This window comes from Lactuca virosa, chromosome 9 (genome assembly GCF_052849685.1).
Source record: "Lactuca virosa cultivar CGN04683 chromosome 9, Lactuca_virosa_CGN04683_v6, whole genome shotgun sequence".
Taxonomy (NCBI): Eukaryota; Viridiplantae; Streptophyta; class Magnoliopsida; order Asterales; family Asteraceae; genus Lactuca; species Lactuca virosa.
Window position 1 is genome coordinate 89,907,112 of NC_136434.1, and position 56,745 is coordinate 89,963,856.

The window sequence follows — 56,745 nt, forward strand, 5'->3', positions numbered from 1 at the left end:
TTCCATTATAAGTATAATGAAGTACAAAGTAACTACACGCTTTTACAAATTCCCAAATTCTAGTTACTTTAGGCAAAATGTGAAATTGTATGCTAATCCATGAAATTACACTTCGTACCCTTGTCAAACGTTAGTGGAGCGTGTGTGGTTAACCGGCACACTAATTTGGGATTGGCATTGGTGGCGAAGGGTGGCTCGATGTTTATCATAGATCAATGGAGCGTGTGTGGCTAACCGGCACATTGATTAGGTGATAGTAGCATTGGGTGCACCACGTGATTCGTATGGTTATTTACACCTTGTTTGTGATCCTCGACATCCCAGTCGCAAACTTGAAGGGCATAATCGAGATTAAACATGCCATTGAAAAGTTCAATGAATCTCAAAAGATCTAGGAGTTTCAATTCATTTAAAACTTAAATTTCTTTTTCGTTTATTCATGGTGGAAATTGGTAAATCGTCATTTACCTACCTTCAAATATTCTGCAACTAGATTACGGCATTCCTCTTCTAGGTTGTAGAGTATTGTGTTGGATCCTAGCCTTGATGTCTCATTTGGGTGTTACATCAAGGATTCTTATCAACTGACTTGAATTTTCTCCCGTTTTGTAGATGTCTAAATCTTACAATGGTCTTCCCAAACCCATTGGAACAAGCTTTCCAAATGAAGATGACGTTCCAAGATACGATCAAGGAAATGAGAGTCATGCTTCACTTCCTCCACCTCCTCCAATTGTTCCCCCTGACCCACAAGTTCAAAGGCTTGAAAAGTTCAAGCTCACTCAATCCCTATTGGCAAGTAAGCACGAAGATGGGAAACCTGTGTGTGCACACGTCTTAGAGATGAAGTCACGCATTGATAGGTTAAGGATGTTGGGTGTCGATATCTCAGAGATGTTGGTTGTTGACTAGGTTCTTCAGTCACTTCCTGATTTGTATAGTGAGTTCGTAAGAGAGTACTATGCGATGGTTCACGACGTGACCCTCATTGATTTGACTTATTTGCTTATTGTTGCTGAATCAGCGATGATTTGGTGTACTGGTCAAGCAAAATTGATTGGTCGATCATACTCCCATACTTTATTGGACACTGGCTACATTGGAAGTCCAGAAAAGGCTGAGATTGTCCCTTGCTATGTACCAAAGGAGTCCATTTGCTTTTACTGCCAAGAGAAGGGGCATTGGAGACGAAGCTGCCCTAGCTACCTGAGAGATCTAAGAGATGGGAGAGTCAAGACGTATGGCTCTACTTCAGGTAAAATCCATTAACTAACTCTATAAGTTCCTATTTTTTGGTTCTTAATACATGATGTGATAAGATTACATTTTGATGTTTTGCAGGATCGAAGAAAAGAAAGGAAACTTAAGGAAGAAGCGTGTAGAATCTGATCACGAAGAAATGGATTTCGATTGCATGGATTCATAGATCGGATTTTTTAAGCTGCTACTTTAGAGTTAGGGTAGATTGCTAAGAAATATGTAATAGCATAGTTTTTCAGTTGAATTGCATTGTAAGGACAAGTTTTTCCGCAATAAAATAAATTTTGAGTTTTATCTTATTTATTTATCCTTACAATGGTGTGTATGAAAAATTGATGTTTGAATGTTTCAATTATTAACAATGATGGATTTGATTCTTAATTAGGTTATTTGTGGAAGTGTCGAGAGTTTACCAAATAGGGAGAGTTTCTCATCGCCCAAGTTTCAAGTGGATAGAAACTTGGAATCATGCAACATGTATTGTATGATGAATGAAAAATTTTCACATTTGGGAAATTTAGACTAATTCTTTGACAAAGTGTCAATTGAAGGACTAGGATATCGAGTACACTAGGTCGTACGTTGATCAAGTCTACCACAAGAGTGACAAAGATATTCGTCATGATTTACTAAAGTTTAGTAAATATGGTTATACTTATAAGATTGAGTATAATTCTGAGTTGATTAAAAGAGTTTCAATCAATAGCAGAACGAATAAGAAGAATCTAGTAGGCAGAAAGATAAAAGTTTCTCCATTCTAAGAATAACGGAGAGTAACTTTTATTGTGTTTTATGATAGGTCTTAATGATTAAGAACCATGTCTCAATTGATCCTCTAAGTGAGTCTTAGTACAATTGCATTTCTAAGAAGAGGAATCGAGAATTGTAGAAATGGTTAAATCAAGAAGTCAATCATACTTCGTTCCAATATCAAGTCTTAGAGTCAAGATTGTGACATGAGTGACAAGTCTTAAGTAGGTTTGTAACACTTATCAAATGTAGAATAAGAAAGTTTCTTATTCTTGTACATTTGAAATTGGTAAGTTGTGATGTCTTGGATAAGACAAAGACCAACTAATACCAATTGAGTGAAGTGTTAAACTTGATAAGAAGCTACACTAACTCTTGAATATTTGTTTTGTCAAGAAATGTTTCTTGACAAGAGAACCTTATATGTCAAGGAGTCAGTGGGAGTCTTAAATGTCTTGAAAAGTTTCAAGAACAAATTCAAGAATAAACCTAGTTGATCATCACTAGCACACGACTTGAGGTTTATAACCTATCGTGACTGACATACTCTAGTTTATGTGCCATTCCATTTGAGTTAACTATGTATGTGAGTTCTATGAGTTCTCAATTGAATGCATAAAGGCAAGCACCTTGATTAATGCAAAGTACATTGATATGTAGGGGTGAGTTGCTAAACAACTTGGAAAGACATGGTGGGCATTCGTGTTACCATAAGGCAAGAAGTCAAGATTGAACAAGTTCAGTCCATATAAGTTTGGATTTGTCGCAAACCTTAGTTTTGACAAATTCGCATGGATAGGAACGCATACACTTTAAAATCTAAGTGTCATAAGGTTTCCCTCCTTCATGAAAATGATTGTAAGGAAATGCTTTCAGTAAGAAAGATTTTAAGAAGATTGCAATTGTGAAAATTGTATTCTCAAATTCGATTATGATTACGGCATCCCTCTTCATAGTTCGAATTGTGAGATTTGGCAATTAGTCTGAACATTTGGGACTTAGTAACATAAGCTCTGAATTTGTTTAGACACACATGTGAGCTTTCTAAGACAAAGGTGTATGAGTTTAAGAAGCTTAGATAAAGGCTTATCGAAGCATCAGGTATTAGAAATATGAACTTAAGGAATTCAATAAGCATTGTCTTCTGGAAGTTCCATTGTTTTCTGAATACATGTCAAAGCTAGTGGGAGCATAAGGGTTATGCCAATAAGGAAACAATCATCATGTTAGTGGGAGCATGATTATTATGGTAAGTATTGCAAGTTAGCAATATTAATTATAGAAAACAAGAGTTATACTTTGCAAAGTCGCAAAAGTTGAAAAGTTGTTTTGCAATAATTAAGGGAGAGAATATTATACTTCATTTCAAATCTAAAGGCTTAGATTGTGGAATTTTAATCAAATTTAGTAAAATATATATGAATGTTGTGTTGGAATGGTTCAACATGAGGAAATTCTATATATGGAAAGAACAATTACATTCTCAAAATTTGGTTATGATTACGGCATCCCTTTTCATAATCAAAATTGTGAGAACATGGCAATTAGAAATATTATAGCAGAAGACTGGTAAAGTATCACGTCTTCATGTGAGACATTATCAATCGTGTTCTATACGTTTTGGGTATAGGATCGATTGCATATGCCATAATATTCGACCGTTCTAATTTTCCAAGTGCCTGGGGCATTAAGAGGGAAAAGGACTAGAACCAAGTTTGAATAAAATAATTAAACAACTGTCAAAGGACGATCTGAGGTTCGCTAAGGATTTGTTGCTTGTGAGTAGTTGGAAGTATAGTATTGGATGGACCATGTTGACATTATTTTGAATAAATAAGATTCTATTTAGATTGAGTTGTCATATGGCAAATATGGAAATGTTTCCATATTGGGAGTTGGAAATTGAGAATTTATGTCTAGATTAGAAAATTTTATGCAAAAGGATGTTCAAAGGAATGTACTTTGAGAGACATCACGTCTATAGAATTGTTTGTAACAATTTCTAATAGAGACCTTGTAATTTCATTAGCCAAGTCTTGGTGACTTTTGTGCTATGACTTTGCGAAAGGATCGTTGCATAAAATGTTAGAATCTAACGTATTCTAGTAGTGGTAAGAACCTTGTGTTCTTACACTTACGATGAGGATTAGGAATTGTGAAATGAGCATCATTGGAAAAATTTTCAATTGATCTATTTCACAAAGCATGGACCATAGGAAACAAAGTGTGCATGCTTGGAGCATGGGACAATTGTTGTTGTAATTCAAGTAATGAGTTGATTCTCCGAAACATTAAATGATAAATAATGAGTAATCAATATGGTGGTTAAATAGAAGTGTTTTATTTACTCTCACAAGTTTGGGGCCATATAGGATTAAGTATTATTGTTGTGTTTCAGTTTGCATGTTTTGACTTTCAGAATAACTGGGTTATTCGAACCTCCACAGTCGGTCATACGTTGGAAGTAGGTATGAAGGAAGACTGTCATGAATCTGTCTGTAGATTGTCTAAGTGTTTAGACATAGCACAAGTTTGTTGCAGAGTTTATGAGTGCTTTAATAAGATTAGAGTATTGGATCAAACCCACGCTCACTTGAATCACTTCATGGTTTTTATCATGAGTAATTGTGAGACGATAATATTGTATATTCTTGAAACCGAGACGTGTAAGTTGTTATTTGTTGGTCGGTTGCGCATTGATAATAAGAAAACGCACCAGTAACTTGGTGTTATAAAACTTATTGTTGTGTGTGATTCGATCAGTAAATGCAAGCGAGCATTTGAGTCGAAGTTTATCCATTCCTTTTACCCAAAGTGGGATAAAAGCGATATCTGTGGGCCTCTCGATGATTTAGTGATGACACCCTAAGCGCTTGGCCAAGCCGAGACTAAGTTGATGTGTTCAATTGTAGTCTGTTGTCAGTCGTCATAAATCGGAAGTCGGGAAACTGTATAGAGAGAATGATCAAATTCATGTCTTGTGTATATACGATATCTTGAGAATGGAGGAATATATAATCCCTTATCTAAAGGACACACGTATCTAATAAGATCAGAGTTGACAGCGGCTTTTGAAAGCTACGATTGTTGATCAGGTTCTGAAGTTATGCAAAATAGTTATTAGACTTATCCAAGTGGGAGACTGTTGGATTAGTGTCTAAGTCCATAACTATTTTGGTATGTACTTGACCCGATTATGAGCATGGTCCTTTTGGGTTGCCTTCACCATAGCAATATGTAGGATGAATTAAGGAGAGAAAGGATTAATTATGATTTATTAATATATTATGAGAATAATATATTAAAGGAGAAATCATAATGTTTAATTAATATTAGTCAAGAATTAATTAAGAATTAATTTTGTGGCTAAAAGAGATTAATTAAACTTAGGGGACTAGAGTTGTAATTATAAGATAATTACAATTGGGCTATGGATCACCTAATAATATATAGGTTGGACGAATTCTATGGGATGCCCATAAGGAATTCGTCCAAGGGATATGTTAAAGGAGTCCATGGGCTGCTTAGGGCCTAAGCAGTCAGATTAGGGTTTCCTAGTTGAAAACCCTAATAGCCTACATGTATATAAAGGCCCCCTATGCCCCAAAAACGTGGCTAAGTGTTCCTTTAGGTTTTCCAGCCGTTTTTGGTGCCTCCCCTCTCTTCTTTCCTTCATCCAATTGCTTAGTGGTGTTTGTGACTCCATTAGAGGTGCAACACTTGAGGCACTAAGCTTTCTGAAGCCAATCAAAGCAAGGAATTGATTGTTATTACTATATAACAATCAAAGGTAAGATCTAAACCCTAATTTCAGTTATAGTTTATTAGATCTAGGGTTTATGGCTTTGGATTATCAATTGCATGTTCATTAGACAAACTAGATCCAAAGCTATTAGGGTTTGCATGTACACCATAGGATTGATGTATTGCTCGAAACCCATCAGAACTGTCGTCAGGTCAAGGCAGAGCATCAGCGTCCTCATGGCAAGTTACAACCCTTAGAGGTCCCCCAGTGGAAGTGGGAGCAGATTTCTATGGATTTTATCACCAAATTACTGAGGACCGCGTGAAGCGTTGATGCGATATGGGTGATTGTAGACCGATTGACGAAGAGTGCTCACTTTTTGGCGATTAGTGAGAGCTCTTCTGCTGAGAAATTGGCGGAGATCTACGTTTGAGAGGTGGTGGCACGACATGGAGTGCCGACATCGATAGTGTCAGATCGAGATGTGCGCTTTACTTCCAGGTTCTGGAAGAAATTTCATGAGGAGTTGGGTACCTGGTTGCACTTCAGTACCACATATCACCCACAGACTGATGGGCAGAGCGAGCGGGCGATTCAGACGCTCGAGGACATGCTACGAGCATGTGTTATGGACTTCGGTGGATGTTGGGACACTTATTTGCCCTTGGCTGAGTTTTCATACAACAACAGCCATCACTCCAGTATCGGTATGCCTCCCTTCGAGCTCTTGTACGGCAGAAGATGTTGAACTCCCATTTGTTGGGGAGAGATAGGGCAGAGGGTGATGAGGAGCACTGAGATAGTGCTCAAGACGACTGAGCAGATTCAGCAGGTCAGACAGAGGTTACCGACGACTCAGAGTCATCATAAGAGTTACGCAGACCGACGACGATCCGAACTGGAGTTCCAGGTCGGAGATTTTGTCCTCCTGAAGGTATCCCCATGGAAAGGGGTGATCCGATTCAGGAAACAGGGAAAGCTGGGTCCTAGATATATTGGTCCATTCAGAGTGATCGCTTGCGTGGGGAGGGTAGGATATCGTTTAGAGCTTCCTGCAGAGTTGAGCCAGATTCGTAACACCTTCCACGTATCCCAGTTGAGGAAGTGTATAGTCGATCAGACGGGCAGTGGTTCCTTTAGAAGACATTCAGGTTGATGATCGCCTGAACTATATTAAGAGGCCGATAGCGATCTTGGACCGGAAGGTGAAGGTCTTGAGGAATAAAGAGGTGCCCTTAGTTCAGGTCCAGTGGCAGCATCGGAAGGGGTCCGAGTGGACTTGGGAGTCGGAGTCTGAAATACGAGAGCAGTACCCAGAGTTGTTTCCGAAAGATGACTTCCAGGGCGAAGTCTGATTCCAGTAGGGGAGAATTGTAACATCCTGACTCCCAGGTATGATATTTAATTTATTTACTCATTTTTTTAGAGAAACTCGACGAGTTGGATGCCCCAACTCGCCGAGTAGAGAATAATATGGCCGCAGGATTTTAGAGTCTACTCGACGAGTCGGAGGAGCCCGACTCGACGAGTAGGAGCTGAGCAAGAAAACCCTAATTTTCAGGGTTTGTTTCCTATTTAAAGGACCTTAAGCCCTCATTTCCGCCACCCTTGTCACCCTACTACATTGTGTGAAACCCTAATCGAGCTATAACCTTGTGTGTGAGAAAGAGAGGCTAATATTGTGAGTTTTAGTGCATTCTTAGAGTAGAGTTGAAGAGCAAGAGACTTTGGGCGAGAAGGAGCTTTTGGATCTGGTGTTCATTCATACCTAGCTTCTGTTTGAAGGTAAAAAGTCACCGTCTTGCTCATTGGTTGGTTAGATCTCGTTTTAGGGCATTTAGATCCTTTTTCCCGTCCTTCTTGGAGTCATAGATTGTTATGAGCTTGTCATGGAGTTGAGACTCCAGATCTGGGCATATTGAGGTCCCATGAGCCCAAAGATCAAAGCTTTATCAAGCTTTGGACAAGTCTCTATGCATGAAACCCCTTATGGAGCTTGTTATGGAATTTTGAGCCATATATGTCATGCATGAACGTAAAGTTTGCAGCTTTACGTGATAAGTGAGCCTTAGAAGGCTAGATCCAGAATGTGAGACGTCATTTCTGCCAAAAAAACGTCTGAACGAGGAAAGGGTCTGAAGGGACTCGACGAGTCGGTGAGCAGACTCGACGAGTCGGTTAGGGTTTTCCCCGACGAGTCTGGACACGGTGTAACTCGGCGAGTTGATGAGACAACTCAACGAGTTGAGTTGGACTTTCGCGCTATTTCTGAGAAAACGAACGAACTCGACGAGTCGCATAGATGCACTCGACGAGTTGGGTCAACATGGACTGTTGACTCAAGTGTTGATTTCTGTTGACTTTAGGGTTGATCAAGGCATGGATTATGGAGACCAAGGGAGGGTAAAATGGTCTTTTACCCTTTCCAAGAAATAGAGAAAGAGGTTAGCCTAAATTATTTTGAGTTGAGGGTATAAGTGTTAAATTAGAGATGATTATGACATGTAGGCGAGGATTAGACCGTTCAAGGGGTGTGAGGTTTACTTGCTTTCTTACGAGGTGAGTCTTCTCACTATACTTACCTGAGTGTTAACATTGTGTGACCGAAGGGTCTTGTATGCTTATTTTGATTTATGTGATATCATGCATTACGTCTTTGTGATCTATGTTTTGTATTATCCCGAGCTTTATTGAGTTAGGACCAGAGGGTCCAACCCGAGTTATGGGACTAGAGGGTCTCCACTAAGACACGTTGACCGGAGGGTCTTTATCGAGATATAGCCATGAGAGGCTAATGAGATGTGTGTGGTATTTTGGGGAACTCACTAAGCTTTGTGCTTACCGTGTTATGTGATATGTGTTTCAAGTACTTCTTAGGATCACAGGAAGGCGCCGGCTTGATTGTACACACGAGATGAGGTTATGTTTTGAGGATCCTGGATTTTTATTCAAACAATTATGGATTTGTGTTTTTATGATTTGACACTTTAGGGTTTTTGTGAAATGTGTTAATGAGAATTTTGTGATTTAAAAATGAAATGTTTTTTTGAAAATTTACGGTGTTACAGTTTATGAGTAGATCTATGGATTTTTCCTTTCTTTTTCTAGGCCTTGTTGCCTTGGGTCGTTGAACTTCATAAAGCTTGCAACTTTATGAGTCTCCAGGCCATTTGGAGCATTTGGCTCTTTGGATCTAGTCTAGAATTGAGTTTGAAGGTCATGCATGAAATCTTGGCCTTTTTGACCTATTTTGACATAATAAGAGTTCAATACATGCATTGGACATACATGTCTGAAAAGAACCAACTTTTATGGTGTTAGAGACTCTCTTGTAGATTTTGGTCAAGTAACCCCATGGTTTGGACGATTATTGGTGAAGCCATGAAGTGTTTTAGACTTTAAAAGTCGAGATCTATGCATTTGGAGGGTTCTATTGGATAAAATTGAAAACTTTATCCATATAGACCCTATTTTGGACCAAATCTAAGTTGGAGACCTTTTGGAATCAAATGAGGTGGCTGAATGCAGTAAGTTGCTGAAAACCTTGTAACCACGATGTGGCAAGGCCACCGCGATGTGGTGGCAGGGTGGTCCGTGACTGTTTTGTCGTATCCAGCACCACGACATGGTACAAGGGTACCACGACGTGGTATAAGGGTATCACGACGTGGAAGTTAAGCTGAGATGACTTTTCTTGACCTCTTAACCTTTTGGCTAAGTTTGACCTTAAATGTACTTTGGGTATTTTGGGACTTTGATGGAAATTGGTCACTTGGTGGTTGTAGGCATTGAGTAGAAAGCTGAGATTCAGAGTCGGGCCTTGTCAGATATGTGCAGCTTGTGAGGTGAGTGTTCCTCACTATACTAGTTGGGTCGAAGGCACCAAGGCCGACCCTTTTGGATTGATTATCCTGATTATTTCATGATTGAGTATTATGGTGATCTGTTAGATCTGTATCCTGGTAGATAGGATAATGTTATGCTTATTGATCTGTAAGATCTGTTTGTTTGTCTGATAATTGATTATATGTTTGCGAGTTATGTATATGTCGACATGTGTGTGTGGTTGGGTTGAGGTGGTCCTGCTTTGTGCTGAAGGCCAACAAACCGAGGGCGGGCCGGATAGACTAAAGGCCTGTGAGGCGGACCAGTCAGGCCGAAGGCCCGGAGAACGGTCCAGACAGGCTGAAGGCCCGTTGCGGCGGTCCAGACATGTTGAAGGGTCTATATGCATGTTGTTGTTGTGTTATCTATGATTATGTGTTGTGGTGGTATTTTGGGGAAAACTCACTAAGCTTTGGGCTTACAGTTTTGGATTATGTTTCAGGTACCTCTGAGGATCGCGGGAAGGTGAAGGCGTGATCGTGCACCTCCTCATGTTTTTATTTTACGATTTTTTGGATTTCTCCAATGTGAAACTTATTTTGAAACAATGATGGTTTTGGGTTGATTAAAAAGTTTAAAATTTTCAAGAATTTTATGAATGTTACACATCATCTAATAATCCATCACGAGCTTGTAATAATTCACACAAATGTGCAAATGCATATCTATCCATATGTAACTCATTTATACAATTCATATCACTTTCTCGGGTGATACAGTGTAGTTATATGGACCTTTTCGAAAGTGTGTCTAATGTATTTGTAGTTAAAACTCTCCTTTGAGCTTCTTCTTTTCCTCACATTCAATTAACCAAAGTCTAATTGTAGCTAGTCACATCAACAACTAAATATAACTCTCCAATAGTTTCATAAATAGAAGAAATTGATTATGATCCATATCTATAAAGTTTATAAAAAAAATAAGTAAAAAACAACATTTTATTTATGATAATGATGAAAGAAAGTCGTGTGTGTGTGTGTGTGTGTGTATATATATATATATATATATATATATATATATATATATATATATATAGAGAGAGAGAGAGAGAAAGAAAAGATAACATAGTGAATTAGAGGGTCCCTTCCGAGTTAAAAAAAATAAGTTAGGGACCAAACGTGCAAATTACCCTAAACCATAGGGACCATTCGTGAATTTACTCTAATTGAGAAGGTTAGACGACTGGAGAGTGAAGATAAGAGTGTAGTATTTTTCATTTTCATAAGATCATTTGTAAACAACCTCACAGGATTTGGAATCCACCATGCATCTATACTAACCTCACAAGCATTACAGATTAAACCACCACATAAAACAAAAGGATTTTCATTACAGGTAGTTATAAACCTTAGGAGCAATTTAGTTCAAAAATGGAATAAATAATCAAATTGACAAAGGATGTATTATTTGCACATTGAGACTCATCATTCGGTTTTCTTTTATACAAGTGTTGTATTTCGTGTTATAGAACAAAGAGTCATAAGCAAATTTTGTGTTATTTATATGTTCATGTTCGTTTATTCTCCTGCTACATTGTGTACATTGTTAAGGAAGCACAAAGTGTGAGGCTTGTGATGATTGTTGCGCTTTGTAAAAGAGTGATGTTAAAGAATATATAGTTACATATGCTGGAATTAGTCCTAAATTAGTCCATATTTAAGGTAAATGATTATTCACATTTCCATACCTTTGATTGATCGATCAACACTAGTCTTTGGAACATGTAACGACCCAAAATTCTCTACGTTAGTGAAGTTAGCTTTCTGTTATGTAGAATTAAGCTTTACGTGCGTTTACGGTGTGAGATTGGATATGTTTAATATCTAACAAAATAAATGAAAACATATTTAATTAGTGTTTTAAGAATTTAATATAGATTAAAATAATTTATAAGATTTAATTAATAATTAATATGTGTTAAAGGTATTTAAGTAATACTAGGATTTAATTAGTAATTGAAAAAAAGATTTAAGGATGGTTATTATATATTTTTTATTTTAATCCAATTAAACGATTGTAAAAGAAAAAGAGGAAATCATATATGGTTAGGGTCATTATTAAAAGAAGTATTCAAGATAAGGGTATCTAATTGTAAATTACAATTCAATTGGTGAATTGAATTATCCACGTAACTTACGATTGTATATTAGTTTTAATAACCCTATGCGATTAGGAAAACTGCGCAACCTATCTGTTCTTCTTCGTTTCCGTTACCATATCGATTCGCATACTTCCCTTACACCTTAAAAACCGATTACACCCTCTCTTTAGGGTTGCCATATATTTGTGCCGACCAGAAAAAAGGAGGAGAATCGAGTGAGAGAGAGTGTGTGCGTGAGAAGGAAGGAACGAGGCTCACATCCTACTGCTGTTAGATCGAAACAAGGTAAGCTCTTGATCCCGAAAACCTTTCTTGTTTTTGTTCATCAACGGCTTGTTGTGAATATCTTGCTGCCAAAATACTTTTTTTAGAAGCCACGTAAACTCGTGAATTGTTTCGTCTTTGTCAAGCCTTAGGGATGAAGCACCCATTTATGAGTCGTGTGGGGCTTATTCGAGACAACCCCATAAGCCATCAGAACACCAAAATCACATTTTGGAATGGTGTCTGCTCTAAGGCGTAGCCTCAAGTCCCTTAGACGCTTTGTTAAGGCTTTGAAACAGAAGCATGGGAAGCTTTATGTGTTCTTTGGCAAGTTTCATGCATGCCTCTAAATTCCTACTGGACAATCAAAATAGACTAATGGTTGATGGAATATGAGAGTTACAGACATAGTGGTTATATGGTTTCACTAATGACTAATTCATATCTAGATTTAGCTATTTAAATTAATAGCAAGAGTTTGGATAATATATTCCATGATAAACACTTAAAGATTAATTCATCGTCTTGTGTTAATGTATGTAATTCCATAAAAGTCAAGATGTTAAAAAAAATGGATTACCTACGTAATATTGTCTAATTAGAAGTCTACTTCACACTAGGGTGTTTTATAAATATATGAGTGTAATTTATAAAGGAGTTTCAGTATTATAAAAATTGATTGATTTAATCACTAATTAGATGTCAAGGAGCATGATATGAAATAGTTGATTAAAAGCAAATGATCACAAATCAGTGTCATCGGCTATAAGGCTTCCTTATGGTTAGATAACATTACATTATTCAACATACAACTTAATTAAATATTAAACCAAGGTGATTTGTAATTTATAAACTACGATAGACTTATCTAATCAACTAATAAGAGATAAACTAAATATAGTTTAATATTAATCATGTTTATCTTAGCCTAAACTAAATAAATATATAATTTTTGTTTAGGTATTTGTTGAGTAAAAGAGCTACGAATTCATGTTTTGAAGTGATTTCACTACCGAACGAAATGTGAGTCGATAGACTTTTCATAAACCTTGTACATAGTCGAAAACTACTTTCCGGAAACAGCTCGATTAGTCAAATTAGAATATTATTAATTGTTGATTATGCCTATATGTGCAGTATGAGATATGTCATTGTTTTGCCTTCTGTGACACTTGCATGCTTAGTAAATTTGGTTGATATGCCTATCTTGGTACTTGATTCGATTAATTGCAACTATGATATGCTATATGAAATGTTTGATATTTGACTATGACCTTGTTGAGTATCTTCTTGGTATAAATGTTTTGAATCTTGATTATGATAATACGAATATTGCATGCTTGTACTTGATTTACGATCGATTATGCGGGGTTATGCATAAAGGGTAAGGGTAGAACCTAGAACTTAGCATGAAATCCTATCTGGATACCTTCGAGCCTGGTTGGTTGAAAAATACCTTCTAGGAAAAGAGCTTAAGCCAATTAAAGAGTTGCTCGGTCTTTCTAGATGCCCGTGTGACACATGGTACACGAACACTTCGGGTGTTCATGGACTAGAGTGATGTTGGCCATTCGATCGAGGCCGGATCAAGCATCACGTGGGATTCGGGAGGTGTATCGTGAAATTGGCACCGTTTGAACCAATCCTAAACGACATCGCAGGCCCTCGTGTCTTGCAGGTCAAAGTAGCGAAAGTGGAGTCTTGGGGTCGGTGTGACGGGCGGGAGTCGCGAACCACCTAAAGCATTTGGCTGGCCAAGCACACAAGTAGCGAACGGGTTTTTCCTTTGGGGTTAGGTATTACTACGAGACTACCTACGCCTATATGATTATGATACATTCCTTTGATATGATTATATACGATTACGATATGATTATGCATGAAATACAATTGATGCCACACAAATGAATGACATGTGAATAGATGATAAAAAGTTGAATAATTGAATTTTATGTGAAAGATGATTGATTATTGATTGATATGTGAATTTTGTTTATATGATTATAATTTGAATGATTAACCCGTTAGGGGATGGTATGTTTTCCCTTTGATTGTGTACAAACTCCTATTGGCTCACGAAGCATTTGCTGACACTTGTTTCTTTGCATTGTGCCTTTACGATTGGTACAGGTAGCTTAGGAGCTTGGCTTGGTGAGATGGGGTCACTTTTGGGTAGTTTATCCTTAAAATAAAGATGCCACTTGGAAACGTTATTTAATTTTTGATACTTATGCTTCCGCTACAATTAAATACTCTTGATATTTTGGTTTTGAATTGAACGTAACGTTGTGGTTTGAAATGTTTTTGAAATAAATAATGTTTACAGTCTTCCGTTGCATTTTTCCATTAAACGATTTTAAGAATAAATGAAAAAAAAAACTGAGCAAAAATCATGACGTTACTGAACATATGTCTACAATTCCTAAATTGAATACTATCAAGAATTGAGAAGGGTTTAGTGGTTTGTGAAAACATCAACTTCACCCACATAAAAACATCCGATTTTATGGAATTGAACTTAATTAAACCTCAATGTTAAACACCCCCATTAGCAACAAAATCTAATGTTATGAAATGTTGAAAAAAAAAACCAGACACAAAAAGCTTGACTAGAGCAATGAAGAAATCTAAAATATACCAAGACATGAAAAACACTAACACACTTAATTTGTTAAATAAAACCAAAAAGATGAAACCATAATACTACAACACTTTTTGCTTATAACGGACCATAACCTTCCCTTTGACACCAACCACCATAGCAAAGAAGCAAAACAACCAAGGGCATGAGAAAAGAAGAATGAGTATAAGAAAAGAAGCAAAAGAACTAAGGTCTGGTTTTAACATGAGCTAAAAAATCAATCATTTCAAAAAAATCAAGAAATTTTGTAACATACATATATCGATTACTGCTAACTAAGAATTTGTCATTTATCAAGAAATCAATAAACTAGAAATCTTTACCAAGAAGTTGTATATCTAGTAATAAATAATTCAATAAATTGATTATCAAGAAATAAAGTAATAACTAACATATACAGGTCAAAAGTAGAGAAGGAAAATTAAAATCGATTGGGTAAGTAGAGAAGAAGTTTTAAAAAAATCGTACCTAGATGATGAAGTCAAATGCAATGATGAGAAATTGAGGTTGATGAGAATCGAAATGGGTTGGAATGATTATCTAATAATCATGTATTAGGTATGTATAGCGGGAAATCATGAGATGAAGGCTGGAGACATGTTCATAACAGGGGTAGTTTCATCCAACATAGAAAATAAATCAATGTGTTCCGTTTAGTTCCACCTATTTGAGTGGGACTATTTTTTTAATGAATTGTCCTTTTGACTTGGTCAAAGCTCTCTTCAGTTCTTGGTCTAGATTACGCCAAACACCTCCCAAAAAATTTAGTTGTCTCATCTAGTTCAAGCCACCAAACGGAGCCTAAAAGAATGAAATGGTCACCACAACGTGATGGAATTTTGTTTTCTCCATTTTTCATCTTTATACAAAGATTTGTGTTTGAACCATGAAAATATAATTCTCAATAAAAGTGATTTTTGCATTAGATTTGTGTTAAAACCAAGGTGGCCTTATATAAATTATATATTATATTCGGGTGTAGTTGTTAGTCATAAAAACAAGTTGAATATCGAACTATAATTATGTATAAAACCATGGTGGACCTTATTAATAGAGTAAATTACACGAATGCTCCCTATGATTTAGGGTAATTTGCACGTTTGGTCCCTAACTTATTTCTTTAACTCGGAAGGTCCCTACTGTTTGTTTTTGTTACGCGCTTGGTCACTGTCTTACCTAAAAAGACTATTTTTCCCTTGATTTTTTAATTTATTTAAATAAACACACCCCCAACTCCACCCCTTCATCTTACCTTACATACCCCTCCATTTTTTCCTATTTAAATAATAGTCTTTTTAGGTAAATACAGGGACCAAATGTGTAACAAAAACAAACAGTAAGGACCAAGCGCGTAACAAAAACAAATAGTATGGGCCTTCCGAGTTAAAAAAATAAGTTAGGGACCAAACGCACAAATTATCCCAAAGCATAGGGACCATTCGTGTAATACATACTTATTTGTGTATTATAGCATATTATTTTCGCTTCCCCTTTATATTTTTATATTATAATACACACTTATTTTAACCAATAGTTTATTAATTCTTCATTTTTAAGGGTTGTTTTATTGACCGATGACACCCCAAGATGAACATAGTGGTGGTCACAGTGATGGTCGTGTTGCTAGAGATAGAAATGCATCTCCATCACACAACAGTAATACAGAAATTCACCCTTGTTCGGTTAGAGGAGCAAACATCTTAAAACAAGTTCCAGCTAACACATCAAAAAGGAGTTCACTAAAGTCGACTCTAATAATGAGTAATGTTAATTTTACAATTGTTTCTGATAGTACTAATATTAATATTTATATATATATATATATATATATATATATATATATATATATATGAATTTGCTTTTTAATGATAGTATTGATGTTAATTTTCTAAATGTTTCTTTAGTCAAGATTTTTGGATCAGATTTTAGTGATTCGAGACATCACATGTATACTGAAGACAATGTTTGGTGGCCCGTGGGCCACATGAAGAGGGTTGACAAAGAACATCGTGATGCAATATGGAAACACTTCAACGTTTTTACTTAGTAGTTTTGTGATTTATCAAAGTAAAATTTGGTGTTAAATAAAATAGATAATTGTATGAGTGATCAATGTGTAGGGTTTGTATGGATTGCCCAAGGAGACTAATCTTCTTGCACACAATGTATGAGATAATTATCTGAAGCAACGATTTCCTGACAAAATGCGAAGAGCCCATGAAAAATTTGTAAAACTTGCCCAAGCTGGAAGTATGAATGCCTCACTAGAAGGTTATTTGACATTGTTAAAAGACTATCGCCCAAAGTGGATAAAAATAAGCATTAGGAAAAATGATCAATGAAGTGTGGAACACATCCAAATGGAAACATTTTGTCACAATCATGGAAATAAAACATAAAAAATTAGAAGATGGATCTGTTTCCAAGCATATTGGGTTCTATATCAATTCGTCAACATAGGAAAAAAAATGGTAAGATGTTTGCATCTCACCTTAGTTTCCACTTAAACTGTTGTTTTTTTGTTTTGTTTTTTAATGTATTACTAACAGACAATATAGCAAGCAAATCTTAAATGTCGTCCCACAGGCGTTGAACCTTATGCCAAGTTGCACACTAAAAAGTATACTCGAGAGTAGAATACACCAAAGGCAGCTAAAGTTCTAGTATTTCCAATTCTATAGTCAAAACATTTACTATACACGATAATATACATTACTTTCAAGAAACAATAATGTACTTTCATTTATTTTAAAGTACAATGCTCTAATATGGTTATTGATTTTTCGGTATGCAAGTATCTTATATTTGAAAGTACAATGCTATAATGTGGGTGTTATTACATAATCTATTCTTTTTTATCTATTCTTGTCTAAAAAGTACATTTTTTTTCAAGATACAACGCACTTTAATCTATTTATCTATAATAACATCCTACTTTCATGCTTTTTGTTATAATAGGAGGATTATGAAAGTGAATGGTGGCTAAGTATCGTGATGATAAAAGTTATCATCCCTTTTTAGATAACGAAACATGGTGTGATGTTTCAATAGGGGTCAAGAAAGGAAGAATATTTGGATTCGCATATATGTATGATCCATCTAGCTTTTTAGACGGAACACCTAGTATAATAACATCCCAAGAAGCTCATTTAATTTTGTCTATTCTAGTATCCTTTCATAACATTATACTTTATTAAAATTTCCTATCATGGTTTTGTACTTATAAAATCTACTGCATTATAAAATTTTCATAGCATGGCATTGTGCTTACAAAATCTACCATGTTATACAATTTCCTAACATTGTACTTTATTGAAATTCTCTTATAATGGAATTGTACTTACAAAATCTACTAATTATAAGCGCTTCCTATCATAACATTAGACTTTATAAAATTTTGATATAGGTTGTGTATGAACTTTTATGAGAGGAGATGTATAAATGTATGTATCTGTCTTTTCAGCATTATATCTAGGCCTGTCAAAAAAACCCGAAACCCGTTCTACCCACCCGACCCGTTCCGAATTCGGGTAGAATGGGTCGGGTAGAACGGGTAACGGGTATGAACATTCGGGTAATAGGTTAACCCGATAATAATATAGGTCGGGTTTTAGGTATAAATATTTATTTTCGAGCATACCCGAATACCCGAATTCGTTTTTTAAATAATACCAAATATACAATGCAGTCACGTACGCACACTTCAAATAAAACAAAACCCTTCATTTCCTTCTTATGAACGATGGCTCGACAGTCGACGCAAACTTGCAAAGGGAATATGACGCTAAAGCTGAAGTCCTGAACCGTCATCACAATTCTCAGATTCTCACTATCGAACGGAATGGAATTAAAAAAGTACATAACATATTATAATGATTTGTATTGTTATTATATATGTACTTGTTAATTGTATGTAGTATTTTCCTACCCGATTCTTTATTAAACCAACCAACATGTAAAAATAAATAAATAAATAAATAAATTATCAGTAAGTGTCATTTAAGAAATTTTCGGGTATACCCGATAATTACCCGACCCGACCTCAAACCCGAATACCCAAAACCCGAAAACCCGAATTACAATATAGGTCGGGTATCGGGTATTATTTTCTTAAGTAAATATTTGTTCTACCCGACCCGTTCTACCCGAAACCCGAAAATTTTACCCGTTCGACACCCCTAATTATAACGTATTGGGTACTTGTGTGCCGGATTTCGACTCAAAAACCATCACCACCACCACGAGGCGGTGGCTGCCACCGTGAACCACCGTCGACCGCCACCGCCCTGGGTGGCAGTGGGTGGTGCCCGACCTATTAAACTCTAATTAACCTAAAAACCTAACCATTGACCTATTTGGCGCGTGTTTGGCTTGGAAACACTAATTAGGGTTTAGAAAACCCTAATCGTGTTTGGGCTTCGAGTTGGGCCTTTCTACATAATGTTTGATTAATGATATGAGTGATGTCAAAGTTTCTTAATGTGGGAGAAATTTTTGTAAAGCCATAGAAGTAAAATATATTAATAAAAACAACCAACGATTGATAAAATACTGAGGAAATGACTACCTTGTTTGCATCTTCAACAACAGGCCCCGTGACTTATTTAACCATAAACTACCACATAGCAGCATACTTTCATTGATCTGGTTATTATAGCTTCGTATTTTCCATCAGTATTTGGGTAGATTCTTCGATGTATAATGTACTAATAAGAAAAAAGATTAAAAGTGCATTATCATAGTTCCATACATATTTCAAACTATAATGCTTTCTTTATAAGGAAAAAAAATTGTAATATCAAAATGAAAGTAGGATACTATAATACACAAATAATTTAAATTATATTGCCCAATATTTCACATTTAGACCTAAGTAGAAAGCATGATTGAGAAAAACAAGTGTTTAACATACATATGGAAAGAGATGTGGCACCCCTACTCAAAGAAGCCAAATTATTGATCAATTCCCTGTTGGAAAATTTTGATTTTCCACTACAATATCACTATTTTTGTCTTTTTACTATTACGATATGGGTTTGCACTTCATTGTAATACTCACATAATATAATCCACTCTAAGATCATCCACCTATAATTGATTCAATACAAAAAAAAAATATGAAAATAAATAAATAAATAAATGCAAAGAGTTAGTCTCACATCCATGTACCGGTTGAAGCTCTTATTGATTAGATTGCTCAAAAGACATCATATATTCATATGATTTATAAGAATAGTGTTTATTCAACCCAATAAAAGCATAAGTTTGAGCTACACCCTGCTAACAATGGTATATTGTTATTTATAATTATCCAACTGGAAAAGAGACATAATCATATATTCATTGTATTTTACTAAGAAGATGGAAAACACATTGATTGGAAGATAGAATTAAAATTGAAATAGTACAACACTTCAAATAAAAAGAAAAAAATAACTTCAAAAAATTGGATTATTTATTAAACAGAAATAGAGATGACATAAGCAAAAACAACTTCAAAAATTGGATTTGGACTTATTAATATAAGAATGAATTATTGAATTTGGACTAAACTTGTGCATAAAACCATTAAAATACTTTGCTTAACTTTCAAATACTCTTTAATAAGCATATTTTCAATAATAATAATAATAATAATAATAATAATAATAATAATAATAAAATAACATTTTAAGCAAATCATAAATAGCAACAAATATTTAAAAAAACATCTTAAACTTTAACAAATAAAACAATTAAAGATTGTGATCATATTAACAACTACGAAGAGACAGGGTTTCAAAACTGATTTGCAAAAAAAAAAAAAAAACAAAGGCAATCGTACCGATTAGCAATTAAATACTTTAACCCTATTAACAGGTACAAAGATTCAAAAAGGCAAAATAATAACAACACTGATTTGCAAAACAAAAACTAATTCACAACCACAGAGACATTACGGTTGAACATTCAGGCATGTACGTGGTTGAGCATGTGATTGAATGATTATGATATTTGCTTGTTTGTTAAGTGGTATTTGTTTCTCATTTTTATGTTTCATCGTAAAATGAATGATTTACCCATTTAGGGTTTGTATTTTTCATGTGCAACCTTTATGACCTCACTCAGCAGGGGCTGACAGTTGTTTCTTCTCTCTTTTGTGCCTTCTGATCGGTGCAGGAAACCTAGGAGTCTATCCTTAGTAAGATGGGTTACTTTATGGGGGTAGTTATGTTGGTTTTGATGATACCACTTTGGACACATTTGATGTTTTACCATTTCAAACATTTACTTTTGTTATGTTTTAAATGATTTGGAATAATGACTTTTGGTTTTGAAGTAACGTTATGATTTGAAAATGTTTTAAAATAAATAACTAAGTCTTCCACTAACATATTCTGCTAAAAATTGTACTTAAAATAAAGAAAATTTTATGGTGAAAATCACGACGTTACAGCTTGGGTTGTACAGACTTCGCTTTGTGACAACCCTTATGTCTCTTCGTGAAAGTCTTGATCCAGCAAATGCCAAAACCAACTTAATCCCAAACCACTTTTTAGCCCAAAACTAAACCTTTAGTCTAAAATCTTATACTCTTAACTCAAGTCTGATCTTCACCCTTTATGACCCGAGACCCTCTCATGATTAATTTCAAGTCTAACTTTCCAACAAAAGAAACAACCAGAAACCAAATGTTACAAATTGGTTGTTAATATTGATTAAACTGATAATAACAAAAGTCTATTATGGTTTAAAAGTTAAGTAGTATGTTGTTATTATGGATAAAACTGATAGTAAATAAAAGTACATTCCTATTATGGTTTAAGAGTTAAGTAGTGTGTTGTTATTATGTATAAAATTGATTATAAACAAAAGTATATTGCTATTATGGTTTAAAAGTTAATCAAATTGTTGTTATTATGGATAAAATTGATTAAAAACAGAAGTAATTTTTCTATTAGGATTTAAGAGTTAGGCAGTTGTTAATATTGATTAAATTGATAATAAACAAAAGTACATTGCTATTATTATTTAAAAGTTAAGTAGTATGTTGTTAACATTGATTAAATTGATAATAAACCAAAGTACATTGTTATTATAGTTAAATAGTATGTTGGTATTATGGATAGTTGATTATAAACAAAAGTACAATGTTATTATGGTTTAAAAGTTAGGTGGTTTGTTGTTAATATTGATTAAATTGATAATAAACAAAAGTACACTACTATTATGGTTTAAAAGTTAAGTATGTTGTTGTTATGGATTAAAATGATAATAAACAAAAGAACATTGCTATTATGGTTTAAAAGTTAAGTATATTGCTATAATTATTAACAAAATTACATTGTTATAATAAACTAAAGTACATTGCTATTATGGTTTAACTATTTAATTATGTTACCATTTTTTTCAGTTGTAAGGTTGCATGAAGAACTTTCTACCATGCAATAACAACATCAAATTCAAGAACAAATGCCGATGTTTTTTAGACAGTGGAATATCTCCAGTAATCAACCTCGTAATCCACCCATTGATAATGAATAAGTCTTTTGGAACAATGGAATGTATAAATACTTGGTATTGTTTTCTTTTGTGTTAATTTTAGTTGGTATGTAAAAATTATGTAAAACTTCGTTTTGAGACAATCTTTGTATTTTTTGACACTTTAATTGCAATGTCTAATTAGTTTTGTGTTTGAATATGCTTATAAACTTTTTAGTTGGTCTTTTATGCCTATTATCAAAAACAAAAAAACAAAACAAAATAAAACAAAAAAAAACACTAGAAATTTTTATATTTTTCAAAATAATAATAATAATAATAATAATAATAATAATAATAATAATAATAATAGTAAGGTGGTGTTTGTTTTTTGTCTGCAGATCTTTCTGACCTCTTCTGTCTGCGCGGTGCAGACCACGCACAGACATTAGCATTCGCAGACTGTTTGTTTTTTTGAAGACTGCAGACTTAAAAATGTCTGTGCGCCCTCTTCTTAGCGTAGATGTGGACCAGAGTCTTCTAACATCTTCAGACATCTTCTAGCTTAAAAAAACATATATACATTATTATTTTTTTTAATTTTTTTGAATTTATATTTATTCCAAATTTATTAGTGATAAACAATTTGAAAAAAAAAGTTACAATACTTAAAAAAAAGTTTGACGACACAAACATGATATTTTTTGACAAATTTATAAATAAAAGTTTATTATAATAATGTTCGTTGAAGTATAAATATGAAAAAAATAATAGATTTTTATATTTTTTGTGCCAAATTTTATAAAACATTATTTAATAAAGCATCATCAATTTCTTAGAAAAAATATTTATGGCACGTTTTTAATTGATTTAATTGAAAAAATCGAAGTTTATTTCCATTCATTTATATAACAAATTCTTTGATTCATAATTACAATGATTAGGCATAACTTTGTGACCAAAATTGTTGGTTTTTATCAAATATATACGTTAATTTGTATCATTTTTATTTTCACCTTTTATACAATAATACATAAAAGTTGATTCAGATTTGTTAATTATTTATAACAAAGTCATAAATATATTAAAATATCACTTTGTGGTTTAAAAAAAATCAGTTTATTTAGATTTTAGTTTATTTTACTAGCATGCAGATGTTAAAAAAACAAACAGTTTTCTTTTTTCAGACTGCATACGTTTGGTCAACATCTTCTGCTGCAGAGGTCTACAGATGTGGTCCGCAGATTGCAGACATTTTGCCTCAGAAAAAACAAACAACACCTAAGTAAATCGAAAATTCTAACCGATTATTAACGGAAAATCTGTCGGTATACAAGTCAAACTCAGTCAAATAGCCCCCAATGATAAGGTGTTGTTAATCTGTCAGTAATGCATGCCGCATTACCCTGGTATTGCTTCAGTAACCTGTATAATTTACCCACCGACCAAAAACTTGACGCCCTTTTTTACCTTGATATTGGCTATCACCGACGGATTTCGCCGTCGGTATTTCCCATTTTTCTAGTAGTGTCATCATGGTTTTTCTTAACTAAAACAAATTCAATGATAAAATGCAAACAATTCAAGGACAACCAGGTATAACGTGTGCATTACAAATGAATAATATACACAATCTCACGAAGTGCTTATATGTACACTTAACAATACCGTTACTAGAACAAATATATATCATGACTATACACATCAATAACCAATTAAGATGGGCTTCAAATCGATGATCATGCCTTTGGTTTCTTCCTCAATGCGTTCAGGTAGTCGGTTAAAGCAGATGTTGATGTAAGAGAAGACTTGAGAATTAAAAGTGCCTGCATAATCAAGAAAAGGGTATCATGATGCATTATAAAATTGAATATTGTCTCTTGTTCAATCTTGATTCCTTTTCTCTTGGCTTATGTATATGTATATTAGTATTTGGTTAATGCAAAGTCCATGGATCCAGATTGTCCAATATTTATTTAGTATTTATGTTTTGGAAAGCCAGCTTAATTACCTCTTGTTCACCTACAGTCACTTCCAGAACCTCGATATCACAAACGGCAACACCAAGTGTGTTGAACTTTGTAATTGTAGCTACAGATGGAGAGACTGTTACTTCCAAATCATCAGAAACTATGAATGTTGCTTGCTCTTTAAGGAAACGACCTGGGCGTGTATCTACTTCATAAATTGGCAGAAAGTTAGTCACACGAAGATAATTCGCTGCAAGCTTTGGACGAAGTAACATGGTCTTCACATCCTCAGATTTCAAGTATTTTCCATCTCCCAAAGATGAAATACTATTGTACAAATTACTTATACCCACTGAAGAAGAATTATTATCCTTTGTTAAACGTTCATAAGCACCCAACGGAATGGTTAGGAAGCTGAAGAGCAATTCCACAAAATGATTCTCCACTTGTGCACATAATACCTTCTTCGTTGATTTTTGTACTAGTAATTTCATTTTCTGAGTTTGAGTCTGAGTCTTAGGCGTCTGAGTCGTCTGAGTCCGAGTCTGAGTCTCGCTAGAGTCAATGGAAGTCAAAGCCGAATCACTCGCTGAGTTTGTGTCACACGATGAACATGGGCACGGTTTACTTCCCCCAAGCACCAGATTTGTCAAAGGATTATTCGTTAACAATGACCACTTAAGTAGATTCGAGAACTGAAATAATAATTTGAAGAGAATATATCAAAACGAATAATTTCTTTAAATTATAGTATATAATTAATTAACGCTGATTATCACCACATAACCTTACCTCTTCCAATCCAAAAGGCATGGGTATCTCTTCTAGCAAATCAATGTATTCAACACCAAGAGAACAAAGGAGTACAATGCTTGTATCCAGCATCACAGGAACTACATTGAGATCGTCAGTTATGATGAAAGAAGCTTTCTTTTTCAAAAACACTGCATCATCTACATTTACTTTAAGCTCCTGAGGCACACTAGGCACACTAGAAGAGATAATGGGCTTTGTTTCATCTAGATTTACTTTAAGCTTCTGGCAAAAAGATGCTGATGAATTGCTTGGATTAATCAGTGCATCCTTACAATGCTCGTTGGAGAAATGTTTTTCATTGAGATTTATGATACTTTCATACAGAGAGGTTAGGCTTCCGACTTTTATCGCATTCGAGTCTACATGCTTTCTTGAGAGTTTTGCGATTGTTCCCAGAGGCAAAGTGAAAAAACTGAAGAGGATTTCCACAAAGTCTTCATCAGCTTCGGCGAACATCACTTTTTTCTTCTTTTTGTCAACATATACTTTAAGTTGAACTTTTTTTTCATCGTTTCCCATCGTCTCTGATCTAGTTAATGTATAATATCCCTGGAAACTGGCAGTCTATACGTACACAAACTGATTGATTATAGGCATGTATATACATAAATTTATGAAGATTTAATAACCAAATTAGTATTCAAGATATCTCATAATAAAGCTATCTAGATTCTAGTGATAGATTATATATGTAATCAACACACATATATATTATAATTATGAAACAAGGTTAGGTGTGTCTTTCTATATATGTTCTACACAATGAGCAAGTTTCGTAGAAATATATATAGCATGTTCAGTTTAAACCTTTATTATAATAAAAGAATGAAGATGATCGAGTACATCCAAGTTAAGATATTCTTAATATTCATAACAGTTTTTTATGTGTTTGTTTAATCAATTAATAAATTTAGCAATAAGTGTGTCTTTAAAATGATGATGCTTCTAATTACACTAATTAACTTTACTTTATGATATACGTACAAAAACATGTTATAAAAGAAAGCATATTGATAGAATATGAGAAAGAAAGGGGATTAGTACACCTTGAAGTTTGCAGAATCCTCAATTAGCAGCTATAGCTATATGACAACCCTTTTCCTCTATTAACAATTGACACAGATATAAAAAGATTGGGTGTTCTTCATTGGGTTTAAATAGATTCCCAAAAGGTAGAATAACTTCAAGATTATAGGAATCAGTACTAAGACCAAAACCCATGATTTCCATCTTGATTTAGGCACACTTCATCTCAATATTCTCATCTTCAATCGCCATGAAAGCCAAAATTACAACTTCTCTTTCCTCTTAGACAAATTAAGCATATACGAAATTACGATTAGTAGAACATCCAACAAGATTCTTTGGCAGGGTCTACTTTAGGTCTTCTCTCGGAGAAAAGCATATCCTTAAACCGGGGTCTCCTGAAAACTAAATCGTTAATATGACAAGTATCAAGTCTTCTTAATTTATAATTAAGAAATAAATTGTCTTCCTAGATTCCATGATACAGCTTCAAATGATAATGTAACCTATTCTTTAAATCTTTCTTATAGATATCCCTCGTACTAGTATTTCATCAATTTTAGTTCTGAGAATTGATGAAGCAAATCATTTTGGGATATTAACTAAAGTAACCATGACCTAAATTTAAAGAAAATAACTCCAATTCTATTTTACAAAATAACCAACAAGTCCGAAATGGGGCATACCTACCGACACAAAACTTTTTTTCTGACAAAAAATTACATTTTGGACTGATGTTCCGGATCCGGACTAATATTCCTCAGTGTTTTCCCAATTAACAAATTTTCTTTGATTTTATTGGTTTATAAGGTTTGTAGATTTTCTGCGATATGATAAAAATATACAAAACTCCCCTTATGTTTCTTATCTTTTTGTATTTCTTGATCGAAGCACCACCGTGTATTTTCTATTATTTATTGTTTTACTATTAGTTGTTTTTTCTTTTAAACCTGTAGAAGGTTGTTTTTGCTTTTTAAAGGGATTTGGATTAATAAATGGGTTTATGACTTTATGTATATTTACCATATAGAGAGTGGTATTAGGGAGGTTGCTACTGTCACGCATATATGTTTTAACTCCCACATTGCTTGGTGCTTCACCACAGATAAAGTGTTATCTCTAAATTTTATAAAGGTTTGACCTGTCAAATGTAAACTTTTTATAACTTATTTGTTTTTATAACTAAATAAATTGTTTAATTGTTTTTGGAAGTGGTATCCGGAATGGAATTGGAACCGTCGGTTCCAATTTCGATTCGGGTTCAAAAATCTGAGAACCGATTCAACCGGTTTCAGTTCCAACATCTTAAGAACCGACAATTTCCGGTTACGGTTCCAATTCCGTCAAATTTAATTGGGTACCCGTCTATGTTCACTCTTAAAAGGCTAGAAATCTAATCTATAAAAAAAAATTAAAAAAAAAAATAGGTTTTTTAAAATTTTCATAATCGATCATCTAGCCTTCCAGCTTGTGTGCCCATCTTGAATCTTCTCATTCATGTCATTTAATTTATCTATAACTAGTTGTCTACTTCTTACTTTTTAATCAACTTTAAAAAATTATAAATTATTTTATTATTTAAAATTGGAAAGATATACATCAAAATCTATAATACTTTTCTCTAAAGATCGATAGAGATGGACTTATATTGATATAGATATTTTTTAAATATTCATAATAATAAAATATAATATAATAAAATATTAGTTTTTTACGAAAATAAAATAAATTGTTTATATTTTTTATAATTATTATCTTAAAACTAATAAAAATTGATTATAACTAAAACCTATTTTTAATTAAAAGATTATGTTAGTTTGGATTGCTAATAAATAAACAGAAGTTGAAATGTTTTGAATGTTTATGTGGATCAAAAATATCCTAGCAAAATTATTTTATTTGTTCTGCAATTTACTACATTTAACATCCCGATGACTACTATAGAAACATTTACATGTTTGGTCATTTGGTTTCATTTTCTTGTTATGTTGATCATCTACCTATTCTAATAAATAAAACCTGAAAATGTCACGTGTCCATTTTTTGCATTTCTTTTTGACACGTGGCAATTTTCTATGATTTTTACAATTTTCACTTGATTTGGTAACAAATCAACTTCAATTAAAATTTTGAAAATACAAAATCTTATTCATAATAACATTTTCTAAATTTATAGTAAAATATTATGTTTATTTTACGTAACAAATTTATTCAGAAATCAGAATTATTTACGATCAACAGTACGCTGATTTTTTTTTATATTAATTATATTTTTATCTATTTATCTATATAATAATTTTAAAATATTACCGTGGTTTCCACGGGTTATAACCGAGTGTTTGATAGATAGGGGTGTTAACTAGGCGGTTCGGTACGGATAGTAATAAAATTATGAACCATCACTATAGGGTGGGTACTTCATGTGCACTAACCAAATCCGAACCAAATTAGCAAAAAAACCGAACCGACTCGAACCGTAAGGCGGATAACCACGGTTCCGTTCACAGGTACTTGCTAAATATAAAAAACAAATACAATCAAAATTACAAACTCTATTCCAACGATTTCTTTCTAAAAATTAGTAAGTTCAAGAGTTATAAAAACATAATGAAGTTCAAATAGCATACATTATAATTGGTATAATAAATATAAAAATAAAAGTACAAGAAAAGATAATGTAAAAGTGTAAATCTGGAATTGTCGATCATGATTTTTGTTTGGTATATGGTTAACAGTTCAATTGAAATGAATAATATTTTTTTAATATATATATATATATATATATATATATATATATATATATATATATATACCTTTTTAATAAATGAATCCTTAACATGACGCATGTTAATTTTCTACACCCCTTCTTTGCCACGTGGCATATTGTAGTGCATCCCTGTTTCATAAAGGGTATCCCAAGAAATTAGCAAACATTCCTTCATATTTCTATCCCAAAAAATCAGGCTAAATCATTCCAATTCCCGTACCATCCTTTATACATAAATAAACAAGAAATTAGAGATCTAAATCAAAATCAAAATCAACATTCAAACCAAATCCCCTAAATCTCGGCACACCCAAATTCGAATCCACCTTATCGTCTCCTCCATCATCGCATCAATCCCTCAGTATTTCTTATATATCTCGATATATGTAGGATTTTTATTAGCCTAAAAGGTGTTAAAATTGATGTGATGGAGTCTTATGGTTACCTTCTTCCCTCTGTGAGTCGTATGCCTTTATTGAAAGTCTTAATTTTCATTTGGAAAATTTTCAAATAAACAACAATGGATTCCTTTTTCCTTCATCTCTCTAACCTTATCTTTGTGTCTCACTCTCGAATGCAAAGATTTGAAGACACCAATGTTTTCCATCATCTCTTTATCTCCACCATGATTTTTTTAATTATAACATGTGTGTTTGTTCATATGTGTAGTTTCAAGAATCGGCAGTATAATGTTCTTCTATTGTCTATCTCTGTTTTGAGTTCGATTTAATTATTGGTATAATGATATTTGTTTGAAGGTATTTTTGTAGTTTTTATAAAAAAAATCTATTTCATTTTTAGGTTCGAACTACTCTCTCACCATGAATCACACCCATAACCTCTTTTAAGGAGCTTTTTTCTTTAATTTAAATATATTCTTTTCTTTCTCAAATTGTTGGAGAATATCGAGCACATAAGTAAAAGCAAATGAGAACAGGAAAAACATCATGTCTAAAAGAACGCTAAGATCCATGACCATATATATGGTAATTAAAATTTGGTTTTGTGATTCAATAAATTCTAAGTTTCCTTGCTTTGAATTAATGATTTTGAGTTTATCCTTGTGATTCCATCTGTGTGTTTTTTATAGATTTGTAACCCAACTTATCTATGTGTTGTTGAATTTCTATTTTCAATCACCCATTGAAAGAGTTTAGACACCTTAACTATTTTGATTTTAAAACAAACGAGTAGATAAGTGTTATTACAGTCAAACTCTTTATTATTATTATCTATCATTCTATAACTTATTTCTCTAATTGGTTTATATGGTATTATAATGCTCATTTCATGTGTTAATTAAACTATACATCAAAATAATTTATTAACCATCAACTTATTTCATGTGCTAATTGGTTTATATAGCACTATCATGCTCATTTCATGTTCTAACTTATTATATAAAGTATATACTTCAAGTATTGTGATTAAAAGCAGAGTTATTTGTTTTCAAAATTATTAAGAGAATACTTTACTTGTGCATGTATTGTAGGCAATGAGTTGTGTGGGTTAAGGCTTTCAAAGATGTTCTTTGTTATTTTTCCTTGTGCAAGATTTTCGATATTATAGATATTGTTTTTGGTGATGCTGAAGAGACACATGTTAATTTTATTGGCCATTGCTAGCATATATATCTTCAACATTACCAAAAAAGCAATGTACATTATATTGCTGACTGGTAAGGTGTATTTTCTTCATTTTTATTGCCTATTGGTAACACTTCTTTTTTTCTTTTGTGTTTTAAATATTAATATTTGACTTACCAAATATATAGATCCGAGTCTGTCATGTCTACCATTACACAAACACTTATTTTCAACTTACATGCAGATAAGATTATATTAATATATTGTTTACCTTTAGGGTTAAGGGCACACTTCGAGATTTTTAAAGCGAGTTTAGGAGGCTTAATTGAAATGAAACTAACTTGCAAATTCAATGGTTGGATAATAAGTTTGGAATCATAAGTACAAATATGTTGATAAAGTGGTCTCCAATAAAAACTAATGATAATGGGTATGTAACGTAATATGTTTGAAGTTTGGCATAATATTTTTTCTTATTTCATTATATGTATAAGGCATGTTTGTGCATACTTTCAAAAAACAGTATGTTATATCGTATTATAAAATTTTATCTATTTGTATATTTTTCTCATATTTTTTATTTATAATGTATGTTGCTGTTTTGAGAATCTAATACAAAGTATGTTGATTTTTTGAGCATTTAAAATTTTATAATTGAACTCCTTGGTTGCTTGCTTTATTTTACTAAGTCATTTATTTAAAATTTAAAATTTTACCTATTTGCAGCACTTGGATATTTTGGAGCACATATTCTGATGCCATCTATTAACCTGCCAAAAATTAAATGAATATCTTTTGTAGTTTTCATACATGTGATTACTCTATGTTTTGAGATTGTTAGAACATTTTAAGGTACTATTGTGTATGGTTGTCATAATAAGTCTGTCCATATTTTTATGGTTGATAGTTGGTTTTTTCATTAATGTCACTTTACAATCTAATTATTATTGCATTTTTGATTTCTAAAGAGTTTAGAAGTTGGTGTCATTAACTTTATTCACCTATGTCCTATTAGTTGGAAAATCTCTTCAATAGTTGGCTCATAGTTTTTATTTGTCTACATAGTTTGAATTTTGCTATTGATCTTTGTATATCAAGTGAATTATTATGGATTATTTATGCTATTTTAAATTATCATCACGTGTAGTACACGGGTTATAACCTAGTTATTACATATAAAAGACTTTTTTGTCTCTTTTATTTTAATTTATACTTTTTTATGTTTTATTTAATTTTTTATTAAAAAACAAAAATAAAAAGGCTCTCTCTCTCTCTCTCATACATGCTTAAGAAATTGGTTTGTTCTTTAACTCACAAGAACACATACATACATACTTAAAAACACACACATCACATATTTATGGGTTTGTTATTTAAAACACAAACACACACACTCTCTACGCCATTACCATCTGTCACTACCACCACCACCACCGTTTGCTACCACCAACCACCCCACCACATGCACCGCAACCTTCAGCTACCATCTTCTTAGATATGTTGAATATTCAATGTAGGAAACAAATATGGATAATGGAGCTAGTCAGCACAAAACATATATGGACATGGAGGTGGTTTTGAACTTAATAGTGGTTATAGATAGATACTAAAGGGAGAAAGATAAGAAGGTTGGCGAATCACGAGCACAAATCTGGATAATGTTATTGTAACATCCGGATACCCAGGTATCTTATTTTAAGTGTTTTTAGCAAATTTTAGAGAGGGACTCGGCGAGTAGGCACTCAGACTCGCCGAGTAGAATCGCGCATTGACAGCCTGGATTTAATGAAGGGACTCGGCGAGTCCATACGTGGACTCGGCGAGTCCATACGTGGACTCGGCGAGTCCACGCTGTTTAATGAAACCCTAATTTTCGGGGCTTGTGCCCTATTTAAAGGCCCTTATGGCCGTCATTTGAGGCCACCTTGTTCCAGAGAAACCCTAGAGAGAGTGAGGAAGGCTTGAGTGCAAGAAAGGGCTTATAACCTTCATTTTGGGGTGATTTTGCTAGAGAAAGAAGAGAGGATCCATCTAGAACGTGAAGGGAGCTTGGATTGGAGCTAATCATCTTGAGATATTGTCTCTGGAGGTATAATTCCTCCTATTTCGTATTGATATGGTAGATTTCATGATTTTAGGGTTTTTACCTCCCTTTTATATAAGATCTAGTGAGTATGAGGTCCCCTTTGTGTTGATGATATCAGATCTGGACCTTGAGAGGTCCATAGAGTCGCTACCTTCTATCTTTTTGCAAGCAAATAAGCAATTGGAGACTAGGTTGCCATTTCTAGTGATATTTCTCCATTTGAGGCTTGGTAGGGGTTGCATGCACGTAAAGGTTGCACCTTTACGTGACTTTTAAGTGTTAGAAGGATGGATCTACTGTTTGGTGAAGCAAATCTGACCTCAAGAGATCTTTTGAGAGTTTATGGGAGGAACTCGCCGAGTCCATAAGGACTCAACGAGTTGAGTCGGGTTGCCCCGCGACTCGCGACCTGTGACGACCCATGGAGTATAGGGTTGACTCAGCGAGTCAAGAGAGGACTAGGGGCGAAGAGGGCAGGTGTGTACTCGCCGAGTCACCTTAGTGCACTCGGCGAGTCGGGTCAAAGTGTGGCCGTTGACTTTCGTTGACTTTTAGGGTTTCGGTCAACAGTAGGACTTTTGAGTCAGGGAGGGGTAAAATGGTCTTTTACCCTTCTGAGGGATCGTAGAAGGGGGTTTAATCTAGCCTTTGAGAGCCATTACTTATTTGAGGATATTGTGTATGTGATTAGGCGGGGGCTAGATCAGTAGACTCGTGTGCGAGATCATCCGAGATACCCGAGGTGAGTCTTCTCACTATACATTACCTAGAGTGGTATTTATGTGTAGACCGGAGGGTCTTGTATGCTATGTGTATATATGAGATTATGTGCATTGTGATATATGTATGCTATATGTTGTATAGACCGGACCGGAGGGTCCAACGATATAGACCGGACCGAAGGGTCCAACGATACAGATCGGACCGAAGGGTCCAACGAGCTATGACCGGACCAGAGGGTCCAACGAGCTACGAGACTGGAGGGTCCCGCTGAGACACATCGACCGGAGGGTCGTACTGTAGCCTCGAGTGGCGTATGTGTTGTATGTGGTATATTGGGGAACTCACTAAGCAATTATGCTTACAGTTGTTGTGTGATGTGTTTCAGGTACTAGCGAGGATCGCGGGAAGGCGTCGGCATGATCCGTACACACTTATGAGTTTATGTTATTGAGATCTTGGGACATGTTTTGTTATGTTACAGTGGAAACATTATGTTTTTATGATTATCATGTGAATGAAAGTATGTTTTAAAATGAAAAATTGTTTTGGAAATTTACGTCGTTACAGTTATTGGATGGTGAAAGACGAATATGTACATGTTATTGGTTCTAGACAGATATGAAAAAGGAGAAAGATGAGGAGTTCAGTGAACCACATCCAAAGATTTGGACAATGGTGGTGGCCATAAAGTTACTAGCAACGATGTTCAAAAAGTTATTGGCGACATCGTTCAAGAACAAAGACATTTCTTGTGTGTGTGTGCTTGAGTGTTGAAGAATAAACCCTTTTCTTAAATGTATGTATGTGTGTGTATAGGTGATGACGGTAGAGAGAGAGTGTGTGATAGTTGTCCTTTTATTTTTATTTTTACAATAAAAAAAATTAAAATATATAGAAAAAGTCTAAAATAAAATAAAAATTGTAAGAAAGTTTTTTTCATATGAAATAAGGATCAACCAAGCAAAAAATGAAACCGCATGGACCAATCGTATAGAGGTATTCATAGTTGTCCTCAAGGTGTTAAATATGATAAACTACATGAGCAATCCTCTAATTTTGTCTTTTTTTATTAAATTGTTGGGTTTTTTGGATAAATAATTAGACTCTATAACTGTATCGTATCTGATAATGTTTTTTGTTAAAGAAAATAATAAATTTTATGACTTACTTATTGATGTATATTGATGTATTGTGTTTAGTGATTCAAAGTTTATCTATTATTTGTGCAATCTTTGATTAAGTAAGTTAAAGCATATTTGTAACATCAAGACATTTAAAAATATATGTAAGCCATCATAAATATTTTCATAAAGAGTTTAAGTAATAAATTATTTCCAAAACATCATCATGCCATAGTACCAACATGTATCAAATCATCATAACAGCGGAACTGTATAATAAATCAAAAGTGATGCGTATGTGGTACAATCAAGCTGATGCTTTCCCCCGATTAAAGAAACTACATGAAAAACATTAAATCAACAATTGTAAGCATAAATCCTAGTGAGTTCTCTAAAATATCACATACCACATACACATACGATGCATACAAACAAGGCTCTCGGCTCCAATGTCAATCTTCCATACAAGTAAAGGCTCTCGACTCTAGTACCGATCCACCCGGTCAACGACTCTCAGCTCCAGTGCCAATCCACCATCAACCTTAGGTATCTAGGCGCTCAACTCCAGTGTCGATCCACCATGCTCTTAACTTCAGTACTAATCCACCATCAACCCCTCCACATAATGCGTCGACATATCATATAAACAAACACACAATTAACAGGAAAATGACTATACTAGCCTAATCAATACATCTACACCCTAACATAAGAGGATATATATTGTAACACATAGTATAGTGAGATAACTCACTTGAATTGGAAAACGGATGAATCATAGTTATATGCTCGAACATACGAGAAATAGTCTCACGAATCACTTAGATAACAAACAGAGTTTAAACCTCGGCCTACTGTAACGACCCAATTTTCAAAAGAAATTCTTCATTTTTAATTAACCAAAACACGTTCCACTACTCATGTAATCTCAAATACAATTGTTTTCAATTTCATAACAACAACAATTTTTATTTTAAAACATCATAGTGTCCCATTATAACGACTGAGAGAGAGTGCACGCCGCGCCATCAAGCCTTGCCCTTGCCCTTGGGCTCAGATGTACCTGAAACAAATCCACAAACTGTAAGTTAATGCTTAGTGAGTTCCCCGGAGCATACCCCACACACAATCCACATATCACATATCATATTAGCTATAGAAGCTACATATATCACATAAGCCATGCATACAACAAATAGGGATGCCATGGGCTCGTCCCTAGGGTCTTACTCCAGGATACCATGGGCTCCCCACATGGTCTTACACCTAAGTGTCATGGGCTCTCCCATGGTGTTCAATAGGAAAGCCATGGGCTCTCCACATGGTCTTACATCCAAGCCTTCCTGGGCTCTCCCACGGTCTTCCATACAAGCATACCACATATACCACTAGCATACTTCCTAACTCATACCAACAAACATGCCACATAATAAAACTTCAGCTAGGATACCACATATCATAAAATGGGCTGGCCTTGGTGCCTTAGACCCATTGGTATGGTGAGGAGACTCAATTTTGCACCAAAAATGGTCATTTACTTCCAAGAAAAAGGATCTAATCAACTAGAGATCAAGGTGACGACTTTATACCTCAAGATGATGGCCAATACAGAGTAGATGCCGGATCTACTGCTTCTCTCCTTGCTCCTTCCTCTTCAAGCTCTAGAATCCTTCACAAATACCCCAAAATTGCTCACAAAAGTTCTTACTCTCACTCAAGAAGGTGCAAGGCCGAATTAGGGTTTTCTCTGGCTAATAGGGTGATAAGGGAGGCCACGAGAGGTGGATTATGTTCTTTAAATAGGGTGCAAACCCTAAAAATTAGGGTTTCTCTTTACAGCTCCTACTCGTCGAGTCGGGTGTGACATCCCCATTTTCACGGCCATAAAAGACCGGTTTGTTTATGCTTTATTTTAAAATCAAAGTAATCATTTAAAGAAAACTATTGCGGAATTGGTTCCCAAAACGAAATATGATAATAATTTATCAAAAGAATTTCTTTTAAGAAATGTATTTTCATTAAATAACAAAATCTCGGGATGTCATGTTCCGATACAGACCAAAAGCATAAACAGTACAATATAGACCTTACAACAGTTATTGATAACTACTGGCCTATAATCCATTATCTCTCGTCATGTCAACCAACTTATGCTCTTGAGCCACTTCCTGTAATACAAAGAAAACTGAGTGGGTCAGGCTTGGGAGCCTGGTGAGCATATAGGGTTTTCAACCCACAATAATACAATTATTATATTCAATCATCAAACAATCAACCCAATTACCCATCCCCATTATCTTCTTTATTTCTTAAGGTTTTACCCTAAGAATCAACTATCCTTCATTCATTCATTCCTAAGGATTGACCTAAGGAATTGGCACAAAATCCATTGCTACATAAGGCGCATCTACCAACTTTATCATTTAAGCGCCTCTGCCAGGATTACGATATTCACTATTAGGCGCCACTGCTTGGATTACGACATACACTATTAGGCGCCACTGCCTGGATTACGACATACACTATTAGGCGCCACTGCCTGGATTACGACATACACTATTAGGCGCATCTGCCGACATTATCCTTTAAGCGCATCTGCCAGGATTACGACATTCACTATTTGGCGCATCTGCCGACCTTATCCTATAAGCGCATCTGCCAGGATTATCCTATAAGCGCATCTGCTAGTATTATGACATTCTCTATTTGGCGCATCTGCCGACCTTATCCTATAAGCGCATCTGCCAGGATATTGACATTTACTATTAAGCGCATCTGCTAAGATTATCTATAACATCTTTCATACCACATCACTTATCTACCCATGTTTTACCCTACATATTCGTAGATATAAATTACATATATGGTTTAATTCATTTAAAAACCTGTATAAAACATTCATTCCAACAACCAACTCAAGTAAACAAACAACGTATAAACACATAGCACGTATTTCATAGCAAATACTTCATATATATGCGGTAGAAGAAAGTAACCACACACTCACTTGATCAGAAGATGATAGGGCAGCACTACGGCTCTAAGAGTAGTATTTCTTCGGTGAAACTAGAAGATCTTCACACACCGGGCTTCTCGCAGGCAGAGCTTCGGCTCGGAAACTCTTTTCTTCTCGGGATCTTCGGGCTTCGGGACTTGCTTCGGGTCTCGGGATGATACCGGGGCTTCGGGGGGTTAAAATAGGGCTTAAAGAGGGTATCGGGAGTGGGAGAGAAGAGATAGAGCAACCAAAATCGGCTGACCCTCGATTTCTATTTATAGGGTCATTTTTCAGCTCTCACGTCGTGAATTTTAAGTTCTCACGTCCTGAATTCAATAGTCATCAGGTGCGTCATCGCCACTTGCGTCTGTCAGGCTCCAGAAGTCATAAATACTGAGTTCACGTCATGAACACTGTATTCACATCGTGAACTCTAACAGTTTTGGGGTTTCGCGCCCCGAACTTCAGAAATTCATAACTTTCGCATACGAACTCCGTTTTCGACGTTCTTTATATCCACGCGTAGGTGAGATTATGCTCTACAACTATCGTTTAGACTCCGTTGGCTAATTTTGATTTTAATTTTAATATATTATTAATATATTATTTTTAGTAGGCCGGGACAGGAAAACTCCGTTCGAAATTCATAACTCCTTCATCTGAACTCCGTTTTCGTCTGTCTTTTTATCGTTGGACTACTATTGATGAGATCTTAAATTCTCATTTAGAAAGTTTTGGCTAAATATCGCTCGACCTCAATCTCGAGTTTCGGGCTGCATACTGTTAATGCTGAAACTTCGAAAAATCATAACTTCCTCATACGAAGTCAGATTTAGACGTTCTTTTTATGCACGCTCTCGGTTTAACGTATTCTACGAATTTCATTTAGATCGCTAAGGCCAAATATTGCTCTAACGTAAATTCACTATTTACGTCGCGCTGTGTCATGTCGGTTCTGTCGCGAAACTTCGACACGTCATAACTTCTTCGTTATAACTCGGATTTCGGCGTTCTTTATATGTACGGAATCCTTGTAACATATACTACAACTTAGTTAAGATTACTCCTTCTAAATAATCTTCCATCAAAAAGTCATTTTTGATGTTTATCGTCTCTAAATTGACTAGCCCGGATCTACGGGCGTTACATCGGGGCCTTACGACTCGTCGATTATAACCCAAATCCCGCGTCCTCATAATAGTCTCTACTCGCCTAGTCCATGCACAAAACCCTAAAAATTATATAAATTAATCAATACGTGGAACAAGTGTTACACCTACAAGTTAAACTCACCAAGCTTAACCAAAAGTCAAACTGGTCATAAAATTCAACAGTCATATGGTCAAATTCAACGGTCACTGGCCACGCATCGCGACTTTTATCCAAATTGTGCTGCGAACACTACAGGTCAAAAAATTCATGACTAGCCATTGTGACTCGTTTCGCAATACCCTAATGGTTGGTTAACGAATATCGATAAATCGGCTAACTTTTCATTAAGGTCTCAATCCTTTAAGACCAAATCCTAGATCATCATATTTGAATCTTCTAAGGGTTATACAGGATAAAGTTTCTAACTTTATCCATATCCAAGGCTTAATCACTCCCTAACTCAAACCACAATTAAGATAAGCTCAAAATGGCCAAGAGCTTGTGCATGGTTAAAAAGGAAACCATACACACACCTTTTTATACTCTAAGATGGCCAGAAGATCATTCCAATACATTCTAAGCTTCTAGGGTTCCTCAGACCCCAAGAACATCAAGTCTAAATGGATAAAAAGGGCCAAAATATCCTTTAAAACCTAGATCTAAGCATAAAAACACATAAAGCAAGGATCTTTATACTCACAAAGGGTCCGGAAGAGAAAAATGAAGCTAGATCTACACTTGGGAGGACTCTCTTGCACCAAGGACCTTGATCACCTTCTTGAAAACACACTTTCAAGGCTCAAAACTCAAGAACAATTGCAAGAATGGAGTTAAGGTTTCATAATGGATGTTTCAGAGGTAGAGGAATCTGAATAAGAGGAAAGATGAAAAGTTAGCACCATTATATAGGGCTCAAGAACTGAGATCTAGGGTTTTGAGCCCAACCGTCTTCGCTTCGCGACCAATACATGGTCGTGTCGCTATTTATCAATGTGGCACGCATTGCAACATATAGAACTCGCATCGCATTCCATCAGAAACCCTAAATATCAATCACCACCATCAATAGATAGGACTGAAGTAATAGACTCCGACAAAAGTTAAGTTGTGTCTCAGGATTTAGGACTAAAGGTCCATGGGTGGACGAAAGAACAAGTGCAGGTTCAAGGACCACCATCAGCAGATAGATTCAAACCTATTGATTTTGGTTCACGAAGCCAAGAGATTTGTAGTCATTATAGCTAGTACATGAGGTGTAAGAAAGTGTATTTTGTGCGTTTACCCAGATGCTTCAAGAAATGATCGAAATGATCATTACAAAAAGATCAAATAAAGTGCGACAAGGTTAACCGTCATAGAAAAGATGAAAGAATAATATTTGAGTTCAGTAACCATCGTTGTTGCTACATATTTCAATTACTTTAGTAATATACTCTTATACCATTTTGCATACGTGTGCATTAGTGGACGACTTCGTGCTTATCGTGATCTTGAACAAACTATGGTCGTGTTATGCGAGAAGAATCACTCGTAGTAAACATAAACAGTAATACTATGTTGGGGATGTTAAAGTCATTAATATGATAATCAGAAGTTTATTCCAATAAGAAAAGGAGCTACGAACCATATAAGCCGAGCTAGTTAGGCTTTAATCAATTGTGAGTAGCAGTAAGTAAGGGATCAAAACCAAGTATGGGAGAACAAACCCTTAAGGTAAAGGTGCAAAAGGAAACTCGACTTCAGATTCAACATCAAGATCTAGAAAATTTGCAGCACAATAAGCTAGGAGAAGAGTTATTAACTTTGATTGTGGTTATGTATATGATAGAATAGATGTTTTGGTTGGAAAGTAAGAAAACGACATCCAATATCGCAAGGGAACTTGAGACCTTTACCTATTCCTATGGGTAAATGGAACAATCCTACCTTAGATCTCATTATCAAGTGTCCCAGGATTATGTAGAATCACGATAAGTTATGGGTCAGAATTTACCAAGTAATGAAAGTATACCTTCCTAGGTATCACATTTGTAGTGAAGTGGTCTGTAAAGAATGTTTTCATAAATTCGTTATCGGGAATAAATAAAGAATTTTGGTCTAATACCCTTCTCTAACATTCTTTAAAACTTATGATGATGATAACGTGAAAATTGTTGTAGTCTGACAAAGTCGAAACCTAAATAGGGCACGGAACAGTTAAGTTCGTGAACTTTGTCAAATTTTTGGATAATGAGAAATGGTTGTGTGAAGAACTTGATAAAAGGTTGTTTATATGAAACCTTAATTAATAGAGTTAATGTTATATGGAATTAGGTCAGCAGACTATTAAGCTGTTATAAAGGAACCTAAAACATTATTTCGTGTATAACACGATGGGATAGGTTGAGATAGTATTGTTTGGAAACAAGTACTGAGATAAATCCATACTAGAGGGTCGAGAGGCGATTTAGGAATCACTATTTAGAGTTGTTTTTGTTGTTGTGTATGATTCTGGGACATAATATCCTAAGTGGGAGGTAATTGTAATGCCCGCAAATTCGGGTTAGACATTTAAGGTATAATAATAATTATTCATTTTTATCGAACAATTAAAATCATTGATTAGTGTAATTGTTCTTCATATTGTAACATCCCGACTCCCAGGTATAAAATTTAAAGCTTTATATATTATGTTTTAGACCTACTCGACGAGTTGGATTCCCCAACTCGTCGTGTAGAGAGGATTAAAGCCGTGTGGATTCTAGAACCTACTCGACGAGTTCGAGGACCCCAACTCGACGAGTAGAGGTTGTGCACGAAAACCCTAATTTTTAGGGTGTGCACCCTATTTAAAGGACCTTAAGTCCTTTCCTCCAGCCTCCTTACCACCTTTTGACGGCCAGAAGCAAACCCTAATAGATCTAACCCTATTTTTGAGTGTGTGTAAGACTAAAGTGTGTATTTGGTGCATTCCTTGAAGAGACTTGAAGATTTAGAGGCTTAGAACAAGAAGAAGCTTGTAGATCCAGTATCTACATCGTGTTGGCATCTAGTTGAAGGTAAAATGTCTTTTCCTTGGCCTTCCATTTCTTAGATCTCTTCTTATGTTAGTATATGGGCATTTTGGTGCAAAATGGAGTCACTTTCGGATTTGAGCTTGTCACAAGGGCATGGTTTCAGATCTGGACTCCTCTAGGCCCTTATAGACATAAAGCCTCAAGCTTTATGAGTCTTTGGCCCTCTTCCATGTCCAAAACCTTCTTCTAAGGCTAGTTATGAGTGTTTTAGCTTCTTGGAGCCTTGCATGCATGTAAAGTTAGCAACTTTACGTGATAACTACACCATAGGAGCCTAGATCTACAGTTTGGAGCTTTTGTTTCGCTTAAAAGCGTCTGAATGACAAATGGACTGAACGAACTCGACGAGTTGCATAGTCAACTCGACGAGTTGGATGAGGATTTCCCATTTTCTGGATTCTGCATGAACTCGGCGAGTTAGAGAGGTAACTCGACAAGTTGGTTAGGGTTTTCCCGACATTTTGGACACTGCATAGACTCGACGAGTTGTCTGGAAACTCGGCGAGTCGACTGGGAGTTTTCACGATTTCTTGAGTTCTGAAGGAACTCGACGAGTCAGTAAGCTACACTTGATGAGTTGGGTCAACATGGACTGTTGACCTTGACTGTTGACTTTGACTTTGACCAAGGGTTGACCAGTTTGACTTCTAGGGGTATTTTAGTAATTTGGGAATTTATGGAAGTGGATCATTAGTGGATGTAGGTGTTGGTGTTTGGAGCCGTGTTTCGGGAGTTTGATACTTCAGTTCCGATCGACATTGTGAGGTGAGTTCTTCTCACTATATCAATAGGGTCTAAGGAACCAAGGCCTACCATTTATGGTTTGTATCCTGGTTATAGGATTATGCTATGTTAGTGATCTATTAGATCTGTATCCTGGTTATAAGATTATGCTATGTGATCTGTTAGATCTGTATCCTGGTTATAGGATGATGCTATGTTAGTGATCTGTTAGATCGGTATCCTGGTATATAGGATGATGCTATGATTAGTGATATGTTAGATTTGTATGACTATCTGTACATGCTAGATAGCGTATGATATTTATGTGCACATGATTGTTTGATTGGGGGTTGGGTTAAGGCGTTCATGCTTTGTGCTTTGTACCAACATACCCAGGGTGGCCCGGATAGACTGCAGACCCGGTAAGGGCGTACTAGTCAGGCCGAAGCCCCGGCGAGCGGTCCGGATAGGCTGAAGGCCCTGAGAGGCGATCCAGACGTGCCGATTACTATAGTTGCTTAGTGTATGCATCACGATCGTATATAACTAAGATCTTATAGCCTGAGAATGTTTGGTTTGGCTTTATTTCCTGTTCTTGTTTGATGAAGGGCTTAGGGTAGGATCAGGTATTCGAAAGTCTATAGGGTCCAGCGTTATGTATGAATAGCATACACGAGTGTTGCAGGGTTGGTGGAAGTTTCAAGGATGACTTATGCGGGGTCAGTCAGCCAGTTATGAGATAGTTAGCTTTCCTCTAGGAGTGAGGATTGAGCGTTCGCCTAAGTTTATGTATATTGTTGGGGCGTTGTGATGATACTTGAGACAAATATGGGTAGGTGTGGAAGGTAGTATGTGCACGTACTACTGAAAGCACAGGACCCATACGCGTAGCAAGGAAATCACAACCCCTAGAGTTTTGTAGGGAGTTGGTTCCCCGTTATTATATGGAATATCTGATATCTCCCTGGTATATTTTCAGAATGGTGGTTACACGGTGATTTGTGACCGGATCCGGATCGGGATCAGGGGATGGCAGTCAGGGTGCACCAGCAAAGCCCGAGACTATCGGCCAGATGAGGCCAGACGAGATGGACGCCAGGATTCGGGAGATCCTGCATGATGAGGTTGTTACGTTGTTCCGGGCTCAGTTGCGGGAGATGTTTGGGTCTATCAAGACCGTCATGGTGGAGTACTTTGATGAGCGATATACAGCTCTTGCTGAGACGGCTGCCGTTGCAGCCTCCGCAGCTGTAGCAGCCGCTGGTAGTGGGACCAGTCGAGCTTTTCAGTACCGGGACTTCGATAAAACGAAGCCCCCGACTTTTGATGGGACTTAGGACCCGATCATAGCTATGAGGTGGTTGTCTGGCGTGGAGGGATGTTTCTTCACGTGCTTATGTCCTGCTGACCAGAAGGTCAGGTGTGCTCTGAACCTGCTAAGGTCCGGAACAAAGGACTGGTGGAGGTTGATGACAGGGTCGTATACTGATGAGCAGAGAGTTGCGGTTACTTGAGAGCAGTTTAGGGATATGTTCCGCGCTCGCTACATTCCACGGGTTGAGCGAGAGCGGCTGGCTCAGGAAGTTTTGGATTTAAGACAGAATGTGGAGTCGGTGACGGAGATCACCCGTATGTTCACTGAGAGGCGATGTTTTGCCCGGAGTTTGCTTTCGAGCAGGCCCAGATGACACATTATCTGAGCATGCTCAAGACTGACATCCGACAGTTTGTTGCTACCCAACGTTGTGATACACTACTGGAGTTACAGGAGGACGCTAGGCGGAGTGAGCTTGAGATTAAGCTGCAGTTGAGAGAGTAGCGGCAGGCCCCGGCACAGTCACAACCGGTGCCAAAGCGGTCTAAGACCGCTGATTCTAGGTCTGGAGGCCAGCGTGGCCGCACTTGTGGCAAGTGCGGGAAGGGTCATTCGGGGGTTTGTCGATCAGGTAGTGGGTGCCACAAATGCGGTAAGGAGGGGCACTTTGCGAGGTATTGCCGCCAGCCATCCCCGGTTCAGGATATGAGGATCTGCTACTACTGCCATCAGGTTGGTCACGTGAAGACCAACTGTCCAGTGCTCGCTGCCAGGCCGGCGCAGGCTCCAACATCGGCTACACTGAGGATAACTGATGGGAGTCAGGGTAGAGCAGGGCCCCCGAGGGCTCAGGGACGCGCCTTTCAGCTTACAGCCGAGGAGGCCAGGGCAGCACCAGACGTGTTTGTCGGTATGTTTCTATCCCGTGTCTTACTGATTATATATGTTTTATGCTTATATGTGTTGTACCATGTTAGGTACATTCTTAGTGAACTCCTTACATGCTTTGGTATTATTTGACTCCGGGGCGAGTCGGTCATTTGCCTCTCGATCGTTCAGTAGGGAGTTCGGTTTGCCCGTAGGAGAGCTAGAGTGTCCGTTGTGAGTCTTCATCGCCAACGAACACATGATTTCTGCTTCTTTAGTTTATCAGGTCTGCGTTTTGGAGATCTTCAGGGTGTCCTTCCCGATTGATTTGATTCCGATTCTAATGAGTGAAGTTTATGTGATAGTGGTTATGGACTGGCTGAGTCGATTTGGTGCCATGACCGACTGTGAGGGTAGGCGTGTGGTACATCGAACCCCAAGTGGGGGAGAACTGGTTATCTTCGGCGAGGGCACCAGAGTGGGTTCAAGATTTTGCTCAGCTGTCAGGGCTCGGCAGTATATTCAACATGGGTGTGCGGGTTACTTAGCGTATGTGGTGGATACGTGGGTCAGGGATCAGGTTTCGGTTTCAGACGTTATGATAGTCAGGGAGTTCACTGACGTGTTTCCGGATGAGTTACCTGGAGTGCCTCCGGAGAGGCAGGTCGAGTTCAGGATCGACCTTGTGCCAGGTGCGGCCCCTATCGCCAAGGCGCCGTACCGATTAGCACCACCGGAGATGCAGGAGCTGCTAGGCAAGCAGTTCATTCGTCCGAGCAGTTCTCTGTGGGGAGCATCGATTCTCTTTGTGAAGAAGAAGGATGGTTCACACCGGATGTGCATTGACTACCGGGAGTTAAACAAGTTGACGGTGAAGAACCGTTATCCACTACCACGGATCGATGATCTCTTTTATCAGCTACAGGGAGTATCTTGGTTCTCCAAGATAGATTTGAGGTCCGGGTACCATCAGGTCAGAGTATGGGATGAGGACGTGGAGAAGACCGCGTTCCGGACTCGTTATGGACACTACGAGTTCGTGGTGATGCCGTTTGGGCTCACCAACACGCCATCTATATTTATGGACCTGATGAATCGGGTATGCAGACCGATGCTCGGTCGCTCAGTCATTGTGTTTATAGATGACATCTTGGTGTATTCCAAGACCAGAGAGCAGCACGAGGAGCATCTTAGGGAGCTATTGGGAGTCTTGAGACGAGAACGACTTTATGCCAAGTTCTCGAAGTGCGAGTTTTGGTTACGAGAGGTTCAGTTCCTTGGACAACTCGTTAACCAGGAGGGGATTTTGGTTGATTCGGCCAAGATTGAGGCCGTTATGTAGTGGGAGGTCCCGAAATCTCCCTCGGATACCAGGAGCTTCTTGGGATTGGCAGGGTACTACCGGAGATTCATACAGGATTTCTCCAAGATTGCAGTACCCCTCACTCGTCTGACGAGGAAGGGATGGATTTCCGGTGGGGCCCTGAGCAGCAGAGGGCATTTGAGAACCTAAGACAACGACTTTGTGAGGCTCCGGTCTTGACTCTCCTGGAGGGAGTTGAGGATTTTGTAGTTTTCTGTGATGCATCCATCACGGGATTGGGAACGGTCCTCATGCAGAGAGGACGGGTAATAGCCTGCGTTTCGCGGCAGTTGAAGCCGCATGAGACGAGATACCCCACGCACGATTTAGAGTTGGGAGCGGTGGTATTCGCTCTCAAGATTTGGAGACATTATCTCTACGGGGTCCGCTGTACCATTTACACGGACCACAAGAGTCTGAGACACATCATGGATCAGCCGAACCTGAACATGAGGCAACGCAGGTGGCTGGACGTAGTCAAGGATTATGACTGCGAGATCCTTTACCATCCGTGTAAAGCGAACGTGGTGGCAGACACCTTGAGCCGTAAGTCAGCTGGATCTTCTACTCCAGCGACATGTATGAGGATATCAGTGGATTCTCCACTTGTGAGCTTGATCAGGGAAGCTCAAGTTGTGGGTGTACGGCAGGAGAACTGGAAGCTTGAGCGGATTAGAGGCGAGATCACCCGATTTGTGTAGGACAGTCGGGGGTTATTGACCCGTTACGGTCGTGTTTGGGTTCTGATGTCTGGTCGGGTCAGATAGATTGTACTAGAGGGGGCCCACAAATATCGCTTCTCTATTCACCCGGGGGCCACCAAGATGTATCGGGATCTGATTTTGAGTTACTGGTGGTTGTGTATGAAGCGAGAGATCGCTTGGTACGTCGAGAGGTGCTTGACTTACAGGATGGTCAAGGCCGAGCACCAGAGGCCGCATGGCAAGCTGCAGCCTCTAGAGATTCCCATGTGGAAATGGGAGCAGATCACGATGGACTTCATCACCAAATTGCCGAGAATGGCAAAGGGTTTCGACGCTATATGGTTCATCGTGGACCGATTGACCAAGAGTGCCCACTTTCTGCCCATTCGGGAGAGCTCATCGGCCGAGAAGCTGGCCGATGTGTATATACGCGAGATCGTTGCTCGCCATGGGGTTCTGGTCTCTATCGTTTCAGACCGTGATGTTCGGTTCACCTCCCGTTTCTGGCAGAAGTTCCACGAGGAGCTGGGCGCGCGTTTGCATTTCAGTACCGCATACCATCCACAGACAGACGACCAGAGCGAGCGGACTATTCAGACCCTCGAGGATATGTTGAGAGTCTGCGTTATTGACTTCAGTGGGAGCTGGGACTCCTACCTACCCCTTGCGGAGTTTTCCTACAACAACAGCTATCACTCCAGTATTGGTGCTCCACCTTATGAGTTGTTATATGGACGGAGATGCCGTACCCCTGTCTGTTGGGGCGAGGTTGGTCACAGGGTGATGGTTCGGACCGAGGTAGTCCTGCAGACTACCGATATGATACAGAAGATAAGACAGCGTTTGCAGACTGCTCAGAGTCGGCAGAAGAGTTACGCCGACCGGCGCCGATCTGAGTTAGAGTTTCAGGTTAGTGACATGGTACTCCAGAAGGTCTCACCCTGGAAGGGTGTGATTCACTTCAGGAAGAGGGGGAAGTTGGGTCCCCGATACATCGGGCCATTCAGGATTATTGCTAAGGTTGGCAAAGTGTCGTATAGACTAGATCTCCCGGAGGAGCTTAGCCAGATCCACAACACTTTCCATGTTTCACAGCTGCAGAAGTGCATATTAGATGAGGAGGTAGTGGTGTCATTGGATGATATATATATAGGTCGATGAGCGCCTGAATTATGTGGAGAGGCCAGTGGCCGTTCTGGAGAGGAAAGTGAAGGTTCTACGGAACAAGGAAATACCTTTGGTAAAGGTATAATGGGAGCATCGGAGGGGATCCGAGCGGACTTATGAGCCGGAGGCAGAGATGCGAGAGCATTATCCGGAGTTGTTCACCGCAGCAGACTTCAAGGACGAAGTCTAGTTCAAGTGGGGGAGAATTGTAACATCCCGACTCTCAGGTATAAATTTTAAAGCTTTATACATTATGTTTTAGACCAACTCGACGAGTTGGATGCCCCAACTCGTCGTGTAGAGAGGATTAAATCCGTGTGGATTCTAGAACCTACTCGATGAGTTGGAGGACCCCAACTCGGCGAGTAGAGGTTGTGCATGGAAACGCTAATTTTTAGGGTTTGCACCCTATTTAAAGGACCTTAAGTCCTTTCCTCCAGCCTCCTTACCACCTTTTGACGGCCAGAAGCAAACCCTAATAGATTTAACCCTATTTTTGAGTGTGTGTGTGTGTGTGAGAGACTAAATGGTGTATTTGGTGCATTCCTTGAAGAAGCTTGAAGATTTAGAGGCTTGGAACGAGAAGAAGCTTGTAGATCCAGTATCTACATCGTGTTGGCATCCAGTTGAAGGTAAAAAGTCTTTACCTTGGCCTTCCATTTTTCAGATCTCTTCTTATGTTAGTATATGGGCATTTTGGTGCAAAATGGATTCACTTTCGGATTTGAGCTTGTCACAAGGGCATGGTTTCAAATCTGGACTCCTCTAGGCCCTTATGGACATAAAGCCTCAAGCTTTATGAGTCTTTGGCCCACTTCCATGTCCAAAACCTTCTTCTAAGGCTAGTTATGAGTGTTTTAGCTTCTTCGAGCCTTACATGCACGTAAATTTAGCAACTTTACGTGATAGCTACACCCTAGGAGCCTAGATCTACAGTTTGGAGCTTTGGTTTCGCTTAAAAGCGTCTGAATGAGAAATAGACTGAAGGAACTCGACGAGTTGGATGAGGATTTCCCGTTTTCTGGATTTTGCATGAACTCGGAGAGTTAGAGAGGTAACTCGATGAGTTGTTTAGGGTTTTCCCGACATTTTGGACACTGCATAGACTCGATGAGTTGTCTGGAAACTCGGTGAGTCGACTGGGGGTTTTCATGATTTCTTGAGTTATGAAGGAACTCGACGAGTCAGTAAGCTACACTCGATGAGTTGGGTCAACATGGACTGTTGACCTTGACCGTTGACTTTGACCAAGGGTTGACCAGTTTGACTTCTGGGGGTATTTTAGTAATTTGGGAATTTATGGAAGTGGATCATTGGTGGATGTAGGTGTTGGTGTTTGGAGCCGTGTTTCGGGAGTTTGATACTTTAGTTCCGATCGACATTGTGAGGTGAGTTCTTCTCACTATATCAACAGGGTCTAAGGCACCAAGGCCGACCCTTTATGGTTTGTATCCTGGTTATAGGATTATGATATGTTAGTGATCTGTTAGATTTGTATCCTGGTTATAAGATTCTGCTATGTGATCTGTTAGATCTGTATCCTGGTTATAGGATGATGTTATGTTAGTGATCTGTTAGATCGGTATCCTGGTATATAGGATGATCCTATGATTAGTGAACTATTAGATCTGTATGACTATCTGTACATGCTAGATAGCGTATGATATTTATGTGCACATGATTGTTTGATTGGGGGTTGGGTTGAGGCGGTCATGCTTTGTGATTTGTGCCAACATACCCAGGGCGGCCCGGATAGACTGCAGACTCGGTAAGGGCGTACTAGTCAGGCCGAAGGCCCGACGACGGTCCATACGTGTCGATGGCTCGAAGAGCGGTCCAGATAGACTGATGGCCTTGCGAGGCGGTCCAGTCAGGCTAATGGCTCATTATGCATGTTGTTTATATGATATTGTTATGGTTTGTATGGCGTTGGTATTTTGGGGGAACTCACTAAGCTTCGGGCTTACAGTTGTTGATTTTGTTTCAGGTACTTCTGATGATCACGGGAAGGCGAAGGCGTGATCGTGCACCTTCTTATATTTTTATGATTTGATTTTGGGATACTCTGACATGAAACTATTTTGAAAACAAATTTGTAATAATTATTGGTCTTTAAATGTTTTTAAAAGTTTTAAATTGGCATGAATTTTATGGGTGTTACACATATGTGTTTCAAGATAATAATAAATTATTATATACACATTAAGTGGGCAAATATTATGAGTATAGAATATTTGTAGAAAATCTTAATATAAAAATTATCGCTGAGCGATAAATTAACATTAATAATAAAAGATTATTTAGAATAAATAGTCTTAATGAAAGTTGTAGTAGTCGTAACGATGATCTCGTGGATATAAAGAACGCCTAAATCTGACTTTGTATGTGGAAGTTATGATTTATTAAAATTTCGCGTTCAAACCGATACGACATGATATGTCATAAAAAGTTAACTGAAGATAGGTTGTTTTTAGCCAAATTGATGTAAATGAAAGTAGAATTGCTCGTCAATAAGAACGCGTCGATATAAAGTGCCAAAATCTGACTTTGTATGAGGAAGTTATGACTTTGCAAAGTTTCGAGTGCGACACAGTGCAACAGTTATGACTTTGGGCCGCCCATAAGACGTACGTTGGGCGTAGCCTTGGTGTACGCGGGGCGTAGAGACGTGCATTGGATTCGGGGGGGGGGGGGGGAGGGGGCACGTACGTGCAGCGTACGTGAGCAGATGCCAAAAACCTAATTTTTAGGGTTTAAGACATATAAATACCCCATTATAGCCACCTCCTGGCCTCCTTACCAGCCCCTCACCCTCAGAAAACCCTAATACGCCTCATACTCCATTGTTGTGTGTGTTTGACCTCTTGAGCTTGTTTTTGGTGAAGAAAAGCTTGGAAGAAGTGAAGAGGAGTTGGAGAAGAAGAACTTGAGTATCTTGAGCTCAAGGATCTGAGACTACTTCATCTTGTGGCACACAAAAGGAGGTATAAAGCTCCTAACTTTCCTCTTAGAAGCTTAGATCTAGGATTATGGAGTTTTGGACCTTTTTAGGTCCAAAGGTTGGATCTTTATCATGCAACTTCGTTTTTTGAGCTTAGGGTTGCCACCCTTGGAGCTCAAAGCATTCCTTTAGCAGTAAAGTTTCAATCTTTGAGGCTTTTATGGAACCATGCATGAGATCTAGCCATTTCCATGGAGTTAGTTGCTATTGTTCTGTGTTTGGGCTCATTTGGTGGATTGCAATCCACCAAGTGATAGACTTTATGGATTAGGACATTAAAAAGGACGTGAATCTGTAGTTATAGCCTCTGGAGTTGAGTATTAAGTGCTTAATGGGAAAAGTAGCTTAACAGGGTAGTACGTTGGGCGTACCAGCCAGGACGCGTAGCGTACAAGCCATGCAGCAGGTACGCCATGCGCACAGAGGAGTACGCCCCATGTACTCGACAGTATTGGGCTTTTACCTTTTGGGCCTTGGTTTGGGCCAACTATTGGACTTATCACTTATTGGGCCTTAGTGGGCCATCATAAGTCAGATTTGGGACCAAGGACATGATTGGGCTTAGGGAAGGCCCATTTGAGAAGTTGGGCCCAATTTAGAAAATTGGGCTATTAGTGAGCCATGAGTGGACTTATAAGGATTAGTTGGAATTGGGCCTTGGATATGGTCCAAAGTTAGAGCAGGGCTAAAATGGTCATTTTACCCTTAGTGGGATTCTCAGTTTTCTGACTAAGTATTATTGTATAGAGTTAGTCGGGGAGTCATGGGAGCAGCCAGCAGAGATTCCTCACACACGAGTTCAACATCCAGTTTGAGAAGTGAGTCTTCTCCTATAGGAACGGGTATAAGGCACCAAGGCCGGCCCGTTTATGTGTGATAGTATGTGTCGGGGTTAGCCCGATGTAGATTTTATATTCCGGACTTTGGTCTGATGTCGGGGCAAGCCCGAGGAAGTTAGTATGCTTGATGTCTTTGTGATTCTTGCATGTGTCTGATTATGTGTTCCAGACTTTGGTCCGATGCCGAGCCAACCCCGAGGAATGTTAGCTTTTATGTTATGTTTATGTTTATGTTCATGTTATGCTTGTTGATATGATATGTATACCAGACTTCGGTCTGATGCCGGGCGGGGCCCAAGTTATGTCGGACCTCGGTTCGATGCCGGGCGGGGCCCGATGCAGTGGGCTAGGCCCAATATGTGATTATGTGTATGGTATGTGGTAGCTTGGGGGAACTCACTAAGCTTCGTGCTTACAGTTTTCAGTTTTGGTTTCAGGTACTTCAGCTAGCAAAGGGAAGGGCTCGGGATGATCGCATGACACACACCATAGTTTTTCTAGCGTGGGAGCTATACTCTGATATTTGTTATGAGTTTATGATATGTTGACAGATACTACGATATTTTGATATACTTGGTTTATGATTTTATATGATGATGATGGTATTTATGGTTTATTAATGTTTTAAAAAAAGAAATTTTTGGTCTGTATTTTTGGGATGTTTCAGGTTATTGTTAGCTGAAACAATATGAATAAAAGTTCTAGTACTCTTCAATATGAATTCAACAATATATGTAACACTTGGATTTGGTATGTTTCTTTTAGCCCTTTCATTTTTAATTTTTGCAATATTTGTCCTTGGAGTTAGTACATGGGGCGTACCACATGGTACACTTAGCGTACTAGCTGAGAAGCTAGTATGCGGGGCGTACCACATAGTACGCTTAGCGTACTAAGGTGGAGTATGATCGCAGGTCTGAGGCCTCGTATGTTGGGCGTACGAGGAGTACGCATGGCGTACGAGGAGGTTAATGAAACCCTAATTTTAGGGTGTTGCATCCTATTTAAGGTCCTTAAGTCCCTAGGGCTAGCCTCTTTACCAGCCTCCACACCTCCTAAACCCTAAATATCGACCTTAGCCTCCATTGTTGTGTTTTTGAGTTCTTGAGAAGAAGTTGGTGCTTATTTTGCTCTTTTTGAAAGAGTTGAAGAAGGTTAAAGGTGCATTGCTTGGTGGGAAGCTTAGATATCCATAATCATCACTCATTTTGCAAGCCTTTGGAGGTATCAAGTTCATACCTTGGCTTTTGTATGCTTAGATCTCTTTATGTCTTGGTTTTTGTGCCTTTGGTCCCTTTTTGGGTTGGTTTGATGAGTTAAGACGTTTGGGGGGCTTGTCCTTTTAGATCAGAGCATATTAGGAGGTTCTGAAGCATAAAGGTGCAAGCTTTATGGGGTTTATGGTCTCATGCGTGTATTAAGTCATCTATTAAGTCCTTTTGAGCTTTAAGAGCTTCATTAAGTCATGCATGCACGTAAAGTTAGCAACTTTACGTGATAAATCAGCTCAAGGAAGTCAGATCTAGGTTTTGGAGTAAAGTCTTAAATGATTAAGAGCTAAAATTGGAAGATGGCTGAATGGGGGAGTACGTTGGGCGTACAAGCCTGTACGCGCCGCGTACAAGCCCTATTGCGTGTACGCTTAGCGTACAGCTGAGTACGCCCCGCGTACTCATCCAACTGGGCTTCAAATGTTTTGGGCTTCGGTTTGGGCCATTATGGACTTAGATGCTTAGGGCCTTGTTGGGCCATCAAGTTTTGGGCTGATGACTGTTTTGGGTTCTCTTGGAAAAGCCCATGAAAGGGATTTGAGCCCAATTTGGAAAATTGGGCCATGTTTGGCCCTTGGATGATTATTTTGGTAATTGGGTATTTTGGATTGTAGGTTTGGGCCTTAGTCTTGGACCAAACTAGGTAAGGGGTAAAATGGTCTTTTTACCCTAATTATGGACTAATGGTTATGGATTGGAATCCAAATATTAATTGGATGTTATTTTGGTATTGATAGCTCGGGGATTTGTCGGTCCAGCAGCCAGAGATTTATTCGTGTGATTCAGCGGTTCGAGGTGAGTTTCCTCACTGTGTTTAGCGCGTCGAAGGCACCAATGCCAGCCCATGATTATGCTATGTTAGTATGTTAGTTTTCGGCGTGACTCTTGCATGTGTTATGTACTTGTATGCTTACCGGGCAGGGCACAATGTCGGGTGGGGCCCGATGACCATTTTGTATGCTGTGTATCTTTGTGATTATTGCATGTGTATATGTTTATATGATTTATGTTTATATGTATGCTAGGTGGAGCCCGATCTGTATACCGAGCGGGGCCCATTATGTGTTTATTATGTATGGTATGTGGTATTTTTTGGGAACCCACTAAGCTTTGTACTTACACTTTTCAGTTTATGTTTCAGGTACTTCCGGTTCTAAGGGGAAGAGCTCGGGATGATTGCAGGGCACACACCACCTCGTTCCGCATTTTCTTGATTTACTCTAATATGTCATGATGATTGATACATTTTTTAATCTGGATTTATATGGCAATGTTTTTGGGATACTGGTTTTATTAATTTAAAAATGAAATTTTTGGGTCTTATTTTTGGGACGTTACAATATAAAGAACGTTGAAAGCGGAGCTCGTATGAAGAAGTTATGATTTTCACAGTGTTATTTACATTCCAAGCCTTCTTGAACCGTAAAACAAAAAGTAAAGTGAAATTTTGCCGACAAAATCTAAATTAAAGTTGTAGTAGTCGTCAATAGCTACACGTGGATATAAAGACAATAAAAAATGGAGTGTGTATGCAAAATTTATGAAATTTTGAAGAAAATTAAATTTGGGCCAACCAAAGGCTGACACTTGGTACCAGCAGAGGGTCACACGTGTCACAATCACACTTCACCCATCCTCCCCACACCAACTGTTAGATCACCGAAACTTGGCATAGGACGCGACGCCCCCTATAAATTTGCCTATATATTGAAGCGATTTCTTGCATAATTCTTGTTCAATTCTTTCCCAGTCTCTCTCAAACGTCCCCGACGGCCCGTGACCCGACCATAGTAGTTCTTAATTGCTATTAACAAAGCTCTAGAGCGCCAGAGAGCCCCAAGAAATGGAGATTTCGTTTTTGAAGTTCTACTCGCGTAATGTTCGGTTTTTTGTCAAACATCCTGTAAGTTGAGTTATGTTTATCGTGCTTTAAGTATAACTTATATTTATGTTTATAATCATTATTATGAACTTATAAATAAGATTTATCAGTAATACCAATCGTTATATTGACCGATCTACTTACAGGAATGATAACAAGGCTAGATTAGTGAGGTGTTTTAAGTGGATTTTCCAGACAGTATATCTTTATATACCAAACTGATCCTATCTCCGATACGATCTTACCTGGTTGTTTCTTATTAGATATATGTTAGTGTTTCGGTTAGGATTATTGATAAATCTGATAAAAACTTATAACGATTAAACTTTATAAATACAAACAAATACTAAGGCTTAGTAATATTCGTGTTTAGATCGTTTTAAAAGGGAATTGAACTGTCAGCCAAAGCTCTGACTTTCCCATGAGTCTTCCACCTATATTAGATGAGTGTATAGTTACTTTCAAGAACATGATTTTAATACAAAGTATTTATTATCTTTTGAAAGTTTATATGTGAATTAATTGCTGATTATTTGAATTATATGTTAAATGTATATTTGATAACATATACTGTGTGAACCAGATATGGTTAATTACGTGTTAAGTGATTATATGGTATTATTAAATGATAATCTTAGGAAGAGTATTATTACTTAAAAGGATTAATGTGTATTAAATACATGATGTTTTGTGTTAGATGTACTCATGTACACCCTGAATTATGACAGTGTTGTCTGAATATAGTTAGTATTGAAAGTTTGATTATAGGGATTATAGTCTCGTCGAATTTTAATCTAAGACGTATAAAGGATTTATAGATCCCGTTAAGTTGAATAAAAGTGCAGTCCTATACTATATTGCGATAGTACGATATGAAACAGGAAAACAGTTTGAAAGTTGATTATAAGCATTATAGTCTTGCCTAATGACGAAATAAGACTTATAAAGAATGTTTAGTTCGAGTTAAATTGGAAGAGTGATAGATTTACCCTGTATTGTAAAGATATTACATAGGCAGGTACTTTGGGATGATTTAGGTATTACAATTTGTTAGTTATACCCTAAGACTTAAAATTGATGTTTAGTCCAATTACGTTTGGACATTGAATAGTTTAAATTAGGGTGTGCGTAGGATTGAAACATAGAGTAGAACTGTTTCTCAGGTGCTACTTGTGTCGAGGTACTATTATGTGTGAGAAAGTACTATTATGTACAAAGTCTTTTTTCGACACTATCACGTGTCAGGGTATGGGAGTGTACCGGAGTACTATATTATTATTCCCCCTCCTTTTCTTTTCATGAGCTTCATGTGTCAACATTTCCCTTTTCGTGATGATCGGATGAGCTTCGTGAATCGGACCACTACTACGTATGTCTGAGTCATCTAATCGAATGTTGGATATAGTGTGTCAGAGGACAACTTCTAGGAAAGTCTAATCCATCTAACGGGTGTTGCTGAATCATGTTATCCGATGTGTTTGGATTGTGTGCTCATCGGTGTACTCCATTCCTCTCATTTGTTGTCTTTTTTTTATCATCGTCTGCTGCCAAGGAATGCACGAAGCAGTTTGTCGTTCACAATGATCCTTTTGATAAATCTCGTGAGGTCGTTGCTTAGGGTTAGTATGCGAGGATCATCGAGACGGGTAACCGAGGATAGATTTTCTTATAAGATATCTAGGTTATATGATATTGTTTGGTAGCAATTGGTTTTGCAAGTTTGATAATTATAAATTATTATCATAATAATATTGTGGGATTGAAAACCTTATGTGTCTCATCAGGTTTCCCAACGTGACCCACTCTATTTACATGCATTACAGGTTGCAGTGTTAAGACTATTGGAGATTTGAATATGATGTTGAGTGATTAAAGAGAAGATTTGCAATAGTGTTCAGGACCGTAGGTCTTTATGCTGTAACTATGTTGTGTATTGATTATGACATCCTTAGAGTTTTGTATTTTGAAACATCTTTATTCAAAGATATTTTTAATAAAGTGAAATAGTTTCCGCAAAATGTTTTATTATACAGGGATTTTCCGCAAACAAAGATGTTATGGTTTTTCAAAGCGTAAAGAAAAAGTTTTTTTTTTTTTTTTTTTGGAGAATAAGGGATGTCAAATTGAAGTTGTTTTCTTATGGTATTTACTTTAGTTAATATATGATATCATATAACCATACTAGTTATAAAGTGTAATATGTCA

At 37.1% G+C, this 56,745-nt stretch overlaps 1 protein-coding gene across 1 annotated transcript; it reads right to left on the bottom strand.

Moving 5' to 3' along the window:
* Positions 1-23,688: 23,688 nt before the first annotated feature.
* Positions 23,689-26,046, bottom strand: LOC145141355 (uncharacterized). The gene is made up of 4 exons (XM_079074640.1): positions 25,940-26,046; positions 24,870-25,457; positions 24,119-24,772; positions 23,689-23,933 (listed from the first exon to the last, which is right to left on the bottom strand). Exons 2-4 carry the CDS (start codon positions 25,410-25,412, stop codon positions 23,847-23,849), a joined length of 1,284 nt encoding a protein of 427 aa, XP_078930766.1. The 5' UTR covers positions 25,413-25,457; positions 25,940-26,046; the 3' UTR covers positions 23,689-23,846.
* Positions 26,047-56,745: the final 30,699 nt, after the last annotated feature.

Excerpts from the sequence above, each read along its gene's own strand:
- LOC145141355 (XM_079074640.1), bottom strand. The coding sequence starts at position 25,412 with ATGGGAAACGATGAAAAAAAAGTTCAACTTAAAGTATATGTTGACAAA. Across the intron at positions 24,773-24,869 it reads TGCCTTTTGGATTGGAAGAG|TTCTCGAATCTACTTAAGTG; the intron begins GTAAGGTTATGT and ends TTATTATTTCAG. Across the intron at positions 23,934-24,118 it reads TGACTGTAGGTGAACAAGAG|GCACTTTTAATTCTCAAGTC; the intron begins GTAATTAAGCTG and ends TTGATTATGCAG.